Source organism: Camellia sinensis, chromosome 8 (genome assembly GCF_055761805.1).
Source record: "Camellia sinensis isolate YWXY chromosome 8, ASM5576180v1, whole genome shotgun sequence".
Taxonomy (NCBI): domain Eukaryota; kingdom Viridiplantae; phylum Streptophyta; class Magnoliopsida; order Ericales; family Theaceae; genus Camellia; species Camellia sinensis.
In genome coordinates this window covers 184576448-184647082 of record NC_138968.1, presented here as the reverse complement: position 1 = coordinate 184647082, position 70635 = coordinate 184576448, and the positions used below count along the sequence as shown (strand labels likewise).

The 70635-nt window shown below is 36.1% G+C and overlaps 3 protein-coding genes and 2 long non-coding RNA genes across 5 annotated transcripts in view; 2 read left to right on the top strand and 3 right to left on the bottom strand.

Moving 5' to 3' along the window:
• The first annotated feature begins 20443 nt into the window (after positions 1–20443).
• LOC114294432 (mRNA cap guanine-N(7) methyltransferase 1) lies at positions 20444–36390 on the top strand. The gene is made up of 13 exons (XM_028238567.2): positions 20444–20842; positions 24911–25050; positions 25175–25243; positions 25338–25409; positions 30406–30507; positions 30779–30835; positions 31519–31657; positions 33688–33752; positions 33869–33919; positions 34250–34312; positions 34781–34904; positions 35333–35394; positions 35934–36390. The coding sequence occupies exons 1-13, from the start codon at positions 20764–20766 to the stop codon at positions 36027–36029; spliced, it is 1119 nt and encodes a 372-aa protein (XP_028094368.2). The 5' UTR covers positions 20444–20763; the 3' UTR covers positions 36030–36390.
• LOC145797366 (uncharacterized) lies at positions 26540–26933 on the top strand. The gene is made up of 2 exons (XR_014338822.1): positions 26540–26764; positions 26807–26933. It is a non-coding gene; the product is annotated as an uncharacterized LOC145797366 (long non-coding RNA).
• LOC145797365 (uncharacterized) lies at positions 28825–29201 on the bottom strand. The gene is made up of 2 exons (XR_014338821.1): positions 29074–29201; positions 28825–29036 (listed from the first exon to the last, which is right to left on the bottom strand). It is a non-coding gene; the product is annotated as an uncharacterized LOC145797365 (long non-coding RNA).
• A 442-nt stretch (positions 36391–36832) lies between the features above and the next one.
• LOC114294433 (uncharacterized) lies at positions 36833–38706 on the bottom strand. The gene is made up of 4 exons (XM_028238568.2): positions 38173–38706; positions 37794–37971; positions 37433–37526; positions 36833–37354 (listed from the first exon to the last, which is right to left on the bottom strand). The coding sequence occupies exons 1-4, from the start codon at positions 38553–38555 to the stop codon at positions 37023–37025; spliced, it is 987 nt and encodes a 328-aa protein (XP_028094369.2). The 5' UTR covers positions 38556–38706; the 3' UTR covers positions 36833–37022.
• Positions 38707–69669: 30963 nt separating this feature from the next.
• The window catches only part of LOC114294436 (uncharacterized), a 2068-nt gene continuing 1102 nt past the window's right edge, over positions 69670–70635 (bottom strand). The window contains exon 2 of the mRNA XM_028238576.2: positions 69670–69872. Within this exon, the coding sequence (XP_028094377.2) occupies positions 69817–69872 (56 nt within the window). The 3' untranslated portion in view covers positions 69670–69816. The remainder of the gene's footprint in view (positions 69873–70635) is intronic.

The window sequence follows — 70635 nt, the reverse complement described above, 5'->3', positions numbered from 1 at the left end:
ACGTCTGAGTCTTAAGGTTGGTCAAAAATGGGGTGTCTACAGTGGCGACTCTGTATCTGGCAAAGCAGTCCATGTTTGGCACTTCTTTCAAATAAATCTGTTTTCTCAAAACGATTTGCCGGATTTGGACTCTTTGGTTCAGACTTAGAAACGTGACAATTTGAGAGTCCTGAGCTGTAGTGACCCCAAAATGAACGGAACGGGAGCTCGTTCCTCCCTGGGCGTTCAGGGACGTCTACAGTAGTTTAAAATAAAAAGACATTATTCTAATAATATTTTACTTTAATTTTAAAATTGGAGATTGCAGTTGTTGGCGAAAATACCAAAAAAATTATATTTTATTGATAAATAATACAAAGAAAATGAGATATGAATAGATCAGATTGAGGTACGGATATCTCGTTAAGGATATCAAGCCCGCTACGGTAGAAAGAACCCAAATACCGATGCCGCAGTTACTAAACTATGACTTGTCCCCTCCAAGATACAACAGTCCGACTATTTGTTGTATAGTTCAGACCAACTCTACACAAGATGGTGAATCCAAATCTTCACCAAGAAAACACATTTCATTGGTTAGTAATTTCTTAAGTATAGAAAAATAGTTGGTGTAGAAAGGAGTAGATGAAATTAACTATTTATAGGCCACTAGGACCTTACAATTTACACTAAAAAAAAAAAAAGACCATTAACTCACCACTTAGTTTATGAACTTCCAATTAATCTTCATTCATGAACAAGACAAAAAGTCACTAAATAACAATGAATCTCTATTCACCAAACAAAATGAAATTCATGAATAAGACAAAATAAGATTTATGAATAAGACCAAAAAAGTCACACCAAAAAAAAAAAAAAAAGATATTAAAATGGTCCAACAATCCGCCACTCATTTTAATATCAACAAGGACAAGAGATATTACCAACCAAAGATAGATAGTATGCATCATGAAGGTGTGCTCTGCATTGAACCTTCATTAGTGAAACAGCAACCTCTACTTCAGAGTCAGTAGTAGTCTCAGACTTGAACTATAACTACTTAGGGGAAATAAAGTATTACTGCTCACACAAAATAATCCGGGTATTGACATGAGCTTTTAATAGCCAACACATTACGACATTATATTTATCCCAGTTTTCATGAGCATATTTAAGAATAAGCCTTGTTCTCATAGAAAGCGACCCTACTTCCATGCTCACATAGGTGAAATCTGTCAAGGATGTTCTTGTAATTTACATACCCCACTCAATAAGAGCTACAAAATTTCATTAAGAATATAAAAACTCAACCATCCGACATTACAGGACAAATACACTTACATTATAGAGATGGACAACAAAATATTAAAGAGTGCATTTTTTGCAACCACTATATGATTCGTTCTTCCCATTGAACCAAGTTACAGGATCTCTAGTCCCTAGGTTGGGTGTCCTCATACATGGTTTATGATTTTATAGGCTTTAAACCTATCCCCCTCAATGTATTCCAGACCCTATCTCTCGCCAAGGCCTTGGTTAACGGATCCGCAAGATTATCACAAAATTTTACATAATTCACAGTTATGATGCCATTACTCAAATAGGATCTCACATTACTGTGTTTCCTTCAAATAGGTCTGGATTTACCATTATAAAAATGGTTGTTCACTTTACCAATAGTAGTAGTGCTATCACAACGAATTAAAACATGAGGAATTGGTTTTTCCCAAAAAGGGATTTCATGTTACAAATCTCTCAACCAATTCATTTCCTCACATGCTGAAGCTAACGCTATAAGCTCAGCTTCCATTGTAGAATTAGCAATTATAGTTTGTTTTTTAGACTTCCAACATATAGCACCACTACCCCAAGGTAAAAATAAAACCCGAAGTTGAGAGAGAATCACCTGACAAAGTGTTCCAATCGGTATCACTATATCCCTAAAGTACCGCAGGATACTTGTTATAAAATAAACCATAATTTTTTGTACCAAATAGATATCTCATAGTTCTTCCCATGGCTAGCCAATGATCTCGACTTGGTTTGCTAGTAAACCTGCTAAGTACTCCAACAGCATATGCAATGTCAGATCTAGTACAATCAATAGCATATCTCAAACTACCAATCATGCTAGCATATTCCTTTTGATTAATCACTTCTTTTTCATTTGTTACAACAGATAAATGTATGCTTGCATCAAAAGGAGTAGCAACATGTTTACAGTCTAGAAAGTTATATTTCTTTAAAATTTTCTCAACATAATGCGACTGATCAAGAAAAATGCCAACATTAGTCTTGGTAATTTTAATTCCCAAAATAAAATTGAGTTCACCAAGATCTTTCATATCAAAATGACTATTAAGCATATTTTTAATCTCATTTATAATATTTTTAATCTACATATAGGCTAATAATCACATGTGCATTCTCACAAGTTTTATAATATATGTACTTATCACATTCATTAGTCTTATAGTCATTCTCAAGCATGCAGGAATCAAATTTCTCATGCCACTACTTAGGAGCTTGTTTTAAACCATAAAGGGATTTAGTTAGCTTACATACTTTACTTTCTTGGCCAGGCTTCACAAAGCCCTCGGGTTGGTCCATGTAAATCTCCTCATCTAGATCTCCATTTAAAAAAGTTGTTTTCACATCCATTTGATGAATTTTTAAATCATGAATTGTAGTCACTACTATCAACAGTCTAATGGATGTAACTCTAGTAACCGGAGAAAAAGTATCAAAGAAATTAAGATCAACTTGTTGCTTAAAACCTTTAGCGACAAGCCTCGCTTTATATTTATCTATAGTTCCATCCGGTTTAAGTTTTTTACGAAGGACCCATTTACACCCAATAGTTTAGAACCTGGAGGTAAATCCACTAGCTTCCATGTTTTATTTGAAAGTAATGAATCTATCTCATCACTTACAGTCTCTCTCTAAAAAATAGCATCAGGTGATAATAAAGTTTCTTGCACCGTAAGATGAATTTCTTCCACATTGTAAATGTTAGGTCCCTTAGTTTTATCAATTTTTACGAACAAACATTGTTTATTGAATTGTAATTTTCTTGGTTGTTTTGCCTTGCTCGCTCGAGCGAAGAAGTCCTGCTCCTAGAATTTGTCTATGTCTGCAAATATTCTAGGAAGGAAGATTGTGCGCTCGATCGAAGGAAGCTTGGCTCGAGCAACACCACTTAAGGAAAACACGCATATTTGGTTCCTCGCTCGAGCGACTTTCGCTGCCTCTGTTTTCTATAAGTATTTGTTTAAGTCAGTTTTAAGGTAATGTTTTTTAGATCTTCTTTGAGGGATTTAGGGTTTTTTTGGGAGGGGGCAGTTTTGCTAGTTTTCCTCGATGTTTGGTTGAGTATTAAACTCTTGTTTTGATAAGCACACATCAAGGAGTTTGATTGTTCATCTTTAAGAGAGTTCTTTTTTGGTGGAATCCGAAGATTCAAGCGCGGAGTAGTCAAAGGAGTTTGATGTTGTGCGCAGTCGTTGATTCAACAATGGATGTTGTGGATTCAACATCAATCTGATCAATTCTGAGACGAAGGTTGCAGTGAAAGATATACAGATTGTTAAAGACAAATTGACTGCATTTGGGTAATTTGTTTGGTATATTTGTAATCTTTCTTTCTTCAGTAGTGGATTGATTTGTGGCGTTTCGCCCATAATTTTTTAATCACAATTGGAGATAATCCAATTGTGATTTTTTTCCACGTAAAAATTGCTTGTGTCGATTTATTATTTTTGAAGCGACAATCTAAATCATTTTCGTATGTGCTAGATGATTTAGATTGTTAGTTTTAATCGTTTGGGAATTGGTATAATTAAATCTTGATCTAATCACGAATCACTTAGGTTTTTCAATTGGTATCAAAGCAGATCACTCTTTGTTTTATTAAAACAATAGGAGTGTGATTTTATGTGATTGGTGATATGGATTCAATTCATGAAGGTAACTCGACCCATAGACCTCCGTTACTTGATGGTACAAACTATTCTTATTGGAAAGCTCGTATGAGAGCGTTTTTAAAATCTATCGATGAGAAAGTTTGGCATTGTATGATCTATGAGTGGAGTGAACCTGTTGTCACCATTGATGGTGTTTATAATCCCAAACCTCTTGATAAATGGGACACATTCGATTATCAAAATTTGAGTTGGAACAGTAAGGCTCTCAAATCCCTCTTTTGCTCCGTCACACCAGAAGAGTTTCGTCGTATTTGTACTTGTGAGGTAGCAGAAGAGGCTTGGGATATTCTTGAAACTATTCACGAGGGTACTACTTCTGTTAAAAGGTCAAAACTTTCACATCTCACCTCCGCTTTTGAAACTGTTTTTATGCGTGATGATGAGACGTTTGATGATTTTTATGCTAAACTTAGTGACATCATGAATTCCTATTTCACACTTGGTGAAAAAATTCCTAAAGCTAAGGTTGTTAGAAAAATTTTGAGGTCTTTACCCGAGAGGTTCCAATCAAAAGTTACAACTATTGAGGAGGCTCAGGATGTTGATACCTTAAGCTTGATTAGTTGGTTAAAAACCTGCAGACTTATGAAGCCCACCAGATTTCTAAGAAAAAATAAAAAGATAGTGTGGCTTTCACTAGTGCTCATGAGACTGCAAAGACCCCTGAGATTGAATTTGATCTAGAGTTCGAGATAACGGTTATGTCTACTAAACAGTTCAAAAAAAAAATTAAAGAAAAAGAAGCCTAATTTCAAGGATCCTATTTCAAAATATAAGAGTAATGAAAAATCCAAAACTTTTCCACCAAAAATTGCTCCAAAAACTGAAAAGAAGACTATGAAGGGGCAAGGGGTCAAGTATTACGAATGTCAAAGGTTTGGACATATTGCTCTTGAATGTCCATCGAAAAAGAACCAGAAGAAAGTCTATACAGTGACTTGGGATGATGAAAGTGGGTTAGAGCAAGAATCTGAAGAAACCAAATCCGGTGAAGACGGAGATAGTACTTACATGGCATTCTGGTTTACTATCACTCAACGTCCTCCAAAACTAGTGGAATTTGCTCGTGGTCAGAATCTGTACTGTGCTCCTACCTTTGATGTGAGTAATTACTTGTTTTGGAATATCAGAATGAGGATGTTTCTGAGAGCTTACGACCTTGAGGGCTGGCAAGCCATTGAAGAGGATGTTGAAAGCACTGACAATCTGAGCAATCAAAGAGTTCTAACTATTATTTTTGAAACAATTTCTGATGAAGAGCAGCAATGGATTGCTCACTGCACAAAGGCCAAAGATGCATGGGACATTCTAAGTCAATTTCATGAAAGAAGAGAGTCATTTTCACCACCATCTATTAATTTTCATGCCTTAGTTGCTAGACAACATGAGGTCTAGGAGAAAGAGGAGCAAAAAAAGATGATAAAACCTCGGAAGACAATGATAAGATTAATAGTGATGACCTACAACAAGCTTATGAAAAGCTTTACGATGAATCTCTAAATTTGTCCAAGATAAATGACAAACTCACTCTTAAGCTCAAAGCATGTGAAAGTGAGAATGTCAGGCTAAAGGGAGAGATTAAAGCTACAAAAAGGGATGTCATCAAGATCTCAAATGATGGGCAAGACCTTTGCGGAAAGCTTCTAGCTTGTGAAACCGAAAGGAATGAACTTCTGAGCATCTATGCTACATTTGAAGAGAAAATTGGAATCCTTGAGATGTCACAAGCCACGTTGGAAGAGCTGATTAGTCAAAAAGATGAAGAACTCAAAGTTACTAGAGCCATGATTGATATGTGGAACAAAGGGTCAAAGACACTTGAAGGCATCATCGGATCTCAACAAATGAGTGGGGATAAAAGTGGGATAGGCTAACTGCTACAACACTTCAAAAAGTACAGGCCTCTACATCACATGACCTGAAGACTGAAGCAAAGGGAAAGCTCAAGGTTGATATTTCTCTTCATCAACCTAAAAGGAGTAAGATCGATAAACTAGAGGTAAAACTAGTGCTTGTTTGTCATCATTATGGGAGGTATGGCCACATTCGTCCTTATTGTTTTGAGTTTCTTGGTAAAGTGTCTAAAAATGGTAGAAATTCTAATACTCCTTGGGTTAGAAGACAACCTTATATGTCTAGGCGGAACACTAAGATTCATGAGGGTGTTCACAACGCTAAGACGTCTACCAAGACTACCAGTCCTACTTCCACTAAGACCAAAAAGATATGGGTTAGAAAGAGCAACTTAATATGTTTCGTTGTTCACACTGCACTGAAAGTACGTGACTCACACATGTGGTATCTTTATAGTGGGTGCTCTCGTCACATGTCTGGTGACAAATCCTACTTCACATCTTTTGATAAATATAAAGGAGGAATCGTTACTTTTAGAGATGGTGGCACTTCTAGAGTCATTGGTAAAGGCTCTATAAGTGTTGTTGGTCTTCCTAAACTTGAAATTTTTTTGCTTGTTGACGGTCTTAAAGCTAATCTGTTGAGCATTAGTCAAATGTGTGATTCCCATCATAAAGTATTATTTTCAAAAAATAAATGTGAAATTTTGGATAATAAATGAAATACTGTCATGCATGGGGTTTGCACATCTGATAATTGCTATGAGGTTATTACCACTAATGATCTTACTTGTCACTCAACCGTTATAAGTAACATTGACCTGTGGCATCAAAGATTAGGTCAGATGAATTTCAAAGACCTAACTAAGATTGCCAACAAAGAACTTGTGAGAGGAGCACCCAAAATGGTAAGAATGTGAACCATGTGTGTGGTCCGTGTCAACTTGGGAAGCAAACTCGTGCTCCTCATAAAAAGGTGAATAGTTTCACAACCAAACGTCCTTTTGAATTGGTTTATATGGATCTTATGGCACCCACTCACACTGAAAGCATTGGAGGTAAAAGATACATTTTTTTAACCGTTATGATTATACATTTTTTTAACTGATACGTTTGATACTTTCCAAGCCTTAGTCCTTAACAGGGTGTTTCTATTGGGCGTATCATAAGAATCCGAACTGATCATGGTTGTGAGTTTGAAAATAGTTCATTTTTGAATTTTTGTTATATCTATGGAATTAAGCATGAATTTTCTACACCGATTACTCTACAACAAAATGGAGTTTTTTAGAGGAAGAACAGGGTTGTTCTGCTTAGTAAGAAAGTTCCTCCAAAGTTTTTGGCTGAAGTCTTAAATACTGCTGTTTATGTTGTAAATCGTGTGTATTTAAGGCCTTGCAATTTACAAACTCCATATGAATTGTATAAGGGTTTGAAACCTAATGTAAAATACTTCAAAACTTTTGGGAGTAAATGCTACATTTTCAAAGATAGAGAGCCCTTGGGAAAATTTGACTCCCGAAGTGATGAATGTATTTTTCTAGGATATTCAACCACTAGTAAAGTTTTTCGTGTCTATAACTTGCAAACTTTATCTTTAACGGAATCGATCAATGTGGTTATAAATAACGCAGGTTCTCCTACTTCAGCGATAAATGAGGAAGAAAATGGTGAGTCTCCAATCTTGCATACTAAACCACAAATTCAAGAAGAAGCTGAGGTCCAAGCTCAAGAAGGTGAGCCAGCACCAACTTCTAAGGTGAGTTCAAGTCCAAAGAGTGCACAAAAAGACACCACTTCTGATGCTCCTGTCATTACAAGTCCAAAATTCAAACCATCAGCAAGGGCGAAACTGAATCATCCGACTCAACAGGTGATTAGAAGTGTCTTAGATCGAATAAAAACCCGAAGACAAATTCGGGGAAGAGGTATCTCATATGTGTTATGTTTCATTAATTGAACCTAAGAATATAAAATAGGCCTTACTAGATGATAGTTGGGTCAATGCTATGCATGAAAAGTGTGGTCAATTAGAACGTAACAAAGTTTGGACTCTTGTTCCCAGACCTAGAGACATGAATGTGATAAGTATCAAGTGGATATTTAAAAATAAATCTGATGAGAATGGTACTCTGGTTAGGAATAAAGCTAGGTTGGTTCCTCAAGGCTATACACAAGTAGAGGGTGTTGATTATGATGAGATGTTGCCCCTGTTGCACGTCTCGAATCTATTTGTATTTTACTTGGTGTTGCATGTTTTCTTGGGTTAAAATTGTTCCAAATAGATATGAAAAGTGCCTTTCTGAATGGGTACTTAAAAGAAGAGGTTTATGCTGAGCAACCAAAAGGGTTTGAGGGCCCAAAATGTCCACACCTTGTAGACAAGGCATTGTATGGGTCGAAACAAGCCCCTCGAGCTTGGTATAATAGTCTTACTACCTTTCTACTTAATGATTTTCAAAGGGGTAGTGTAGACAAGACCTTATTTGTGAAACATACTAAGTCTCATATACTTGTTGCTCAAATTTGTGTTGATGATATTGTGTTTGGATCCACTGCTGATCATCTTGTGAAATACTTTTCAGATTGCATGACACATGAGTTTGAGATGAGCATGATGGGAAAGTTGTCTTATTTCTTGGGTCTTCAAATTAAACAGTGTCCTTCGGGTATGTTTGTCTCTTAGACTAAGTATGCCAAAAACCTTGTGTCAAAGTTTGGTCTAGAGTCGGCCAAACATGCTCGTACTCCCACGAACACTAGTCTTCACATTTCCAAAGATTCATCTGGTACTGATGTTAATCCTACCCTTTATAGGAGTATGATTGGGAGTCTTCTTTATCTCGCAGCTAGTCAACCTGATAGTGCATTTAGTGTAAGTGTCTGTACCCGTTACCAAGCCATCCCTAAAGAGTCTCGTCTTCTTGTGGTCAAATGCATCATTAAGTATGTTAATGGGACATTGGGATATGGGGTTTGGTTTTCTATCGACACTACAGCCGAAATTACTATCTTTTCTGATGCCGACTGGGTGGGGTGTGCAGATGATAGGAAGAGTACATCTGGGGGGTGTTTTTACCTTGGGAATAATCTGGTTACCTGGCATAGCAAAAGGCAAAATGCCATCTCTCTTTCGACCATTGAGGCTGAGTACATTGCTGCAGGGAGTTGTTATGCACAAATGTTGTGGATGAAGCAAATGTTTCACGATTATGGTATAAACTAGAACACTCTCACCCTTTTCTGTGATAACACAAGTGCCATTAACATTTCTAAAAGTCATGTCCAACACTCTCGCACCAAACACATTGACATTCGTCATCATTTCATTCGAGAGTTAGTGGAAGAGGGCCTTGTTGTTCTTGAACATGTACCCACTTGTAGACACCCCATTTTTGACGGCCTTTCAAGACTTGGATGTTCTTGCAGGTACATTCGACAATGAGTCTGTTTGCTCGCCATGCGCTCGAAATCCTTAGCGGAACGCCATAACTTTGAGCCTTTTAAACCCTGCATCCATTTTGTCTCATTTTTGGACCATGTCTTGGTCTTTCCATCCTCCAATCTCTGGTGGCCTACCGACCATCCCTAGAGGCTACCGGCCATCACTTCTTGTCTGCCGGCCATTGATGTGCCTTGCCGGCCATCACTGATGGCCGGTCGGCTGACCATCAATGTTTTCTATAGATATTTTATGCCAGCTGTGTCAGCTGTTTACACAGATGCTTGCATCTATCCACACATGGAGAGCTGGATCTCCTTGTATAGATTTCATGTTTTCTATATATAGGGACCCCCTCTCTCATGTTTTGGGGTTCGAAAATTTTAGACTTAAAAATTTTAGACTTAAAATTTTCCTCTCTTTTTATAAATTCTTTACACTTTTGCCTACAATTCCTACACTACTGCCTATACACCCTTAACCAAATCCCCTAATCTCTGAGCTAAGGTATTCTTGGGCTTGGTTTGAGATCTAGAAGGTGATATTTGCTTGGAATTGTTGCTTGGAATCACTCTTCTCTTCAATAGGTATAATACTAGCTTTGTAGGCTTGCTTTACATACTTGTATTCCTATCTTTTTTTCATTGTTTTGGGCTATTTATTTGAGCTATAAAAAAACCTATTTTTATGGACTGAAATTGATGTTTTTGGCCATTTGAGATTACGGGGTGGTTCATCACTCTTTATTCCTTGTTTAAAAAGCCTTTGCACCTTTGTTTCCCATTTTCAAACCATCTTTTTTTGGGCCTTTTAACACTGATTTTCAGAGTGTTTTCAATGGTAAAAATCAAGTTTTGAAGTCCAATTTTGGAGGGGTTAGCCTCCTTTCCTTGTGTCTTGTTTGCTAGCCTAGTTAGTGTCATGCTTTAGCCTAATTTTCTAGCTTGTGGTAGCTTTATTCCAGCATGCTTTAGGCTCTATTTTGGACTATTTTAACTCTGTTTTGGGTTGGTTGTTGCATTTGAGTCTTGTTTTGCATAGTTTTAGTGTAATAGTCCTCACAATCTTGGTGTCTTAGGCTTCTAAACATCACTTGTTTGAGTTGATTGTATGTTTTTATTACTTTTCACACTTAATTCCAGCACTAATCACCTTTGCAACTTCCCTCATTTCTTGGTTTTTCTTTTTGCTTTGAAAGTGGTTTTAAGGCACTTGTTTGCCTAAGTGTGAAATTGAGGTTTTATACTTAATGATTTAATCCCTTAGAGGGGTTCATTACCAACGATATGATACTTCTTTCATACCCAAAGCAACTTGTGTCTTGAGCTTTTCTTTCCATTAGAGGACTTTAACTCACCTTTTAGACTTAATTGGATTAAGGAATGGTTGGTAAAGTAAAATGAGTAATTAAAACTTGTAACTAAAAGTGAGCCAAGATAAGAATTTAGTTGTGTTTTTGATGTGTTCAATTGGACGTTAATTGAACACATAGAACTTGGACCATTTCATACTTGTTAGTGATGAAATGATCCAAGTCTCCAAGGTCAACTTCTTCTCTTGATCTTTCATGAAAGAGTGGAGGTTTATGTCTCATTTTGCACTTATTGAACTTGCACTCTTGAGCCACAAGCCATCATGCAATGAAATTGCTTGAGTTGGTGGTTTGTGGCTTAAGTTTACAACTCCTTGGATTTGTTCATGAAAAGGAGGGGTGAGTTATGCAAACAATCTGTGGGAATGCCCTCTTTTTGCTCTGTTTGTTCTCTGTTGCAGCAAGATGAACCAATGCAGCAGTGGCCAGCAGGCCACTATCCATGGCCAGCAGGTGGCTGGCAAGGCACCATTGATGGCCGGCAGGCCACTATCCATGGCTGGCAGGTGGCCAGCAAGGCACCATTGATGGCCGGTAGGTGGCCGACAAGCTTTACCAGTGGCCGGCTAGCCACTAATACAAACCTCAACGGAATGTTAGTAAGGTGCAGTAAAATTGTTCTAGAAGTGTTCAAATGCGCAAACAGAGGCTTTCGAGAGTGAAGCGAAGGTCTTTTCGGACGGAAACCGAGCATGCGCATGCATATCTTTCATTTCCCAAGGCGGAGCAGTAATTAGTTTAGTCTAGTTACTTAATTAAATTATTAGTTGCAATTGTTTTATAATTATTTAATTAGTTAGTTAGCTAGTTAGTTAAATAAAAAGTTGTTGTAATAATTAGTTAATCAGTTGAGCTAGTTATTCACTTGGTTTGTAATAATTAGCTTAATTAGCTTAGCCCTAATTAGTTGCTAGTTAGTTTTGCTTTATTCATTCGGACTCTTCTTCGTGAGAGAAAAATGTAATAATGTGTATGTCTTCCAACCCCACGTCTTTCTCCCTTTTATTTATCCGCTTTTGATGGTTAGATTAGGGGCATGTTTCAATTAGCATACTTTATGTTTGTATCCATTCATCTTGTCTTGCATGCACCAAGGCTTGGCGCATCATTCAAATTGCATTGTCATTTCAATTACTTCATTGAATACGTGCTTAGACCGCATGTTATCAAATCAATTCATGTGCCATATTAGTAGTTGAGCCTATTAATTGCATATTGCATGTGTTGCATTAGACATTTGACATAGTTAGGAATCATGCATATTTTTCTAACTCATATCTTCTTGGCTTGGAGTACTAAGTGAGTTTTTAGTACTTTAGCATACTTGCATGAGTGTGAGTGATTTCCATGACTAGCATGCCTATCATGAGGCTAAATACTTACTTGTTAAACTACATTAATGCCTGTGAATGAAGACTTATTGTTTGAATTGGAACGATTTAACGAATGTGCGTTTAAGCCCACTCTGTCTTGTGGCAAATTCACAGTTTTAAGCCCACTTTGTTGAGTGGCAAATTCACTAACTTTAAACCCACCTGAGGTGGCAAATTCAACCCATTTTTCACAAAACAAACATGAAATTGAGTTGTTCCAATTTGGGCAAACTAGTCTATACTTGCTTGTGAGCATCACATAGTAATGCTAGCCTAATAACCAGAACAAGAGCACATAATGTAAATGAAATCATATCATGATTAGTAGAGGCCGATCTTTGATTGGGCGAATGAGAGTGCTCAATCTATGACCTTCCCCTCTCGTACCTAAGTTCCCGAGCCGAGGCAATTTTGGTGATGACGGACACGTGGCCTTTGGCACGAGTCATTGGTTTCCTAATTTTTTCCAAAAATAAAATATTTAGGTGGCGACTCTGTATCTGGCAAAGGAGTCCAATTTTAGCATTTTTGATTCAAAATCAATTTTTCAAAAGATTTACCGGATTTGGACTCTTTAGTGTTTATCAATTTCACATTGTACTTGTGAGATTAGATTCAGAATCGTGGGAGTCCGAACTGTAGGGCTTTCTTCCGAGCTTCCGAAAGGGGGCGCAAAAAAGTCGAGCTACAGCACTGAGCATCAAAAAGCTGATATTTTTAAAAAAACCCCTTGATCTTCTTAGGTTTGAGTTCCTTAGAAAGACCTTGGGTGTAGTGCTTAGTCACTAGGGTGTTACCCGTTACTTGTGTGGGTGAGAGTGATTGGCTTTATGTGTGGTTGGATGCTATAATCTCATTATCATTGATTCCTGTCATCTCTGCATTTAGATTCATATGAACACTTCTCATGCTTCTTGTAAGATTTCATTCTTCTTTGTTCATAGCTCATTTTGAGTCCATGCTCATTGACTTCATGACCTCATTCTGTACACATCCTTGAGTTAAACTGTTACAGGAGTTTCCACACAAGTGATCAAAGTTTTCTATGGACCACTAACAATGTTTCTTATACATTTTCAGAGGAATTGACCTATACTGGCATATCATGGGTGATGTTGAGTCTCTTAACCATCTACCATCGTTTTTCACCTTCACGGTTCCTCCCTTAGTTCACTGAAGTCCAAGCATTAGGAAAAGGCTACCTCAGAGGCACCAACCAGGTCATCCTTATTAATTCCTTGCTTCTTTGGTTTGGTCTCCATACTCTTGAGCGTGCATGCCACCAGTGAGTGCCCATAGGAAAAAAAAGTCAAAAAAAAAAGGGACTCATTGATTGAGGGGGAGCCTCCGCGTTTACTCAACAAATACCCCTTGATTCCTAGTGGTTTGACTTTTCTCTGTGATGTTTAGTTACTCTTGCCGGAGGTCCAGCCATCCGATCACTACGAGGATTAACTCTAGCTCTGTGGCCTCGCAAGGATTGCACACACACACATTCATTTTGTGAGCTCTCATGATTGTATTTGAGTTGTGCATGCTTATGTAGCTTATGCTCATTGATTAATATTTATTTTATTTGCTCATGATATTATGCTTTATATTGTCAATATTGCAAGTTTGCGGGCTTCATGATTTGTAGATTATCTCATCTTAGTGTCACATTCATGCTACTGTGCTCACTTTCTTTTGTTCCAGGTTTCTCTTAATAGTGTGAGTGTTTTGTTTTTGCTCAAAATGGTGTTTTTCAGAAGTTTTGGTTTTTTCTTCCTCGCTCGAGCTAGGGAGTTTGCACTTGAGCGAGAATTACTTCAACCCATATTTTTTGCAGGTTTCTCAGATTTTGAGAGTTTTTTTTCCTGGCTCGAGCAAAAATGTTCTTGGCTTAAGCGACCCCGTGTGCGTAAGTGTCTTAGCTCGAGCGACAAACTTCTCGCTCGAGCGACCTGTTCTGGTTTAAATAGAAACTTCCGTCTTTTTAGACTCCATTTATTCCCATTTTGCTCTTTTCATCTCTCTCTCTCTCTCTCATAGGGTTTTTTTTTCCTTCCCATTGTTATTCCTCCCTTGGTTTTCATTCGATTTTGGAGGTGTCTCTCTTCAATCTGTCTTGTATCTTCTTTTTTGGTAAGTCTTTCTCTCTATTTCTTGTCTTTTTTTCCCGTCCTTTTTTGTGTGTGTTGCTCGTCTTTGTATGTGTTGTCTAGGGTTTCAGTTATCTCTCTTCCTCGAATGCTGATTTTTGGGTTCAATTATGGCTTTTTGGTTTGCTATGTTTTTCTATTAATTTTTGTTTAGAAGTTTGGTGCATCATTGCTAGGGTTTTGCTAGGGTTCATTGTGCCATGGGTTTTATTCTTAGGGCTTTAATTTTTGTCTTCCCTTTGTTTTGCCATGAGTTTCAATTACTAATTTATGTTGTTTTAGTGAATTGTGTTGCTATTGAATTCCTTATTCTACTCTTCATATCTCTTACCTTGCTGTAACATTTTTTTTCCTACTTCTGCATTTATTTGGTTTTGGGACTTGACCTAGCACTATATCTATGCTTTCCCTGATCTTACAGTCTTTAATATAATGCTTTAGTTTTGTGATTTTTGGTTTTTCTAACTCTATTGGACTAATGATTTGTGTTGTGCTCATCTGTTTTTTTTTTTGGGGGGGGGGGGGGTTCTAATGGGCTTTGGGTGCTCCTTGGTTTTTGTCTTGGTGGTTGGAGTTTTGTGGTTGTCTTTTCTCATTTTTGGTCAGTCATGGCTGAGTCCTCTAAACGCTGTAAAACCACCGTGTCTCGCCCCAATTTCAATACAAAAAAATTTCAATCTAAGGAAAAATCCAACCTTTATCGGGATTTCTATGTGTCTAGGAAAGTTCACTTAGAACGCAATGTCCACCCTAGTGCCTTTGAGTCCATTCTGATCCGATCTCTGTTTGATGCTTTAGGGGGTGACCAAGGCTTGCTTTTTTTTGGTCCACAAAATCTTAGCTGGGTCTGGGAATTCTATTGTAATATGCACTCCATTTGCAAGGAAATATCCCCCTCTTTTCACACATGGGTTCGTAACAAAGCCTTGGTCATAGATGACGAAGTCATTAGGTAGTTTCTTAATCTTCCGGAGTCTGGAACTGTCACTATCCTTTTATTACCCGCAGCTTTGTTGATTTTGATTAGGTGGCCACTAAACTTTGTGGCACTCCCCGGACTTGGGTTGCTGGGACTTTCATTCAACAAAATGAGCTTCTTCCCCATTTTCGTCTCCTAAATATCATTGTTTGTGCTAACATTCATGTTACCTCTCGTTCTTCTCACATTACCCAAGATCAAGGGTATGTGTTGTATTGCATTGACCACTGCTTTCCCATCGATCTGTCTGAAATGATAGTCTTCAAAATGATTAGTGTGTTTGAGGGTCGCAAGTCTTTGGGTCTCTCTTATGGGTGTTTCCTCACTCGATTTCTTACATCCCTTGGTGTCTCCACCTTTGATGATGACAAGTTTGCCTCTTCCATTAAACCTATCACCAAATTGACCGTCTCACAGAGTCAAGCCCATGTCAGGAGGGGTTTATCGGGGGTCGAGTGTCTGATGCAGGTGATAATCCACTTACTGAGGAGGCCAAGATTGATGCAGCCACTGCTGGTGCCCCTGAGTTGTGTCCTCGTTCATTTCGTGGACAGCTGCAGTAGTTCAAGCAGTCGATCACTCATCGCCTTGATCAACTGGATGCCCAGCTCGATACACTTGATGGCCGCCTCAATCAACAGAGCGCCATGCTTGCCCATATCCTTTTTTTGTTACAGATGTAGTCGTCGCCTCTACCAAAATTGCAGTGACGCTCTTTTTTTTATGTTTTGTTTTGAACAGTCTTTTTTGTGTTTAAGGTGTCTCTTCTTTTTCTTGTGTCTCTCCCGGTGGGAGTATTATTTTTGGCATTCTTGCTGGTTGGGGTATATATATTTTTGCATGATAATTGGGTATATAGTTTTGAGAGATACTGTTCGATTTCAGGATATAGTCTTCTTGGTATACTTTTTGCTAATGTGATATTGGGTTTACTTTTTCATACTGTGATATTGGATTTTGATAGTGGCCTAATCAGTTTTTGGGATCTTGATTCGGTCTGGATTCATAATTTCTTGTGATGATTTGATTTTTTGATTACTCTATCTATTCCCATGGTTTTGATTATCTATTTTTGTAGGCTATTTCGTCAAGGCTGGTGTTTTAGATGAGTTTTTTTTTGGTTGATTGTTTAGTTAGTGCGTATGTTTTCTAGGAAACCATGTTAGAATGTTTTGTCCGGGAATTGACAAAGGAGGAGATTGTTAGGTCCCTTAGTTTTGTCAATTTCTATGAACAAACATTGTTTATTGAGTTGTAATTTTCTTGGTTGTTTTGCCTTGCTCGCTCAAGCGAAGAAGTCTTGGCTTGAGCGAAGAAGTCCTGCTCCCAGAATTTGTCTATGTCTGCAAATATTCTGGGAAGGAAGATTGTGCGCTCGAGTGAAGGAAGCTTGGCTTGAGCGACGCCACTTAAGGAAAACACACGTATTTGGTTCCTCTCGAGCGAGAGAATCTTCGCTCGAGCGACCTTCGCTGCCTCTATTTTCTATAAGTATTTGTTTAAGCCAGTTTTAGGGTGATGTTTTTTAGATCTTCTTTGAGGGATTTAGGGTTTTCTTTTGGGGTTGTTTTGCTAGTTTTCCTTGATGTCTGATTGAGTATTAAACTCTTATTTTGATAAGCACACATCAAGAAGTTTGATTGTTCATCCTTAAGAGAGTTCTTCTTCGGTGGAATCCGAAGATTCAAGTGCAGAGTAGTCGAAAGAGTTTGATGCTGTGCGTAGTCGTTGATTCGACAATGGATGTTGTAGATTCAACATCAATCTGATCAATTCCAAGACGAAGGTTGCAGTGAAAGATATACAAATTGTTGAAGACAAATTGACTGCGTTTGGGTAATTTGTTTGATATATTTGTAATCTTTCTTTCTTTAGCAGTGGATTGATTTGTTGCGTTTCACCCGTGGTTTTTTAATCACAATTGGAGGTGCTCCAATTATGATTTTTTTCCACATAAAAATTGCTTGTGTCGATTTATTATTTTTGAAGCGACAATCTAAATCATTTGCGTATGTGCTAGATGATTTAGATTGTTAGTTTTAATCGTTTGGGAATTGGTACAATTAAATCTTGATCTAATCATAAATCACTTAGGTTTTTCAGTAAAGATAATAGTCGAGGCCAAAATCTTTTTCAACTCTAGCTCGTTTACTCATTCTTGGTTGGATTTGAGAGTTTTCTTGTTCTTGAAAAGCTTGAGATGGAGTAGAAGAGTTAGGCGTGGATAAAATATTTTTAGAAATTATTTAACCTCCAGTATTTCTAGATTTGAAAGGAAATTTATTTTCATGAAAAATAGCATCATTTGATTTAAAAATAATATTTTTTCCATATCAAAAAATCTATAGGCTGTACTATGCAATGCATACCCAAGAAAAGTACAAGTGGTAGCTCGTTCACCCAATTTAGGTCATTTAGGATCCGCAAGCCTCACAAAAGCTAAACAACCCCAAACTCTCAAATAACCTAGATTTGGTTTATACCCCGCCACAACTCATAAGGTACAATTTTAGTCTTTTTGTGTGGCACTCTATTTATCACATAGCAAGCTATCAAATAGCCTCGCCCCAAAGAATTGAGGGAGCACTTGAATCAATAAGTATAGCATTCGTTAAGTCAATTATTTTTTTTTTTAGCTACGCCATTAAATGAAGGTGAATATGGTAGAGTAGTCTCATGAATAATTCCCAATGAGTGAATGAAGAGTTGAATCATAGAGATTCATATTCCCAGCCTCTATCACTTTTAATTCTCTTAATCTTTTTACTGAATTGATTTTCCACTTCAAGAAGGAATTCTTTAAATTTATCAAAAACATCACTTTTATTTTTTAATAAATATATGTTTATGTATTTTGAAAAATCGTCAATATATTTTTCTCAATACTTTTATGAGGCCTCTTAGTAATTTTTGCTTTACTGCAAACTTCATATTTCTCAAATTTTTTTTTGTCATTTTAGGAGTTAATCTTAAACTACTTATGATTTCCATATATTTACTGTTAATATGACATAAGCGAGCATGCTAAAAATTAATAGAAGACAAAGTGTAAGTGGTGTCATAGTAATAATCATAAAATTAATCAGTAAGGCAATTTAAGAGATAAAAATGACATTTATACTCATTTGTATTGTAAAAAGCCACTTTTGCTTCATGTGCCTCTTAGTCTTCATCATTCATCTCTTCGGTTGGGATTTTACTTGGGTTCTTTACGGTAAAAACATATGCAACTTTCAAAAACTGAGGTAAAAAATAAGTTTTCCTTTCCACCTCTTAAAATAAACTCCCTTGAACTTAAAAGGCTTGTTGAAATCTCTATTTCCATCATTGTTTTTTCTGGTACTTGTTCCATGGTTGATTTCCTTAAAATTATTGGTGAAAATACCAAAAAAATTATATTTTATTGATAAATAATATAAGAAAATGAGATACAAATAGATCAGGTTGAGGCACGGATATCTCGTTTTCTTTAAAGATATCAAGTCCACTGTGGTAGGAAGAACTCAAATACTGATGAACAGTCACTAAACTATGACTTGTCTCATCCAAGATACAACAGCCCGGCTACTTGTCGTATGATTCAAACCAACTTTGCACAAGATGGTAAACCTAAAGTTCCACCAAGAAAACATCATTCTTTGACTAGTAATCTCTCAAGTATAGAAAATTAGTTGGTGTAAAAAAGAGTAAATGTGATGAACTATTTATAGGTCACTAGAAGCTTACAATTTACATCAAAAAAAAAAAAAACTCACCACCAAATTCATGAACTTCCAATTAATCTCCATGAACAAGACAAAAGGTTATTAAAAAATAATAAATCTCCATTCACTGACAAAATGAGATTCATGAACAAGACAAAATAAGATTCATGAACAAGACCAAAAAAGTCAAAAATAAAAGATATAAATTTGGTGTGTTTGGTTTGTGTTTGTAGAGTAGTTTTTGAGATAAAAAGTACGAAAACTTGTTTAGTTTGCCTTTTTTCAGAAATGATTTTGGAAAATTATTTTGAGAAGAAAGTTTTAAAAAAAGTGATTGATTAAAAGTGTATGATAGAGAGAGAGATAGAGTGATAAGTAGGTAACCAAACAAAATTTTGAGATTTTTTTTAAAAAATTTATTTAATTTGATTATTCTTAAAAATTTATTTATAGAGAATTTTTTTTCAAAATTTTTTTTAAAAAACAAACCAAACAAGGCGAATGCAGTCAAGGGTGACAATGGAGATTTGTAAAGCGATTGCGGGGAAAAAGTAGAGAAAGGAGGGTGCAGTAGGGTTGGTGTGATAGAGTAAGGGGTAACAGTGGTGGGTAGCAGATGGAGGAGAAAAAGTAACTAGACGTGACAATGAGAGAGGGGGTAGTTGCAATTGAGAGAAGAAAGTGACACGATAGCTAGGAAAGAAAGGATTGGTAGTGTGTGGGAAAGGGGAATGAGAAGGGGTAATAGTGAGGTGAAAATGAACGAGGTGGTAGTTGCACTTGAGAGAAGATAGTAACACGATATGTAGGGAAGAAAGGGTTGGTGGAGTGTGAAAAATGGTAATGAAAAAGGGTTTAGTAGTAACAGGTGATGCCGGGTTAAGAGAGTCAAAGAAAGAAAATGTGGTGGCTATACAGGAAGATATGAGTGAAAATAGCTGGTAGCATGCCTTGAGGAGTCTTATTTTAGTATTTATAATACTTTTTAAATAATTTATCTCTACAAGGGATATTGTGAGATTAGAATTCTCTATAAATTCACTTATGAGGGATGAAGTGAATGTACACTATTTACTATTTAATTATTTGATGTGACACAATTATAATACAATAAATTTTATAATAATTTTTATTAATAGAGATATAACATATCAAGTGATGAACAAAAATATCATACTAATAGTAAATGTAGCATTACTTAAACAATTCATTTAGGTGTTTATAAATTGAATGCAAAATCATATATAACATTCTTACGTTTTAAAAAAAAAAAAAAAAAAAATCTACACAAAGATCTATATATTAATAAATATTATATTATGTAAAATCATATATAACATTCTTACGTTAAAAAAACAAAAAAAAAATCTACACAAAGATCTATACATTAATATATATTATATTATGTAAGAAAGTCATATCTGATTCAACACTTACAATTAGGTTCCGTTTGTAAAGTTGGATTTATAATTAAGTAGTCGTTATAAATTATCATATTAATCTTTTTATTTTTTATATATTTTTTTATTAGAAAAATAAAAAATAAACTAAAATAATAAATCCCAAACGGAACCTTATTATTACTGTTTATTCATTTGGAATGCTTTTAGAAACAACAGCCACCAAACCTTGGGCGCTTTGCTTTCGCAAAGGGTTAGGTGTATGTGTATATCTGGACAATGTGCTCTGCTTTTTTTAGGTGCAAAGGCAACAACGAAACCCAAAATACATACGTATACGTTTCTTTCTACACCAATTGAACACTTTTCTCCTTTTTTGTTAACTTTCTTAAATTTTCCCTCCATTCATTCCATCTTATTCGTACCAAAAACACCCAACATTCAATCTAAAATCACAACATTCAATCACTTCTCTTTCGTTCTCATAACTTGCAGATTCCTTTAGTCAGTGAGGAGGGACCATTTACATCATTGGCTATGAAGAGAGGATACCAAGAATCTTCGTCTTCGGCCTCTCTCGGTCCACCTCAATCCAAATTCAGACACAACTTAGAATGTATTTTTTGGGTTTTCATCAACAATCCATTTTGTACTTGATTTTGATTTGTGGGTTTGCGGAAATATAGATTGATTGTTTTGGTTTGTTAATATATTTTATGTTAGTGCTTTAGGCTTTAGATTAGTGCCTTTACTTTCGGTTAGTGGATCCACTTTTGGCATGATGATGTTTGTAATTTTCTCTCCTATATAACGGAGAGTGTACCTCTTTATTCATATAGCATTCAATACATAAATAAATCAATACATCAATTAATAATACATTAGTTTATTTACATGGTATCAGAGCTTTGTTAAGAACCTCGTATTTTCGCTTCCCCGGCGGGCGGCAGCCTCGCCTTGGCCGCCCGCCGGCCCTCTCATCTTCCAACTAATACAACTCCTCCTCTCTCTTTTTCTCTCGGTGTGCAGGGGAGGGAGAACAACCCCACAACACACAAGCTTCCTCTCTCTCTCTCTGCGCAAGTCTTCACCACTTCGTGCGGAGTCTTCATCATCTGTATCGGTACTCGAATCCCTATGGCCGAAGAAGTCCCACCATCACAGACCCAATCGGGTTCGGATCCTGATCCGTTACAGTACTGGTGCTACCACTGCGACAAACGGGTCTCCATCGAAACCCTCCCCGACGTGGTCTGTCACGAGTGCAAGAACGGCTTCGTCGAGTCCATCGCCGCCGCGAACCCCTTCCCTCCGCCGTCCCGAACCTCCGATCTCGTCGACGAACCTTACTTCGGCTCCCAGTTCCTGTTGATGGCTCCACAGGGTTGATCAACCACTTGCCCAAACTGATTACTAGACTCAACTGATTGACCTGCCTCATAAGACTGTGGCCACAACCGTTTAGGTGTAAAAGATGTGACTGGGGACAAGGGTGATGAAGGCGTAGAATTACCAGAATTACCACTTTGACTGCTTGCAACGTCAAAGATTCCAGATAATCCTGTTCCCGAACACTTTTTCTTCCTTTTCCTTCTACCCTTCTCTTTTCCAATTCTAACTGTGAGTTTACCGACTTTTGATGCTTCCCGAACATCAGAGTTCTCAACTGTGCTAGACTCTTGCAGGATACAAGATCCAAATGCCATTTCCTCTTGAGTTTGTCTCTGATTTTCAACAGTTGGATTAAGATGTTGAGCAGTTATCCCCTGTTTTGAAGCAACAACTTCACCATCAGGATATCTATTGACAGATTCAAGCATTGAGGTTTCCTCTTCTGGGGTTTCTGGTTCTGCTTCTCTAAAGAAGACCAATTCTGGGCCCCTTCATACGCATGGGGCGGCATGTTCTCTCTCCTCCCTTTTCTTTTTTTTTTAATCACACCCTACCAAACGAATCTCAAGATATCTCCAAGTGGTCTGCAAAGGAGATATTACATTCTCCAAGTGGTCTATTTTTTTATTTTTTTATTACTATTATTATTATGTTAAATAATCAATGCACTCCACTTTCTTTTTTTTTTTTTTTATCTTTATTTTATTCCCTCTTTTCCAAAGCAACCGAAAGTTGCACCCCCACTCATCATTATTTTATTTTACCTAACTTTTTTTTTTATTTTATATCTACTCAACTTTCTTTTCTTTTCATATATATATATATATATATATGTTTATTATCATATATTATTTATTTATTTATTTTATTTATTTATTTATTTTTTCATTCAAAAAAAAAAAAAAAAACCATTGCAGGTTTTCTTTCTTTTTTTTATTTTTTTATTTCACTTTATTTTTCATCTTTTATTCCCTTCTTCTTTCTTTGCCCACACACACACACACAAAAAAAAAAAAAAAAAAAAAAAAAAACCAACAAAACACACATAGGCAGTCACTGCACCCCAAACTCATTTTATTCATGTCGGGGCTCCCCCGATCACCATTTTACACCACAAAAAAAAACAAAAAAAAAAAAAACAAAAAAAAAAAAAAAAAAAACAAAACAAAACAAAACAAAACAACACACAACCAAACCAACACCACTCGGAACAGTGGGATTTTTCTTCTCTACTCTGCCGCCGGTCTCTTCTTCTTGCTTCCGTCCTGGGCGGCCTTTGCCGGTGTTGCCTCCGTGTTTCCCACTCCACTGGGCACGATCACTACTCCCTGCTCCTCCACTGCAGCATATGGCGGCCCTCCAAATCGGAACATCACGGTGGCCTTACGCTTCAGCTCCTTGTTTTCTGCCCTTAGCACGCTTATCTCTGCTCGCGCATCCTTATACATGCGTTGGAGCAGAGCCAGCTGGGAGTTTAATTGCTGCACCTCATTTGTCCTACTCTGCAGCCGGTGCGACAAGTTTGTGACCGCCGTCATGGACTCCACACATGCCTTCAAAGTATACTGATTAGCCTCCACATCCGTTTGCACTGCCATTTTTTGCTCCACCGACTGCATCGGAAAGTTCAACGGAGCAAACCCAGTGGTGTTTGGTTGAAGTTCACGGGACACCGCACCAGTTATCTCTCTTGTGGACTCGTTGAGGTCGGGAAAGAGAGTAAGCAGAGGGCGGGACGAAGAGGCCATTTTCTGGGCAACAGAGTGTTACAGAATATCTCTCGCAACAGAGTGTTACAGACTCTCTCTCTCAGCACAACGAAGAGTTTTTCAGAGGATTTCGCAGGTTTTTTTTGCCTCTGCCTCGGCCTCAGCCTCTGTCTTGGTTAAATAGCCGAGGTAGCCACGCGCATCGCGCGCCTCTTGACGTCAGACAAACGGGCACGCCAGCCAAGGCACTCACGTGCCTCGCCATCATATCTGGTACGCCTTTTGATGCATCGGGCACGCCTTTTGATGGCACGCCTTTTGAAAGATTAGGCACACCTTTTGAGGGCACGACTTTTGAGGGCTCGATATCTACATCCATGTATATTTTTTGGGCAGCCTATATACACACTCATACAGTGTCTTCTACACCGGTCAGCTTTATCAATCCCTTTGTTTCAACCTCAAATAGGTTTCTATCTTCACACCTATTTGAGTTTGAGGGGGGGTTATACACAGTATCATGTATAAGTCGCTCATGGCGCACTCCCTAAGTCGCCCCCTTGGTGCACCACCACAACCTTCTACAACGGTCTGACACGACCACACAGTGTTTGCTCAGCTTCTACATCGGTCCGACATGACCCCGTAAACTGTCTTCTACAACGGTCCGACATGACCCCGTAAACTGTCCTGCTACCTCGGTCCGACATGACCCCGTAAACTGTCCCGACATTGATTCCGGTCAGCTGCTACAACGGTCCGACATGACCCCATAAACTGTCGTCTACAACGGTCTGACACGACCACACAGTATCTGCTACAACGGTCCGACATGACCCCGTAAACTGTCTTCTACAACGGTCCGACATGACCCCGTAAACTGTCTTCTACATCGGTCTGACACGACCACACAGTGTCTGCTACATCGGTCCGGCATGACCTCGTAAACTGTCCTGCTACATCGGTCCGGCATGACCTCGTAAACTGTCCTTCTACACCGGTCCGACATGACCCCATAAAATGTCTCCTACAACAGTCTGACACGACCATACCGTGTCTCCTATCCATTTTTTATTTATCAGTTTATTTTTCTGTTTTGTTACTCTCTCCAAACTCAAGTTGGTTAGTACCTATCCTCCTTGAGTTTGAGGGGGGCTGTTAATATATTTTATGTTAGTGCTTTAGGCTTTAGATTAGTGCCTTTACTTTCGGTTAGTGGATCCACTTTTGGCATGATGATGTTTGTAATTTTCTCTCCTATATAACGGAGAGTGTACCTCTTTATTCATATAGCATTCAATACATAAATAAATCAATACATCAATTAATAATACATTAGTTTATTTACATGGTTAATCTGTTAATTGCTGGACCTTTTTTTTGCCTTCCGTTTGGATGGTGAGAAAGCAGAGGAAACTGAATGAAATTAAAATTATGAATCTTAACTTCATTCTGCATCTTTCTATTTTGAAGTATATTTTATGAAAAGGGGAAAATTGACGGTCTATTGTCGTGTTGCATTTTCTTAGGAACCAAACAGAATGTTGAATTTTGGTCGTAATCTGTTCTTTTGTTATGGTCAGGCGATGCACAGTTTCTGGAGGATGAGAGTACAAAGATATTTGCCAGGAAAGTGGCTGACCATTACAGTGCAAGAACGAATCAAACTCTAGAAGAGAGAGAAGCTAGTCCTATTATCCATTTAAAGAAACTTAACAACTGGGTAAACCTTTCAGTCTCATCAATTCAAACACATTGTTGTTCTCTTTAGAATATATGATACATGAAGGATTAAACTATTAAAGTTAATTTATGTTTTTCTTTTCTATTTCTGCTTCTTTGAACAGATTAAAAGTGTCTTAATTCAACTTTATGCTCGTCGAGGAGACGCAGTTGTTGATCTTGCTTGTGGCAAGGTACTATGTGTCCCTTATAATGTTCATATGTATATGTAGGTGTGTTTATGTGCATATTAATGATATTCCTTGGACTTCTTTTAACATTTGCTAGGGCGGAGATTTAATCAAATGGGACAAAGCAAAGATTGGATATTATGTTGGCATTGACATAGCTGAAGGTTCGGTAAGTTATTAATGCTCATTGCCTTTTTGTCCTGTTGTCTCTCCTATTTTCATGAACATTTTGTATTTATGTTAAAGTGTATTCACGCAGGTGCTTGATCATTCGCTATATATTTGTTGAAATTCCTATATTAAATTCTCAAGCCTTTCATTCTTTGTGGTCCAGCTGGCACGCAAATAGGGAAGCCTTCTTAGGCCATTCATTACTAGCTGCTTGTGCCTTTTCTTCGAGGAATGCTGTAAAAACAAACAAACTTTACAAACAAAGGAGACATGTTATTAAATGTCCTCTCTTTAAAACATGAGGTGATGTTGCAAACACAGTCAAGGTATACATAAGTTTGTACATGAAGTTCGTAAGAATTTCAGCATGTTTCCTTTTCTTCTAGGACTGAGTTTAGTTGGCCAATAAATGAGAAACATGTGGAGAGATGTTGTAAGCTCTCAGAAGAAGTTTATCTATATCCTTTTCTGGCTAGTGAGGAAAGTTCAAAAAAAGTCCTTAAATCCTTATTTCGACCTGCAACCCTGAAGGCTGGCCAGCTATGTTACATAGACTCAGGTATGGGTGTCGGGTGCGGGTGCAGGTATGTATCTACAGGTCGGACTTATTAAATCTTAAATTTAAGGGTACGCAGACTTGGAAAAAAAATATTATATTTTTATATTTTTAATCTAATATGTGAAATCAAATAGTACTATATGTAACTTATAGTGTTAAAATGACATTTATAGTAATTATACAATAATATGCACATATAATAATTGTGTTATATACAATTATATAAGAAGTATCCGTTGAAAAGTATTCGACACATATCCCATACCCTTGTCCGAGTGTCGGGTGTCCGACACGGGTATTTGATCTATTTTGAAGAGTCCGTGTAACATAGCTGGCCAGGAACACAGCATTTGGCACCTTGATGTGGTAGAGTTAGAACTCCATTTCCTTCCTTTTATCTCTTGATTCATCTCTTATTTACTATTTCCAATCCTATCATGTATATTGCCTTTTTTTCCTCCCTTACGAAATCTATCAAAATCTGACCTAACAAGCAGACACTTCAGAGAATGAGTATCAGCTCACTCATGCTCACTGGGAGACCAATCACTATGCCGCTGGTGACACTCTGTAAGAAATAATGTATAGAGAAAGAGAGAGAATAAATTGTATGTATTATTATTGATTGATATATTGATATCTATTACAATGATTCATGATTCCTATATATAGAAGAGGGTGAGTGTGTAGTAGGTAAGGAGTAGGTGAAGTGGAGGTGGTAGTGGTGTAGTGGGTTAGGTTTAGTGGAGTAGGTGAGGTGGTAGTGGTGTAGTGGGTTAGGTTTAGTGGAGTAGGTGAGGTGGTAGTGGTGTAGTGGGTTAGGTTTAGTGGAGTAGGTTTAAGTGGGTGAAGTAGGTGGAGAGTAGGTGAATTTTAACAGCCCTCGCAAACTCAAGGGGGATAGGAACTAACCAACTTGAGTTTGGAGAGAGTAACAAAACAAGAAAATACATAAAAATAAAAGAGGATAGGTGACACTGTATGGTCGTGTCAGACCATTGGTGAAGACACTGTATGGTGGTGTCATAATGGTGTAGAGGACACTGGATGGCGGTGTCAGACTAGGGGTCATGTCGGACCGTTGTAGAAGACAGTTTATGGGGTCATGTCGGACCGTTGTAGCAGACAATGTGGTGACAGTTGTTGTGACAGTTTACGGAGTCTTGCTGGACCCTTGTAGAAACTAACCGGAATCAATGTCGGGACAGTTTACAGAGTCTTGTCGGACCCTTGTAGAAACTAACCGGAATCAATGTCGGGACAGTTTACAGAGTCTTGTCGGACCCTTGTAGAAACTAACCGGAATCTATGTCGGGACAGTTTACAGAGTCTTGTCGGACCCTTGTAGAAACTAACCGGAATCTATGTCGGGACAGTTACAGAGTCTTGTCGGACCCATAAAGGAGCTAACCGGAATCAATGTCGGGACAGTTTACAGAGTCTTGTCGGACCCATTAAAAAAGTCACACCCTCAAAAGGTGCGCCCAATTTTTCAAAAGGCGTGCCATCAAAAGGCGTGCCATCAAAAGGCGTGCCCAATTTATCAAAAGGTGTGCCGGACATGATGGCGAGGCACGTGAGTGTCTTGGTTGGCGTGCCCGTTTGTCGGCTGGTGGCAAGAGGCGCGCGATGCGCGTGGCTGCCTCGGCTATAAGACGGAGGCTGAGGCTGAGGCAGAGAAAAGCTGCGAAAAACCTCTGAAACAAACTCTTCCTTTGCTGAGAAACTCTGTAATACTCTGTAACCAACCCGTCTCTGAAACACTCAGCAACATGGCCTCTTCTTCCCGTCCAGCTACCCAGAACATGGCCTCCTCTTCCCGTGGTTTGCTCACGCTCTTTCCAGAACTGAACGAGTCCACAAGAGAAATAACTGGTGCGATGGCCAGTGAACCTCAACCAAACACCTCTGGTTTTGCTCCATTGAACTTTCCGATGCGGTCGGTGGAGCAAAAAATGGCGGTGCAAACTGATATTGAGGCCAATCAGTATACTCTGAAGTCATGTGTGGAAACCATGACGGCGGTCACAAACTTGTCGCACCGGCTGCAGAGCAGGACAAATGAGGTGCAACAGTTAAACTCCCAGCTGGCTCTGTTCCAACGCATGTATAAGGATGCGCGAGCAGAGATAAGTGTGCTAAAGACAGAAAATAAGGAGCTGAAGCGGAAGGCCACCGTGATGTTCCGATTTGGAGGTCCTCCATATGCTGCAGTGGAGGAGTATGGGGGAGTGAACGTGCTCGGTGGACAAGGAAACACGGAGGCAACACCGGCAAGGGCCGCCCAAGACGGTGGCAAGAAGAAAAGACCGGCAGAATAGGCGAGAAGAAAAATCCCACTGTTCCGATTTGTGTTGGTTGTGTTTTGTTTTGTTTTGTGTTTTTTTATTTTTATTTTTATTTTTATTTTTTTTTTATGGTGTAAAATGCTGATCGGGGTTGATCCCCGGCATGAAGAAATGACAAGTTTGTAAAATGTTGTTTTTTTTTTTTTTTTTTTTTTTTTTTTTTTTTGGGAGTGTTTTGTTGAAAAAATAAAAATAAAATGAAAGAAAACAAGGGAGAAAGAAAATAGATAAAAAAAATATTTATAGATGGATTATATGAAAAACATCAGTGAGATTGTTTCAAAATAAAGTGGGGTATTTAAAAAAGAGGAAAAGTGACTTGGAAAAAATAAATAAAAATAAGTGATTTTTGAAATCAAATGGAGAAGAGAGAGGGACAAACCCATGTGATAAAGTGGAGAGAGAGTCGGTGAGTGGGGTGCAAAAGGTGAAGGAGAAATGATGGATTGAAAATGGTTTGGGTCAAAAGTGGACACTGTTAGTGGGGAACATGAGTGCATTGATTATTTGATATAATAATAATAATAATAAAAATAAAAAGTTAGAACAGTTGGAGAGAATGAGTGGAGTATGGTAAGGGTTTCATCCAAAGCCAAAATTCCTGCAGCGAATCACTTCGCAAATCCTAGCATGAGTTTTTTCTCTTTCCAGGCTTATTCATGAATTTCCTGGTGATTTCAAGAGCCTCTGGTGGCATTGTGGCAGAGAACACCCCAACCTGGATTTTGGGTGGCAGCAACTGAGAACACCCCAACCTGGATTTTGGGTGGCAGCAACTGGAAAATATCATAGATCTGATTTTTAAAAACCTCGTGACAGCATTTCATCAGCTTCATCCAAGACAAACATTTTGATGTAAACAGGGCGAAGTGATTGTCTCCGCAACATGTCAAACACACGACCAGGAGTACCAACAACAACATGAACCCCACTGGAGAGAATGCGCTGATCTTCGCGCACACTAGTCCCTCCAACACAAGCATGAACCTTCACACTTTGCTGGGCAAGTTCAAGAGTGGGTGGAAGAACCAAAGCTTGGCACTCAACCAAGCTATAATCTAGCTGCTGCAGAATTCCAGAGCAGAATGTTGCAGTGTTTCCAGTTCCAGACTGTCTCGTCATATGAGGTGAAGAATTCTTCTCCATCAGCCTCACACATGACTACAGTTGCACAAATCTTTGTTGATTTTATCAGCGGAATAGGTTGAGGTCCGGCGGGCGGCTAAGGTGAGGTTGCCGCCCGCCGGGGAAGCGAAAATACTAGGTTTTAAACCAGCTCTGATACCATGTAAGAAATAATGTATAGAGAAAGAGAGAGAATAAATTGTATGTATTATTATTGATTGATATATTGATATCTATTACAATGATTCATGATTCCTATATATAGAAGAGGGTGAGTGTGTAGTAGGTAAGGAGTAGGTGAAGTGGAGGTGGTAGTGGTGTAGTGGGTTAGGTTTAGTGGAGTAGGTGAGGTGGTAGTGGTGTAGTGGGTTAGGTTTAGTGGAGTAGGTGAGGTGGTAGTGGTGTAGTGGGTTAGGTTTAGTGGAGTAGGTTTAAGTGGGTGAAGTAGGTGGAGAGTAGGTGGATTTTAACTCACTCTATATTTCCCTTTTGGTACAAGTGTTTCAAAACACCCCCACTGGACTTGGCCCCTTTCCTCCAGGTGGACAGGTGGAATTACATTTCTTGTGGTTGTTATGGTTCTTAAGGCCTTTGGCCCTTCAATTTACCTAAAATTAAAATGAGTGAATTGAATAAATAAAATCCTCGGAAGTGCAATCATTTCTCTTTATTTCACATGATGGGACCATTTTAAATAACTTTCCATCTTGTCACCTGCTGCTACCTTTAGCTTAGCACAAAGCCAAAGTTCTACATGCTCTTGCTATATATATTCTTTTTGGATAGTTTTCTTTTTTGCTCTTCCCCTTAGTATGAGAACGTCAAATTTTGAAAGTTCATGTTTGCCTAGTGGTTGATTATTCATTGGTTTGCAGGAGTATACTTTCTGTCATCTTTGGGTGGCTATATTTTTTATTTTAGAAATTAGCCTCTAATCCATTGTTCTCAACAATTTTGTACAGATAGAAGACTGTCGTGCACGCTATAATGGCGATGCAGACCATCATCAACGTCGAAAAAAGTTCACATTCCCTGCACGCCTAATATGTGGAGATTGCTATGAGGTAACTTTGCACGACTTTATGTGATGAATAGTCCTGCTGAGTTTTGGGGGATATTGATGAAGTCCGGAACTTGGAATTTACTTGGCTGGTGTACTTTATATTTTAATCACTTAATTGCAAGCCGAAGTTACATTAAAAACTAATGACCTTATGAGCTGCTTTGTCCATTATATTAGTACTGAACAAATACCTTGATTAAAGTTAGCTTGAATCCAATTGTTGGAAAAAAATATTTTAATTCTGGCTTCTGATCTCTGTCTCTGGTTATCAGGTCCGCCTGGATAAAGTTTTGGAAGAAGATGCACCATTTGATGTTTGTAGTAGCCAGGTGACTGATTCTTTTGATGTTGGAGTAAACAATTAAATGTTCTTCGTTGGGTTGGGATACCTAATATCCAGTCATGGGCTGAGAGGCATCTTTCCTTGTCATCGAAGTTTCATATTATGTAGTGTTTTCGGTGTAGCTAGACATTATCTGTTGCTTGGTTATTATTTTAGGAATTAGATATTAGCAACAAGACTTTGCAAGACAGAACGTAAAAAAGGCAAAAGAATCGTTTAGCTGATGTCTATGAAGATTTTTACCATTCAAAAACCGCACTTCCTCGAAATAGTCCAGCTAGCTATTATTCTGTCTTCATTAGATTGGGGTGATCTTTTGATAGCCATTTGACCTTGGGAATTCCAATACTCTTGTAAGTAAATGACTTCAGGGTTCTTTGCATTGGTCAATTTCTTTTCAATTTTTTCATTGTCTTTTAAAACTCTTGTGGTGAAATACAGGTATCCTTGCATTTTTGCTTCTAAAATTTGAAATTTAAAATACTAGTCTTACTTTGTAACTTTTTATTTTTCCGCTATGTTATTTGTTTAATAAGAGCAAATAGCTACTCTGGGCATAAATTTAGGAAATGCTTTTTCTTTTTCTTTTTATGCAATTTATGGATTATTTATGGTTATTCAAACTGCAGTGTATTATAATGAAAACCATCAAAACTTGAAATTTTGCAGTTTGCCCTGCATTACTCATGGTCTACTGAGGCACGTGCACGTCGGGCCTTGGCCAATGTATCAGCATTGCTTCGTCCAGGAGGCATCTGTATTGGAACAATGCCTGATGCCAATGTTATCATCAAAAAGCTTAGAGAAGGTCTTGATTTTTATTATGTCTCTCTCTTCTTTGTTCTGTTTTTTTTTTTTTTTTTTTGCAAATTTACAAAAATGTTAAAACTTTTGAGCCTTAACTGAAATTTAAAGATTTTCATTATTTATGAGTGTTAGCTAACAAATTTAAAGTTTTCTCATTTCATTTTTATCCTTAAATTTTCTTCTTTTCTATGTTCTTTCTTCTTCCTCTTTGTTTTTCTGTCTCTCTTTAGTAGAGAGAATAATTTGTTAGATGATACCTACCACAAAAAAAAAATGGTCAGATGATACAAGAGGCTTTTCTACGGCTTAGATTTCCTTGTTCTCTAGCAATTTTTTTTGAACTCCGTAATAATTTCATTTTTTTAGAGATTTAGGGTGTGTTTGGTTTGGTTTTGGGAGATAAATTTTCAAAAAAAATCTTGAGGAAAGAGTTTAGAAATTTTTTTGGTTTGTTTGGTTGTATACTTTGAAAATAGTTTTGGAGTATGGAAGTTTGGGATGATTTGATATTTTATTATAGTTGAGTAGATGTGTGTGAGAGAAAAAAGTAATTGAGAAGGAGAAAGGAGAGAGAAAAGAGATTGATTGATGTGTAGGAAAGAGAGAGTGATTTTGGAAAAATTTCCAACCAAACAAGACCTCAATTCTTACTTTTGACATGGAGAAGAAACCTCATCAATCATGGGTGTTTATGTCAATGTTGTCTGTTGATGCTCTTTTATGAACCCTCCAGCATCCGCAAATACCAGATTTGCGCATGAACTACTATAGAAGATGAATTTGACTGAATTACTGAGGGGTGGATAAACTTGGGCTAATTGACAAATAGAGTCAATTTACTAGAATTGATAATTATTGATAAACCATTACTAATTGATTATGAGATAATTGGGAAGTGGAAGAAAAATGAGGTGACCTGTCACCAAGGTTCTGAAAAGCGGTTGCGGTCGCCGTAACGGTGGCGGTGGCGGTGGCGGTGGCGGTGGCGCAGTTGCGGTTGCGGGGTGTAAAGGCCATAGCGTAACGGTTACGGTAACCGGAATCGTGAATTTTTTTATTTTTCGCACAATTTGAAAAAACTTACCAATATGCACATTTTTTTTCCATGATCATATTTATTAGGTTTTAAAATAAATATTGATCAATTTTTATAAATTTTTAAGTTTGATCCAATATATTTCATATTTTTAAATCACTATAAACTGAGTTTTTTACATTTTATTTTAATAATTAATGACTTTATATTTTACAAAAAATAATCACTAACTATTATATATAAGATAAACAATGACAAAAGTAAGAGAATAAATAAAAGTCTAAATATATATATATATATATTAATCAAGCCAAATAGATAATGACCACACTTATTATTAGTATTATTATTTTCAAACAATATATAAATAGACACACAAACAAAATCGTTGAGTGATAATAGCTGAATAGAATAGCATAGGTCTTACAACTTCAACAAATCAATAACATATTTTTCATCTTCCCTATTCTCTCTTTCTATCTTTTGTTCCTCCATCTTCCCTTTTCTCTCTCTATCTCTCTTCTCCCATTTTCAACTTTTTTTTGTGTGTGTTTTTTTTAAAGAAGCAATTTGGAACCGTTACGTAACAGTGCGTAACAGGCCGTTACGCACCGTTACGACCGCTATAGTAACCGCTACGGCCGATATACCTGTGAATCTCAATCATACTGCAAAAGCGGCCGTAACGGGTGACGGCAACTACCACAACCGTTACGTAACGGCGTTACGTAACGGTTGCGGCCGCTTTTTAGAATCTTGCCTGTCACTCATAATCATCGATTGTCTTCTCCCTTCAATTTTTTTATGTCAAGTAATTTGATTAATTTAAAAAAGGTCTAATCGTTATGAACTTCTTGTTTTCTGAACAAGATAATATGCATGTGTGAACCAAAAGATCTTTACTTGATTTTTAGAATACAAGTGTTGAAACTGTTGGCAAGTTACACCGGTTTTTTCAATTTCTGGTTGATGTGATTTTCTCTGTGAGTATGCAGCCAAAGGACTGGTTTTTGGTAATAGTGTTTACTGGATACGTTTTGATGAAGAATTTTCTGAGAAGGTAATTTTTTTTTGTCTCGTACATGTAGATCTCTGGGGTATTAGTCATTATTGTTTTCATTTTACCATTGGAGACACTATCTGACAATTAGGGATTATTTCTGTTTTTGGGTTCAGAAATTTAAATCTTCAAGCCCCTTTGGTATAAAATACAAGTTCCACCTTGAGGTAACCATTCCTTTCTCTGATTTCTGTGTCTGAAGTTGGTTATATTTTCCTAAATAGGGCCCATGGTTGTAGTTGATGTATTTAATTTTCGCCTCTTTGGGCTCTATGCTAGATTTAATTAAAAAGAATAATGCATTGTGTTACTTCGTAGATTTTCCATGCTAGAAAATAAAAGTTCTCATCCTGCAACTCTTTATCGCAACACCTCTAGGTTCTCTTCATTTGATTATTGTATATTATTCCATCGTACAGTTCTATTGCTATATTAAGTCTGCATTTTATGTTTAGATCTACCACAAATATGTTGAAACACCAAACCTTTTCCTGCAGGATGCTGTTGATTGTCCAGAGTGGATTGTTCCTTTTCATGTCTTCAAATCATTGGCAGAAGAGGTATAAATTTACTTGGTGCATTAATACATGTTAGTCTATCCCTTCTGTCTACTTAAAAGTGGTCATCTCTTCTTTTAAACACGGAAATGGTGGTGTGAAAAAGCCTATATACTTTGGATTGGCAACAACTGAAGTGCTAGACTGTCCTCTAAACATACTAATTTTTGTTCTTTCATCATGGGATGGCCGCATTAGCTCATGTTTTTAGAAAGGATAAGAAGGTAGTCCTGTCATGCATTGAGTGAATAGTGCAATCTTGAATATTACCGTGAGGGAGAAAAATTTAAATGAGTAATAGTGCCCCATCAATCAAATGCAAATTTATGTCTTTCCCTTGTACTGTTTAGAACCTGTTGAGCTGTGTGATGCTCTCTTGACAGCCTCATTTTAGATGAACATGTAAAAGTTTTTAGCATTAAGCTGTGTAATAAGTCTGATAGATACGCTTTGCTTGTATGAGTTATGCAGTATGATTTGGAGCTAGTTTTTGTGAAAAATTCGCATGTATTTGTGGATGAATACTTGAAGAGACCAGATTTTGTTGAGCTCATGCGTAGGCTTGGTGCCTTGGGTGACGGAAACCAAGGGCAGAGTAAGTTTTCCATTCTATTTGTTTCTTTCTTGTTCTTTTTCTTTTCCCAATTTGCCTAGCAACAGTCTACCCTAGTGTTAGATCGCGTTTGTGTTGTGTCATCTTAAGTTTGTGTGAAAATCTCCTCAATACTAACCTAACCTATTTAACTAATTGCGTCAAAAATCCTCCTGATGCTAACCTGATCTGCTTATAAATGTGTCAATCCAAACACAACACAAAGGTAGTCATATCAAATTCGAAATATGTGAGTTTGACACTAACTTGACCTATTTATCTTTTGTGTTATTAAATCGTGTTACATTTGAGTTAGTGTAAAAAATTAGCCAACCCCAATCTGCTAACTTCGTCGCTAATTCATGTCATTTGGAAAATTCCCTCCCCTACTTGAAATGTTGATTATTAAAATGATGGCTTGTAATGTCCAGGTACATTAACACCAGATGAGTGGGAAGTAGCTTATTTATACTTGGCATTTATATTGAGGAAGGTAAGGATTACATTCATGCATGTTGTTGAGAATAACATGGAATTTATTACTGTTTTTCACTCTATTTAGTTTGTTCGTGTGTCAAAAAGTTTGTATGTGCAATTGACACAGAAGAGGTGAAAATTTGTGACCTTTAGCTTGTGTTTGGTTGGGAGATTTAGGGAGGAATTTGGAAAGGGAGAGGGAAAGGAAAGGGAAAATGTATGTAAAATTAGATGAAATATAAGTATATTTTATTTATATTTCACCTACCTTTTCTCTTTGGGAAAACTACGTACAGGTGGGAGAAGAGGAAAAAAATGGGAAAAAAAATAACTAATATACGAGGGGTGCCAGGTGTCTGTGGTGGGGTGCAAATGAAAGACTGTGAGGGTGAAAAATGTCACTTGCACCCCTTTATGTATTGGTAATTTTTTTTTTCCTTCTCTCATCTGTATGTAGTTCCTCCTTTCTCTTTATCTTTTCAAATCCCTTTCCAAATCCCCCAAATCCCCCAACCAAACAGAGTGTTAGGGATGAAATTTTTTTATTTGTTGCAGCGAGGCCAGCCGGAGCAGAAGAGAGTAAATAGTAGACGAGACAAAGGCAAGATGCAAATATCAAAAGACATTATGTATGTTGGCAGTGAAATTTGATTAAACAGCAGAAATTAGTAGCAAGTCATCTTCATACAGGACCATAGTTACCGAGGCATGGAAGAATATCGATCAGGCCATAGATAAACAACCGAAGTTGGATGCGATTCATATTTATCGTCCATAAGTTCGTCATGGACTTGATACAGCTATTCAATTTTGTAGAATTGTAGTGTTGCAATGCCATTGTTGGTTTTCCCAGCTGTTGCAACTGGTGGCTAATAAAATACTAGCCCTTAAGAGCAGTGGAGGAAGTTGTGTGACCCAACTCCAAGAGTAAGACCCCATTTTGGCAAACTGGGAACATTATTGAATTGAATATATGTGATAATGTGACAGATCACAGGCATTTGTTGTGGCAGTTCAATTCACTAATTTCCTTTTTATCTCTTTTTTGTCAGGATTTGACGAGAGAGAAAAAAAAAATGAAAAGGTGAATAAAATAAAATTTATTAAAAGAAAAAAACTTTTTCCTTCTCTCTACAAATTCTCCATCAAATTACAGTCCATCATACTGGATAACCTTCTCCATGCCCGCTTGATTGTTCCTGTTGAGAGAATCTGAATTTATTAAATTTGGCGTTCCAACTTTAGTGGGGAAATTGATAAGATTCTAATTATTTGTCTGAAACTATTAAGGTTCAAATCGTGTCAATTTAAAATTTAATCTATCTTTGATCTTTGCAATAACTTTCTTCTTGTTTTGCGGGCGAACTGTTCCTAGAGACTTTGAACCCCAGATTTCAAATCTATGAAATCCAAACATAACCAAAGCCAATTACGCGGTCCATAAGCAGCGCATAGAAACTTAATAAAAATTTCTCACAATAAGTATCTGGCTACATTATCAATCCAATAAGAAAGACAGTTCCATTTGTACATTATTCACCAACAATCCAGTAATAAATCCGTGCATTCAAACAAGAAATTGAAAAATATTAGAGGTTTTTGTAGCTTCGGCAAATTCATGGATGGGTTACCAACAAATGATGCCTAACCTCGCTTCAGCACCACCACCATCATAACCATGACGGCCAATCCTATTAAAGACGCTCCCACAACTCCTCCATCCACAAAGGATGTTCTGGCACTTCCATCAGCTTCCGTTGATACTTTTTCTGGTGTTGGACCGCCAAAAAGATTCTGAAAATAATCAGATAAGCTGCTCATCATCTCAACCACTGTAGTCTTTATACCCTGCACAAAACCCATAAACCCATTTCCAGAATCTGCAAATTGCCCTGAATCAGAAGAATCATCAACGCTCTTTGCAGATTGATTATCCATAAAGTTTGCATCTGCAACATATTCTTCCATGACTGGACCTGTTAGCACGAATTACATGACAGTTGACACTTTTGATGTAACAAATGCCAAACAGGAACAGAAAGAACAATTCTTACTGCTCTTATGTGACTGGAGAAAATCCACAAGCGCCTCGTTTTGCAATACAGCATGCCATACATTTGGGTCACTAGCAATTGAAACAACAACAGACTACACACAATACCAGAATCAGATATCATATTCCAAAAAAGAGGAAGTTAACAGTCAAATTATGTTTGAATTTTATCCGTCAAATTATCTTTATAAAATTTTGTAGCTGAAACTAGGCTTATAGAACACATACATTAACCACACAGTTCATTTAAACACGCAATTCAATACTTTAAGATACAAGGATGTATAAACATCAGTAACTATGTTCCAAATAATCCTAGTACCTGAGAGAGAGAGAGAGAGAGCGAGAGTTCAACTTAGTACCTGAGCTACAGGATTTTCATTGAGAAGCCTAAATGCTTTAAGAGCATTTTTTGGCACCGACAATGTTGTGGCCTCACTGGCAACGCAAGCTTTAGTCTCCGGGTATTTGGGGTTCGAAAGCAGTGGCAAATCAGACTCATGACCAAAACCATTAGAATTAGGTGAGGACAGATATACCCGGAAAATATGCAGATGAGTACAACAAAAATTTATTGAATTCATTCAGAGAAAATGATTGAAATTTCTCAAAAATTTGTAGAAATTCTGAATCAATATCAACAATATAGCATATTCAAACAATGAAATCGAAACGCATTGATGAGAATATAACAAAAAATTAATAGAAATTATACAACTTAAACGAAAAGTATTATTATACTTGTCAAGAGCCTCTTTAAGTTCAGAAGTGGCTTCTTTGGCTTCCTCAAGGGTCGGCACACCACCAAATACAAGTCTCGGCATTGGCTCACCGGAATTCACGATCGTCTCTGCGACTCCGTCGGCAAACTCCCAGTCGTCGAGCTCCCAACACGGCCTCTGCGACGCAGCGTCGATCGGATTGTTCTGAGCAGCTGTCAAGACGCTCCGATTCACCTCTTCGGTAGAAGCAACGATAGACGAGACGGGACGACTGGCTCTATGAGTGGCTGAGGCGACTTGATGTTCCACCGGAGATACCGACGGGACGCCACGAAGACCGCCGTTCACGACGGTGATTCCGGCCACCTTCGCTGCAGCTTTCATGGCTCCGCCGCCGCCCATGGTTGCGATTGATCGAAACCCTAGAACAAAAAAATTATCTGTAACGATCGAGATCGAGCTCGAGCTCTCCGATCGTTCCTGTTTTCACCGATGAGATACAGATAAGATCCGATGAGAGAGAGAGATTTGGCGGTGAATTTGTTGTCTGACACGTGTTACATTTTTAAGGTGTTAAAATTTGGAGAATATTTACTCGGCTAAATTACAACAAAAATGCTTTAGAACTCTAATATAGGAGCTCTAATAGCTCTAATGGGAAGGTGGGTCCCATTCTTGTTTTGTTTTGTTTTTTTTTTTTTTTGCTTTGACACATCTTTAGAGTTAAAATTAGAGCTCTATATTTAGAGCTCTCTATAATTTCCCAAATTACAAATATATCCTATCAAGTTTGTTTAAAGTATTGATTGTTTTTTGTAATTTAAAAAATTACAAACATTTTTTTTGTTAAAAAATTTTATTTAACAGAATTAATTAAAAAATTAAAATTTATAATTACTCTTCTATATAATAATAAAATTATTTAAATTGTTAATTGAAATATATTTCTAATATCATTAAAAATTATTAATTGATTTGATGAATAATTAATAAAATGAACAATTTGTTATGAAATTAGAAACCTCATGAGTGAAATGTAATTTTCAAAACTACAATGGACGATTTATATTTTAATCAAATTTCAAGGGGTAAAAAAACTGGTGTTGTTGAAAGTGTTTCAGCAAATGATTTCAGTTGTATTGAACTTGCTCTGCCTAATTTATTTTCTCAATTGAGGTTGAGATACAAACAAAAGAGTACTAAAGTTGATAAAATATTCTCCCATTTGCGCACCCAACGCCAGTAGGTTGGTCAGAGTAAATGTTTGTGATCGGAGGTTAGATGGTAATGACAGTCTGTAGGCATGGTTTCTTTTCTTTGTGGATTGTCAATGCGAGTTAGTCTATTATGGAAATGGTTATTATTTAATTAACAACAAACAAGTGTCATGGATGGTGAAGTATTGACTTAAAAATTTGAATATTAAAAGGGAGATTACGTATTGTAAAATGAAGGGGTATCTGAAGTATTCTACGAGTGACATGCCAGAAGATTCGCAAATGAGGCCCCCTCTATTGTAGTGTTATATGAAAAATATACTAATGAAGATGTTGATGTTTGGCATTGTCCTCCAACGAAGGCCATTTCGATTCTAACACGAACTAAGTCCGTGGGTTTACCGGAGAGACGAAGAGATTTGTTGTTAGGAGGTTTTGGGGAAAGTGGTTTAGTTATTCATAAATGCATAGGTCGTCTGAGTTTGTCTGAGATTGATGTACGTGGAGGTGGTGATGACACTAGTGATGTTGAACCTGCTCTGTCGATTTTGGAGGTTGGTGTTAGCAAAGAGGAAGTTGATCGTAGAGGATCAATTGTTATGGACCCCGTAAAATTTTCTAATATTTTACGAAATGTAATCATCAGTGCAAAAAATAGTGATATAACTCAAAATGTAATAGTTGATGATAAGGGAAATATAGTAAGTAAATAAAAGTTTGAGTGGTTTCATAAATAAAATTAATAAATTTTTTCATTAATCATGACAGTGGTTACATTAATATCAAACCATTCTCTCATTTTTGGGGACATTGCATCTAACCAACTATTGTCCGCATTAGTTAATATAATACATAGAATTCCTCCTCTAATAGTGAGATCTGGTTGGAATTTAACAAACACATGGAAGTTTCTCTAGTAACCTACTAAATTCTTCATTAATTCGACAGGGACTGTCGAGTATTTGATGTCGTCTATGACGTTATAGACGACGTCTTGATTGTAGTCCTTGAAGCTTATTTTGCCGGAGAAGTAATTGTATCGTCCGAGACTTCTGGCCCAGGTGGTTTTGCCTGTTCTTGAGGATCCTTCGAGGTAGAGAGAGATTGGGCGAATGGGCCGCAATTCTGGTTCATGTTATCAAAGGAGGAGGAGAGTTCTTCGTCAGTATATAAATCGTGGATATTATTCATGTGTATCCCTAATCTAATGTTGTCGTCTTCACTGTAAACAGAGAGACTGCAATTTTGACATAACTCGTATTATACTAATTTTGACTTACAAACAAAATATTATTTTCTGCCCATTTTTTTACTTCTTTATTTAAGAAAGAAAATGAATTAAAGGGGCTAGTATATGGAGGCCTCTCTCTTTTGTAATGATCCCTCGAAAATATTTTCAATTGGGGGTATTTTGTGACATAATTGGTGGGACATCTTTTTTTGCAGAGTGCAAAGAATTTTTCGTCCGTTTCTGCTTCTGCAAGTATTCCCCTCCAGAGTTCGTCTTTATTCTTTGAATGACTTTTCCCCTTTGATGAAAATTCTCCCCATTCGTATATTTTTTAGATAACGCTACAATAGAGGGGGCCCTCATTTGTGGATCTTCTGGCATGTCACTCGTAGAATACTTCAGATACCCCTTCATTTTATAATACGAAATCTCCCTTTTAATATTCGAATTTTCAAGTCGATACTTCACCATCCATGGCACCTGTTTGTCGTTAATTGAACAATAATCATTCCCATAATTGATTAACTCGCATTGACAATTCACAGGGAAAAGAAACCATGCCTGCAGACTGTCATTACCATTTAACCTTCAATTATAAACATTTAATCTGACCAACCTACTGGCATTGGGTGAGCAAAGAGGGGAATATTTTATCAACCTTAATACTCTTTTGTTTGTATCTCAACCTCAATTGAGAAAATAAATTAGGCAGAGCAAGTTCAATACAACTGAAATCAATTGCTGAAACACCTTTAACAACACCATTTTTTATATCGTCCACCTCCATTAACCTGAACATTACAAATAAAAATACATAAAATTACAATTCTACATAGTTTTAAAGCACATTTGACTCCTTAAAGTAATTTTGTATTATTTTTCACTAACAGTAGCAGTCACTAAATATATGACACCCTTCTAAATACTTCCAACATTTCCCAACAACGTAGCTTTGTAGTCCCTCTAAACATCAACTGGGAAGAACCGGTCCACAATTTCTATTCCATGACGAATGTACTCTTTGTCCTTGCCACCAACGAGCTTGAATCTCATTTTCTTTAGCATCCGAAACCGGTCGAACTGGTCAGGATCAACAATCCAAGTCTCAGGATTACCCTCGCCAACTCCAATAAATATCTTGTCAGATGTATGGACGGAATCTGACGGACTATCATCACTTATGACGAAAAACAAAATGTGGTGGACCTCAGCTTCGTCTTTAGCATCTTGTCCCAATTGAATATTCCCAATTAATTTTATATCCTTAACCATGATCTTGTCTGATTGACGGTCATATCTCTTATTACCCAACTCAATACCATTAAGTAATCTCGTCACACCTTTATTATCAAATTTAACGTCCCTTAATTGTTCATCGTACAGTTGTAACTTCCTCACTCTTCTCTTAGTCTTCTTAATATATCGGGGAATATTCTGAACATACTGTCGGCGAACATACGCCACCTTAAAAGATGCATGACCACGGTAACTCCGCTTATATCCACTGGCCGCCGGTGTCCTTGACCAGCGATACGCAAAGAAAGTCCGATACAGGCTGCTCATACCTCTTTCCATTTTTTATAAAACACTCCAAATCTTTTATCGTACAAATTCCGCAGATTCTCTTACCTCTGCTAACCCTTCTGTTCAGACACCTTAGCTTTGATATTTTTTCCCTCTACTTCTCATACACCGGAACAAACTTCGTCACAGCTAACCGCTGCCTCTCTTCACACAGTCCTATTTGCCAAGTCAAAAAGCGATTTACACACATTTGAGTGAATTGCCCATAATTATTGGGATACTCTTCTAAGGAGTACAACATTGTATACCAAATAAATCAACAAAAAAGACAACAAAAAAAAGGAGGGATAAAACAAAATACCAGAAAACAACGTCACCACAATAGCTATCCCACTGCAAAAGCATATTCCTCTCTGCCATAAAATGTTTTCTGGTACTAAATATATAGCCAAAGTGGCCTACGTGCAAGGACAAAGATACCCCATTCAAAATAATTCAAAAGCATAATTATTTCCCGCCTTTGCTTTATGTCACTCGATCTGACATCATCTTATCTTTACGACCGCACAAACCACCACAAACACGACACATGTATAGCACTATTCGACAAAGGAATCAAAAGTACTCACACCATTCACACCTGGGCCTGGGTGTGACTTCCTTTTAATCACATCCATACACGTGTCCATAAGTACAACAATGGACGGCCCAGATCAGCGGGAGGGTGGGCGCTGGTAATATTAATGTCATGCCCCCCAAGTCACACCACTCACATTCACACCGGGTTTTTTAATTAATAGGGAGGCCTTATACGGCTGGTGTGAGTGTACGGCCGGTATGAGTTCACTATTCTTCATTACAAAATGCCTCGCTAAGCCATTTTTCGTTTTTATGCCAAGAATATTTTCCTCACCTACCCACAATGCCCTTACTCAAAAAAACAACTCTTAGAACTCCGTCAATCCCTCCTCTAACTAGCTTGTCAGCCAAACTACATACTTGTCGCAAGGGAGCTCCACAAAAATGAAAACCCTCACCTTCATGCCATGGTTCAATGCACAAAGACAATGCAAACCTCCAACCCGAGATTTTTCGATCTCACTGGAACCAACGGCAGAATCTATCATCCAAATATAAAAAAACTCCACTCGTCAACAACAAGTCGATAGTATATATAGAAATGGGGTGAGTTCGTCGAATGAGGAGAATTTTCATCAAAGGGAAAAAGTCCTTCGAAGAACAGAGACGAAATCTGGAGGGGAATACTTGCAGAAGCATAAACAGAAGAACAATTCTTTGCAATCTGCAAAGAAAGATGTCCCACCGATTACGTCACAAAAGACCCCCAATTAAAAATATTTTCGAGGGATCATTACAAAAGAGAGAGGCCCACATATATGAACAATTAAGGGACGTTAAATTTGATAATAAAGGTGTAGCGAGATTGCTTAATGGTATTGAGTTGTGTAATAAGAGATGTGACCGCCAATCAGACAAGATCGTAGTTAAGGGTATAAAATTAATTGGGATATAGAATTAATTGGGAATGTTCAATTAGGACAAGATACTAAAAATGAAGCTGTGGTCCACCACATTTTGTTTTTCATCGTAAGTGATAATAGTCCATCAGATTTCGTCCCGATACCTAACAAGATATTTATTGGAGTTGGAGAGAGTAATTTGAGACCTGGATTGTTGATCCTAACCAATCTGACCGGTTTCAGATGCTAAAGAAAATGATATTCAAGCTCATTGGTGGCAAGGACAAAGAGTACGTTCGTCACGAGATAGAAGTTGTGGACTTGTTCTTCCCAATTGATGTTTGGACGGGCTACAAAGATACGCTGTTGGGAAATGTTGAAAGTATTCATAAGGGTGTCATATGTTTAGTGGTTGCTACTGTTAATGGAAAAGAATGCAAAATTACTTTAAGGAGTCAAATGTACTTTAAAACTATTTAGAATTGTAATTTTATGTATTTTTATTTGTAATGTTCAGGTTAATGAAGGTGGATGATATAAAAACTGATGTTGTTAAAGGTGTTTCAGCAAGTGATTTCAATTGTATTGAACTTGTTTTGCTAAATTTATTTTCTCAGTTGAGGTTGAGATACAAAAAAAAAAGATTATTAAAGTTGATAAAATATTGATAAAAGATTCCTTATTTTGCGCACCCAATGCCAGTGGGTTGGTCAGAGTAAATATTTATGATCGAAAGTTAGATAGTAATGACAGTCTGCAGGCATGGTTTATTTTCCTTATAGATTGTCAATGCTAGTTAGTCTATTACAGGAATGGTTATTGTTCAATCAACGACAAACAGGTGCCTTGGATGATGAAGTATTGACTTGAAAATTTAAATATTAAAAGGGGGATTACGTATTGTAAAATGAAGGGGTATCTGAAATATTCTATAAATGACATGCCAGAAGATTCGGAAATAAGGGCCCCTTCTATTGTAGTGTTATCTAAAAAATATACTAATGAAAATATTGATGTTTGGAATTGTCCTTCAATGAAGGTCATTCCGATTTTGACACAGACTAAGTCTATGGGTTTACCAGAGAGGCGAAGAGATTTGTTGTTAGGAGATTTTGGGGAAAGTGATTCAGTTATTCATGAACGCAGAGGTCGTCTGAGATTGATGTACGCAGAGGTGGTGATGACACTAGTGATGTTGATCCTGGTCCGCCGATTTCGGAGGTTGGTGTTAGCAAAGAGGAAGTTGATCAGCAGAATGTTCTAATGTTTTACGAAATGTAATCATCAGTGTAAAACATAGTGATGCGACTCAAGATGTAATAGTTGATGATAAGGGAAATGTAGTAAGTAAATAAATCTTTGAGTTTCATATATAAAATTAATAAATTTTTTCATTAATTATAACGGTAGTTATATTAACATCAAACCATTCTCTCATTTTTTGGGACATTGCATCTAACCAACTACTGTCCCCATTAGTTAATATAATACAAGAAATTCCTCCTCTAATAGTGAGATTTGGTTGGAATTGAACAAATACATGGAAACACTCTGACAACCTACTAAATTCTTCATTAATTCGATAGGGACTGTCGAGTATTTGATGTCGTCTATGAAGTTGTAGACGGTGTCTTGATTGTAGTCCTTGAAGCTTATTCTGCCAGAGAAGTAATTGTGCCGTCTGAGACTTCTGGCCCAGGCGATTTTTCCTATTCTTGAGAGTTCTTCGAGGTTGATAGAGATTAGGCGGATAGGCCGCTGTTCTGGTTCCTTTTATTTGAGGAGGAGGAGAGTTCTTCGTCAGTATATAAATTGTTGATATTATTTTTGTGTATCCCTAATCGAAGGAAGTCGTCTTTTCTCCAAACGAAGAGACAACAATTTTGACATAACTCGTATTGTACAAAATTTTGACTTGCAAACAAAATATTATACGAACTTTAGAGGGGAATACTTGCAGAAGCAGAAACGGAGGAACAATTTTTCTCCGTTTCTGCTTCTACAAGTATTCCCCTCCAGAGTTCGTCTCTGTTCTTCGAAGGACTTTTCCCCTTTGATGAAAATTCTCCCCATTCAACGAACTCACCCTTTTAATTTGTTTCCTTTCTTAAATGAAGAAGTAAAAAAATGGGCAGAAAATAATATTTTGTTTGTAAGTCAAAATTTTGTACAATACGAGTTATGTCAAAATTGCAGTCTCTCTATTTACATTGAAGACGACAACATTAGATTAGGGATACACATGAATAATATCCACGATTTATATACTGACGAAGAACTCTCCTCCTTCTCTAACAACAGGAACTAGAACAGTGGCCCATTTGCCCAATCTCCCTCTACCTCGAAAGACCCTTAAGAACAGGCAAAATTGCCTGGGCCAGAAATCTCGGACAACACAATTATTTCTCCGGCAGAATAAGCTTCAAGGACTACGATCAAGACGCCGTCTACAATGTCATAGACGACATCCAATACTCAACAGCCCCTACCGAATTAATGAAGAATTTAGTAAGTTGCCAGAGAGACTTTCATCTATTTTGTTAAATTCCAACCAGATCTCACTATTAAAGGAGGAATTCCATGTATTATATTAACTAATAGGGACAATAGTTGGTTAGATGCAATGTCTCCAAAAATGAGAGAATGGTTTGATGTTAATGTAACCACTGTCATGATTAACGAATAATTTTATTAATTTTATTTATGAAACCACTCAAACTTTTATTTACTTACTACATTTCCCTTATCATCAACTATCACATTTTGAGTCACATCACTATTTTTTACACTGATGATTACATTTCGTAAAACATTAGAAAATTCTATGGGGTCCATAACAACTGATCCTCTACGATCAATTTCCTCTTTGCTAACACCAACCTTCGAAATCGACAGACCAAGATTAACATCACTAGTGTCATCACCACCTCCGCGTACATCAATCTCAGACAAACTCAGACGACCTCTGTGTTCATGAATAACTGAACCACTTTCCCCAAAACCTCCTAACAATAAATCTCTTCGTCTCTCCAGTAAACCCACAGACTTAGTTCATGTTAGAATCGGAATGGCCTTCGTTGGAGGACAATGCCAAACATTAACATGTTCATTAGTATATTTTTCAGATAACACTACAATAGAGGGGGCCCTCATTTGCGAATCTTCTGGCATGTCACTCGTAGAATACTTCAGATACCCCTTCATTTTACAATACGTAATCCCCTTTTTAATATTCAAATTTTCAAATCGATACTTCACCATCCATGGCACCTGTTTGTCGTTAATTGAACAATAACCATTCCCATAAAAATACTGACTTGCATTGACAATCCACAGGGAAAATAAACCACGCCTGCAGACTGTCATTACCATCTAACCTCCGATTATAAACATTTACTCTGACCAACTCACTGGCATTGGGTGCACAAAAAGGGAATATTTTATCAACCTTAATACTCTTTTGTTTGTATCTCAACCTCAATTGAGAAAATAAATTAGGCAGAGTAACTTCAATACAACTGAAATCACTTGCTAAAACACCTTCAATAACACCAGTTTTTATATTGTCCACCTCCATTAACTTGAACATTACAAATAAAAATACATAAAATTACAATTCTAAACAGTTTTAAAGTACATTTGACTCCTTAAAGTAATTTTGCATTCTTTTCTACTAACAATAGCAGCTACTAAATATATGTTACCCTTCTAAATACTTCCAACATTTCCTAACAGCATATCTTTGTAGTCCATCCAAATATCAATTGGGAAGAACCGGCTCACAACTTTTATCCCGTGATGAACGTACTCTTTGTCTTTGCCACCAACGAGCTTGAATCTCATTTTCTTTAGCATTCAAAACTGGTCAAACTGGTTAGGATCAACAATCCAAGTCTCAAGATTACCCTCGCTGACTCCAATAAATATCTTGTCAGGTGTGGGGACGGAATCTGACGGACTATTATCGCTTGTGACGAAAACCAAAATGTGGTGGACCACAGCTTCGCCTTTAGCATCTTGTCCCAATTGAATATTCCTAATTAATTTTATACCCTTAACCACGATCTTGTCTGATTGACGGTCACATCTCTTATTACCCAACTCAATACTATTAAGCAATCTCGCCACACCTTTATTATTAAATTTAACGTCCCTTAATTGTTCATTGTACAGTTGTAACTTCCTCACTTCCCTCTTAGTCTTCTTAATATATCGGGAAATATTCTAAACATACCGTTGGCGAACATACGACGCCTTAAAATGCGCACAACCACAGTAACTCCGCTCATATCCACTGGCCGCCGGTGTCCTTGATCGGCAGTACGGAAGAGAAGTTCAATATTGGCTGCTCATACCTCCTTCCATTTTTTGTAAAACACTCCAAATCTTTTATCCTATAAATTCTGCAGATTCTCTTACCTCTGCTAACTGTTTAGTTTCAACACCTTAGCTTTGATATTTTTTCCCTCTGCTCCTCGTACACCGGAACAAACTTCGTCAGAGCTAACTGTCACCTCTCTTTGTGTAGTCCTATTTGCCACGTCAAAAAGCGATCTACACACATTTGAGCGAACTGCCCATAATTCTCGGGATACTCTTTTAGAGAGTATAACATTGTATGTCAAATAAATCAACAAAAAAGACAAAGAAAGGGAGGGACGAAACCAGACACCAGAAAACAACGTTACCACAATAGTTATCCCACTGCAAAAACATATTCCTCTCTGCCATAAAATGTTTTATGGTATGAAATATATAGCCAAAGTGGCCCGCGTGTAAGGACGAACATACCCCATTCAAAATAATTCAAAAGTATAATTATTTCCCGCCTTTGCTTTATGTCACTCGATCTGACATCATCTTATCTTTACAACCGCGCAAACCACCACAAACACGACACGTATATAGCACTATCTGGCAAAGGGAATAAAAAATACTCACACCACTCACACCTAGGCCCGGGTGTGACTTCTATTTAACCACATCCATACACGTGCCCACAAGTACAACAATGGACGACCCAGATTAGCGGGAAGGGAGGGGGCAATGGTAATATTAATATAGTGCCCCACAAGTCACACCACTCACACCATTCACATAGGGTTTTTTAACTGATAGGAAGGCCTTGTACGGCTGGTGTGAGTGTACGGCCGGTATGAGTTCACTTTTCTCCATTACAAAATGCCTCACCAAGCCTCTTTCCATTTCTATATTTATAATTTACCTTATTTACTCCATCGTCTCAAAATATTAGCTTGTTTTAGAAATTTAACCTTTTTTTAATAATATAATTATTGCATTTTTAAAATATTAATTATTTAAAATTATCTTTTAATTTTTTTTAGAATATCAATTATCATAATTATATTTTTTTTTTGTATAAATCTATAAATTTATATATTATATAAATAAAATAGAGTTTCTAACTAAAAAGCTTTGTGCAAATTCTAATATTCTAATTTTTTTGATTTAAAAAAAACACTTCAGCATTTATTGATTTTTTCTAATCCATAAACTTTTTTGACTTCTCTCATATTTATTGCCACACCCTTTTCAACTTCTCCAATACATTATGGTTAGTGATCGCATTGTTAAATTATTTTTATAAAAAAAAATTTAATAAATGTCTAAAACAAATATAAATTCTTATTAAAAAATAACATATTACAATTGCGAAAAAAAAAGAAAAAAAATTAAACTGTGCATTTCATTAATAATGCTCAAAAAATGTTCTAAGTGTTTGTGTAAAGGTTTGACATGCATCCACTCTTAAATTATCAAGTGAATATAGATGAAATCAAATAACTCAGTTTTAATAGTTAACAAATATTAGAATCCTGACCATTGAAGCATAATAATTATTAATTAATAGAATTCAACAATTGAAAGGTTTCAAACCACATCTTTTTATCTTCTCAAATGTTTCCTTTTTTTGGTTCATGCATTTATTTTAATATTGATAAAGAAATGGACGTGTAGAAGAGTAAGAGACATTAAAATTATATATTGAGTTATGTAATTGTTGTGATGAAAAATAAAAGGTTGTCTTCCCCTTCTATGACGATTTATCTGGTTATATCTCTAATTAAAACGTTAGGTGTGCTTCTACATTATCATTGAATGTTGATTTTATTTTTTTTTAGATACTTTATCCGACAATTGTTTGTGTTTTGTGTTATGAAATTTATTACATCTGTGTTTATTAAAACTATTAGATGGACCTAATGCAAGAAGTGCAGACGATTTCAATGTCATTCTCGGGATTAGAAGTACAAGAAAACATATACAAAAAGTATATGAATAGATAAGATTTTACAAAATTTGTTTGCGAGTCTCACTTCTTGAAAATCCTATAATTCATTTATTTTTTGTATTATATTTTATGTTTGATTTCTATAATTTTTTTTTACAAGTTTTCTTTATTTTCTTTAAAAGTTTATTTTTTTAAAAAAATAAATAAATAGATCATTTTCCATTTCAAACAATTTCATTTTTTTTTATTTCTTATTTTTTTTTAAAAATAGTTTTAGTTTTGCACAATTACTTACTTTTTTTTTCTTCTATATATTATAATTTTGTGCATTTTAACTGTATGATGTTTTCACTAATACACTTGAAGATGCACAATGAAAGAAGTATCGTGCAAAAATCAAGCAAGACTTCTTGAAAATCCTATAATTCATTTATTTTTTGTATTATATATTATATTTGGTTTCTGTGTTTTTGTTTTAAATATAGCTTTCATTTTTTTCTTTCAAAGTTTGTTTTTAAAAATAAATAAATAAAAAATTTTATATTTCAAACAATTTCATTTTTGTTTTTATTTTTATTTTTTCTTAAAGTAGTTTTAGTTTTTGACAATTACTTACTTTTTTTTTCTTCTATATATTGTAATTTTTTGCATTACTAATACACTCGAAGATGCACTATAAAAGAAGTATCATGCGAAAATTAAGTAAGAAGAAAATAAACAAATAAAATAATATGATGAATGTGGAGTAAAGATCAAATATCAAAACTCCCAAAGCAAGCAAGTAAACAAATAAGTAAGTAGAATAGAATGTTTAACAATAAACATTTAAAAATTTGTAACAAAATTTTATAATTTTCCTTTTTGCTAAGAAAATTCTATTTGGTACTGGCTAAATAAAATTCTTTTAAAATATTATTATTATTATTATTTTTTAAATTTGAAATTAAGACTATAGTAAATTTCTGTAAGCATAATTAGTAGCCACATTTTTTTTAGCTTAATATATAATATTATATTGACTATTTTTTTCAAGTTTATTTTTTTTTAAGTATTTATATAAAAGTAAAAAAATATTATTAGGAATAAATTTTTCATTAATTTAGTTATAATTTTGTTCATATATTATTTTTAAATTTTGAATAAAAGTAAACATAAAATAATTGATTGAAGATTTGTTATATTTTTTTTCTGTGTGGGAAAAAGAAGATATTTAAAAATCACAATTTACATATATATAAATAATTATAAACATAGCTCATGCATAGTACTAGTAAAACACTAGTTAGTAATTAGTTAAGTTTCGTTTGGTTTTAGATTTTTGACCAAAAAAACACACAAAAAATTTTTTTTGACTATATAAATCAATAAGATAAAATGTCATTGTTAAAAATTAGACGCCCATGTGGCATGACCCTTTGAGCCTTTTGAACCTGAACCTTTTAAACCTTATCCATATAAGTTTGAATTTGAATTCAAAACTTATTTGGATAACCATTCAGGATATCTATATTTATCATATCAATAGATATGGATAGATGGATAGATAGATATTGGTGGATATATGTCACGATCCGAACCCGCCCCTATGGGTTAAGGCCATAACCGGCCAGTAATCACGAGATTACCTACGACCTCAAACCAAATAAGACAAAACTCATCAGAGTAAAGGGGCCAAACGGAAGCAAATTTAAAACTTTGTCCATAGAGCCGTGCTTATATGCACATCATAACATTCCACATTTTACATACGTTAATAACTCACAACAGAAAGCATAGTAGCATAAGGTTCTGTACAGACAAGATCATTCAAATCTAGGTCAGCCAAACAAAACTATACACAGACGTATACCGAAGTCCTCACCAACATGACAAAATACATAGAAAGGCAAAAGAGCGAAGACGTGTCTCGTGCGTGAGACGCAAGGGCTGACTCTTCAAAACTCTGTTTGTTCTATACAGACTTCACTGAGGCTAGGTCTGGACCTCTCTTGGCTCACCTACAAACACATCAATGAGCGTGAGCGAAAGCTCAGTGAATAATATCAAATAAAGAATATACATTGGAACAATATACATCAAACGGCCTTGGGCCCAATTTATATTTCCACTAATACATACATACATAGACATATGTAAGTTAAGTAACTGCGGTTCCAAACACATCATACGGCCTTGGGCCCAATTCATTAGTATCATTCAGGGCAAACTGGCCTTTGGCCCATTCGTACTTTCGTTCACGTCGAATTGGCCTTTGGCCCATTCAAATGACAAACTGGCCTTCGGCCCATCCTTTCCTTCATATCAAACTGGCCTCTGGCCCATTCAAATGACAAACTATTACTCGTGTCAAACTATCATTCGTGTCAAACTGTTATTCGTGTCAAACTGGCCTTTGGCCCATTCATTTATTCATGCCTAAACGGCCTTTGGCCCGTTCATTTATTCATGTCGAAACGGCCTCTGGCCCATTCATTCATGTCAAAACGGCCTTTGGCCCATCCATTCTTTCTTGTCAAAACGGCCTCTGGCCCATCCATTCTTTCTTGTCAAAACGGCCTCTGGCCCATTCATTCATTTTTGTCAAAACGACCTCCGACCCATTCATTTGGTATAGCAATCATTGTTCACCAATCGAATCAACGAATCTTATAAAACTTACATGGACGTAAGCAATTGGACAATAACATATTTCAGATATCTTTGTTAGATATTACTCACAGTGGTCGGCTGATTGATTTGTTCTGGAGCTTGACCCTACACATTCCATGAACACAAAAGGGTCACAAACAATTCAATCCGTTCTTAAATCCGCATATTCCTTTTTAGGCTTTATTCTTATCTCTTTAACTCATTTATAATGCTCAATGTATGCCTAAGAGTGTTTGCAAGCGAAAGAGAACGGAAAACGGAACACAGAATACATTTTCAAAATTTCAGAAAACAGGGTCCCTGCTCGAGCGGACCCTTGGGGCCTGCAAAAGTACTGGTTATATCAAATTTACGCTTGATCGCGAACTTTGGCGCTCGAGCGGAAGGCCTCTCTACATCGCTCCCCGCTCGAGCGTGAACTTACCCGCTTGAGCGGACACCATGTCTATAGAAAATGCTGGAAACACGATTTTCACGCTCGAGCGACAATTTCCCGCTTGAGCGGACATCAAAATTCTGGAAAATCCAGAACATGTTCATGAGCTTCAATTTGATGTTCAAAGATTCCAAATACATGATTTTAGCTTAAACTTCACATATACATATTCTAACATGGCATAAACACTAAATCACAACACAATGAATTTCAATTTCACAAACCATTTACATGCATGTTCCAATTTTACCCCAAACTTGCTACCATGACAACAATTCCATGTATTTCAAACCCATTCCTCATGAATTGTACGTGCATGTGGGATATCGCTCCCATTTCAACTTACATGGTGCAATTGGTGATTATAAACATAAGCTTCAACCAAAATTCTTCATGGATCATGTATTTTAAAATTAAACATGCAAATTCAAGTAATTATATACATGCATGCACATATTGGCTTTCAATACAACAAAATCAACTCAATTTCCTCATAATCAGGCCAATCCATGTCCTTGACCATTATTCAAACTTGAATTCACAAGATGATAACTCAAAATTCATGAATTATTTACCTAGAGGCTTAATTCTTCCAATCTACAGCAAATTCTTGAGTTTAATCCTCAAATTCTTCACAAACTTGAGCCAAACCTTCAATTCCCTATACCATCTCTCTCTAATTCGGCTCTCTCACACTCAAGAGCCCAAAATAAGCCAAAATGAATCCAAATGAGAGAGATTGAGTGCATATGGCCCTTTATATAGCCCCACTAGTCAAAATTGTTAATATTAAATAATTGGGCACTTAATTAATCGTTCTGAATCTAATTATTTTGATCCGAATCAATTTTCAATTAAATTTCATCATAGGCTCTAAAAATTATGCCAATCACGATGGCGCAATCAATTTCAGGTTCTATGGCCGACAAGGCCTTCAATTTAAATTCCAAAGCATATAATCAAACAGATATTCCTACGGTGAACAGATAGAAATTAAAACCACATATATTCACATAATTGGCATACAAAATCATATCAGACACATAATCAAATTCATAATAAGGACCCATTAGCATAATACGGAATATGGTTATCACAATATATATCTGATTATTCATTTTAGATAATATATTGATATATCAGATACGTTATGTGATTTTTATCCATAACTTTTTTTTCCAGACTCTTTCTCTGACTCTCTCCTATTAAACAACGATCAAGCCATTTTGCACTGTGACTTGTGTGGGTGATACTCATTTTATAGTATCACTCCACTGTTGTGTTCGTTGTTCGGATTTTGGAAGCACGTGATTTACCCACGAGGTTCTATCACCTAAAGGTATGATCTAAATATTTTTCCCGTTGCGTTATAATACTTTATGATTTACATTGGTATCAGAGCCAATTTGGATATTTTTGTGCTTATTTTTATGCATTAAAATATGTGTATATCTTTATATAAATATATATACATGATGTATGCATGAATATTAATAAATGAGGAAGATGCCCACTCTCATTAGATTGAGACTGTAAAACACCTTATTTTTATGGTTATTAAACGTTATTTTTGAGACCATAAATGTTTTTATTGTGAAAAATGGAGTTCAGAAATTGGACTAGAAAACACCCCAGAAGGCGGCGCGTGTGCCTCACGCACCAGACGACGCTGTCAACGGCAGGCACGCACTTTCACGCGCTGCCACGCGCGTTGTCCTCGTTTTCACACTCGCGCCGGGCGCTGAACCACGCGCTGAGCCCGTGTTGAACCGCTCGTTGCGTCGCCTGTGAGCCGCGCCGTTTTTCCTCCGCGGCTTGGCTGGCTTGGCTGTTGGTACTAAGGCGCTGTTTGTTTTGTTTTAAATTCTAAATCGCGTTAAATGGTCATAATTAATTCGTTATAGCTTTGTTTTAAGCGTGGTTGGTACCGTTAGACTCGGAATTAATTTTTCTATATTCTGTAAAATTTTTAAAATTTTATTAAAATAAAAAATATTTTTCCTGAAATAATAATTCATTATTTCTGCTTTAAAATGCATTTGGTGTTGCATGATTAAGTTTCTGGGGCTGAATTTTTTATTGTAGACTACTGTTATAGTTTACTATTTACTGGTATGGTTATTTCATTTTACCAGATTCTGAAATATTTATTTTTAATTTTATGTGTTTTTATTAGTTATTTAAAATTCCAGAAAATACCAGAAAATTCCAGAAATTTTCAGAGGTGATATACTTTCTGTTATGACATAATTTGAATATTAAATACAGCATATTGTTATTTTTTTCCTAGAGTTTCTAATATGTTGTAATTAGAATAGTATGATTAATTGTTATTTGTTTAAATTCTATTATTAATTGTGACATAACATGAGTTGGTTGTGGATCTACATTATGATGCTATTGTATGGAATTAAAATTTTTTATCATGCTTTTAGACATGCCATAGTTAGTGGGAGGTTATTCGGTTGAGAGAAATCTTTGTAGATTAACTCCCGAAAACCAATATTTTGCGCATAAATTAAATTAAATTTTGGATAATTGTCATTTGTGGTGCAAGAGATGATTACGAGCATAGCGGATTTTCGATCTTGTGACTTGTGTAATATTGTCACTATTTAATTTAGATTTTTGTGGTAAAATTATATTATGCTAATCAAATTAATCCAATGCAAATTTCTCTCTAAATTGGCTTAGCTTATGGAAGTTAATTGGTTGACTTAGACTTAGTAGAGATGTTCAAATGTGAACAATGTAATCCTATTCTTTAGATGAGCAAAAGTCTTGGAGACTTTAGGTCAGACCTTAATTGAGCCAAAGTAAGGAAACATGACTCAAAGTCGCCGAGGTTTTGTTGCCTTGTTTGGCACAATAAAAACTAATGTGTGCGCTATGGTTAGCGGCATGCTATGTAGTTTTGGTTGGCGAGTTTTGGAGTTATGAAATTATTAAGCCTTCAATAGATCTGTATATGATCTTGACTATTGAGCTACGCAAATTGACTTTGTAATTTGACTTATAATAATGTTGCATCATTGGATGAAGTAACATTCAAGAGTCACGTCATCTAAGAAATGCGAGCTTAAAAAAATTAGTCATTAAGTGCAAGACGAGTAGCCAGTATGAGCAGTGTTTTGCTCTCTACCCAATTATTGAAAATGGATGGAGCAAAATTTCACGCACTATAATAGTGTGCATTGAAGTATCACTTGAAGTTAAAAGATTAACGCTTAGTAGCAGCAAAATCTATTAACACTAAGTGAAAAGATTAGCGCCAATTGGCTGCAGAATCTATTAGCATGGCCAACTTGTCTAAGTCTGGACACTTACTGTTTCCACACTTGAGTATGAGACATGATGATGTGCTTTTTTGTGTGATTCCTTTACCAGGCTAACGTTTTGTTTTGAATAATGTTTACCACTAAGCACAAGCGTTGCAGCATAGTAATCAAAAGGTCAAGGCTGACAAGGTTGTTATGACTCTAAGAATTTGACGCATCGCTTGTGCGAGCATTGTGTTGAATTAGACTCTTTAGCCTAATTCGCGCTTAAGTTACTTTAGGAGCTGTCATAGATTGATAGCTTATTCTCTCATTCTTATGGATAGTAGAATTAATTGCAAGTAACTATGAAGCGAGAAACAGAGATGGCAAGAGAAGTATCGTCATCTTTCAATTAGATGCAGTAAAGTGTATAGAGAATAAAATTGACTTGAAGGTGCAGGGGATTAGCACTTACTAGTTAAATTTGCGACTTAGGCACACTTGGTATCTCCATGACATCCTTTTATGATCTAGTGAATATGAATTAGTCGTGAGTCATTACCTAGTTGGGCCTAAATCTTTAAAACTTGTCTTCGAGAACTCACACATTAAGATGATTGGAATTAGTTTATGACATTGGTCATGAACCGGTGGCTTATTATACTTAATCACATTAATGAAATGATGACACGATGGTTTGAGTATGTAACAACCCTCGTCATTGTTTACCGAATAACCACTGATTACTGCTAAACTGAGACTGGTTATGATTGATAACTGAAGTAATTGAACTGATTGAAATACTGAACTGACTGACTGAAATCTGAAACTGATTGATTGACTGTATCTGTTTAAATGCATTTGCTATCTGTTGATTGTTAATTGATCTGTTCGTGTTTTTATGTTTAAATTGCGAATTGAAGGCCTTATCGGCGGCCGAATCTGAAATTGATTGATGATTTGTGATCCTTAGAATTAATAGGATTTTATGGCATATTTATCTGAAAACTAATTTGGTATGATTAAATTAGAGTAATTAAGCCAAATTAATAGAGTTAGACTTATTTACCATTAGGCCATTGAGTGGACCACTACCCAATATCCTTTGAGCTTTATTACACTTAGGCACATATTTGTTCAGTCACATTTGAGAAGCAAAACCGACTGAGAGAGAGAGGTAGAGGAACTTAGCTTCATCTTGAGTTTTGGTTTCAAATTTGAAGGAATTGAAGGATTAAGTGCATATTTGAGCCTTCATACCTTTAATTCTAGACCTAAGGTAGTGTTATTACCCTCTTGTTTGTGAATTGAACTTGCTCTTACATGATTCATGTCAATTTAGTGGATTAAGTCAAGAGTTGGTTCCTTAATGTTGAATTGGAGCTCATTCCATGCATACATGTTTGAATTGTTGAATTTTAAGTTGTTTCCATGGAGAATTGTCACATGCATGCTCATGGTTATGTTAAGTCCATGTTTTCATCTTGTTTTTGTAAGAGTTAGCTCAATTGAGCTTGTTTTTAAAGCTTTGAAATGATTTAAATTCATGCATGTTTGCATGTTCTTCATATTCATGAAAATTGGTTTGAAATTGAGTTGTTTGAAACACCCTTGGGCTTTGATTTTATAACTTGAGCTTTGAATCATGTTAAAGTATGAGTTTTGATGTGTTTTCTGGAAAATTGGCCCAAGAGGATTGAAATTTATGGTTTAAAACTTGGTTTTGAGCTTGAGGTTCAAATCTGGAATTTTCAGAATTTGGACTCACGCTCGAGCGGGGTGACTGGCGCTCGAGCGTGGAAATCGTGCTCCCAGCATTTTGTTCTGTTTTGAAGTCCGCTCGAGTGGAATAATTGACGCTCGAGTGGCACATTGTGTCTCATGCTTGAGCTGGTGTCGAGCGCCCAATCGAGCGTGATTTTCACCTATCCAACACTTTTGACTGTTTTGCAGAACGCTCGAGCGGGTAATTCTACGCTCGAGCGGAAACCCTTGTCTGCATATCCGCTCGAGCGGAGTAACCTAAGCTCGAGCGCGACCCCTGTTTTCTGAAAATTCTGAAAATGCTTTTAAAGTGCATCTTTGCATCCTCATCCCATCCTAGGCATTATTAGGCCTAGTTTAAGGCATCTTAGTGAGGATATAGATGTAGAACACACCAAGGCAAATTAGGGATTGAGTTATTATTTTTCCAACTGTGTAGCTTAGTGTGTGTTCAATCTGTAAACTGTGTAGGGTTGGCGACTGGGGACGCGCTCTAGCCTTACTATAGCCCAGAACTCTGTGAGTAACAACTGTGTAAAGATATGTTCAAAATGAGTATCTTCTGAACAATTAAACTGTACTGCTTTCTAAATTGTTACTGTTAATTGAATGAATGTATGTCCTATATTCTGAACTGTATTGTGACATCCTTAGCAACTACTGTTTACTGTTACTGTTACAGAGATCTCTGTCGATTTCCTTGTTGGAACCACTACTGTTACTGATTGATAGCCATCATTTACTGTTCGGTCTTTTAAGACCTACTGTTTACTGCACTGTTATGCTAATGGATGTACCACATATGATTGAATGACTGATATACTGAATTAATGAACTGCTTTCATTACTGTAAAGACATTCATTCGTAACCCCTTTACGCATTGTGTTATTCACTGGGCTTTAGCTTACTGCTCATATATATATGTAGGTGTACAGGCACCAGACCACAGCTAGAAGCGTCAGGGTAAGCTCCAGTTTTGTCAAGCCAACCACTGTGCCTCAATGCGAGGTTCCGAGCCTGTCAAGCTACGGCTTAGGGGTGTTTTTAATTTTCCCGTCTGTCTCTGTATTTGATTTGTGCGACTGTATAAACCGTTACTGTACTGTTTAATAGGGATTAGGTCCCTGAACTGAATGATTGTATATAAGTACATACTGTTTTGTTCGACTGTATATATTTGAATGAAAAGTCTTTTTGCATACAGACTGTCACAGCTCATTGGACATTGTTTATTTACTGTATTGGCTTCCGCCAGCCCCTGTACTCTGTATTACTATATTACTGTTAAGCAGGCCTTTGGTAATCTCGAATTACTGGCCGGTTACGGTGCTAAACCCATAGGGGCGGGTTTGGGTCGTGACAGAGTAGGCCTTCTCGGGCCCACTCGCTTATGACATCCTGCTCTCATGTGAATGTGTAACTTTGTTCACAATGGGTGCGCACAAGTAAGTAGGAAAGCCATAGAAGGCCATTTGTTTTGGCGCATTTAGTCCACTATGATATTTGTGACTAGATATGTGTAAGAGTATGATAGTTAAGCCTCAATCTCGACACATTTATAGATTATGATACATATCTGAGTCAAGACTATTTGATCTCCCATAAGTCAAAAGTTTTGAGATGATTTTTGACATTGCACATATGAGGTCGAGATCAATTAGATAAGAGCTTCTGTGCTTTTAGTTTTGACCAAGGTGGCGAGTATCTATTTGAGTTATTTTTTAAAAAGCTTTGTAAAGAGAAATGGATGCTTAGAAAATTGATTATACCTAGTACTCAACAACACAATGGTGTAGTAGAGATAAGGAATTAAATATTGTTAATGTTATGTGGATAATGGCACAAAATGTTTCCCAATTGGGAATTGCACTAGTTTGTTGCCTATATCCCTAAATAAGTGCCCTTCATATCAGATTTTACACTCCATTTGAGTAATGGGTTAGCGGATAGCCATTTATGGGCTATCTGTAACCGTTAAACAACTTATCTTTATTTTACTTCTCATAAGGTTGCGAAGTTAAGACCTGGGGTTCTATAGCGCATTATTGTATGTTGTCTTGTAAACACATAGGGTCATGTGGCGCATTATTGTATACGGTCATGTAAACCCTTTGAGTCATGTGCATATTGGTAAACAGCTTTGTGGTAGTGTAACTAAGTCACATAAAGTTTTCTTAGTAAAGGTGACGTGAATAGAGTTTTGGAACTCTATAAGATAGAGAATTCTAATCATAGCGCTTTATGTAGCCTAGTTGAGAATGGAGATAAATTTCCAATATCCTAGGGACAGTGGGAGCGATGTGCCTACTAGTGGATTATTCCATTAGAGAAGGATACTCTACATTCTTTGTTGCGTGGTAGCAAATGTGAAAATTTTTCACGTCATCACTGGGTGATTGAGAGGGAAACATTCATGATTGCTCTGCAAGATGATAAAGAGCCTAGGATAATGCCTAAGGCTCTAGTCCCCTGTTTTTAGAAAGTAGATCAATGTTACGCAGTTTAAGACAAAGTCTTTGAGGATTAACCATTTCTATAATTTGGTTGACTTTCCATTATTGTAACAACCCTCATACTGTTTACCGATTAATGACTGATTAACTGCTAATTACTGTTAACCGAGACTGATTATGACTGATAATTGAACTGAATAAACTACAGAACTGGCTGACTGAAATTGGAAACCGAATTGATTGAGCATATGTTAGTTAAATTGCATTCTATCTGTTTGACTGTATGATTATCTGTTCATGTTTATATGTTTAGACTGTAAGTTGAAGGCCTTATCGGCGGTCGAATCCAAAATTGATTGGTGTTTTATGATCAACATAATTTATGTAATTTTATGGTATATTCATTGAAAAAGTGATTCGGTATGATTAAATTAGATTAAAATAAGTTAATTGGCCAAGTAGGACTTATTTACCAAACTAGCCTTATAGTGGCCCACTACCTTAAACCTTTTGAGGCTTATTACACTTAATGTATTTGATTAAAACAATATTTCATCAGCCTTTGTGTTGCCTCAACTGACCAAAGAAGAGAGTTAGAGAGAGAGAGAATTGTTCTTGTTGTTTTAGCTTGAGATCTTGAAGAATTGAAGGAGTTCTGTACAATTGAGCTTCCCTATCCCAAATACAAGACTTAGGTAAGAGAATTCAACCGTTATTGATGTATTTGAGCTTGATTCTTGCATGGTTTATGTCAAAATTGAAAGTTGAGCCTTGTATTAGTTCTAGCATGTTGAAATAGAGCATAATTCATGCATGCTGTTAGTATTGTTATATTTTGAGGTTGATTACATGGACATTAGTACATGCATGCTCATATTGTTGTTATAGACCATGTTTTCATCTGGTTTTGAAAAGGAATGAGCTCATTTGATCAAGCTTTGGAGCTTTAATTTGGTTTAGAACTCATGCATGCCATGTTTGAATGTTGTTCTTGAAAAATGGTTAAAATTGAGTTTCAATTAAACACCCTTGGGCTTTGATTTCTCAAATTGAGTTTTGAATCATGCTATTCCATATGTTTACAAGTGTTTTCTGAAAATTCAGCCCAAGAGGATCGGTTTTGATGCTTTTAAACTTAAGTTTGAGCTTGGAGGTGCAATCTGGGATTTCCAGATTTTGCACTCCCGCTCGAGCGGGGTAAGTGACGCTCGAGCGGGGAATTCGAGCATCTAGCATCTCTGCACTGTTTTACTATCCGCTCGAGCGGAGGACTGGGCGCTCGAGCGGAGTCTTGTGTCTCAAGCTCGAGCGGGCGTTGAGCATTCGTCGAGTGGAGATTCCACCCATCCAGCACTTTTGACTGTTTTTGCAGAACGCTCGAGCGGGTAATTATACGCTCGAGCGGGTACCTTTGTTTGCATTTCCGCTCGAGCGGAGTGACTTACGCTTGAGCGGGACTCTGTTTTCCGAAAATGTTTTCTAAGTGCATCTTTGCATCCTCATGTCATCCTAGGCATTCTTAGGCCTAGTTTTAGACATCTTAATGAGGATATAGATGTAGAACACACCGAGGCAAATTTAGGGATTTAATTATTACCTTTCCCAGCTGTGAAACTTAGAGTGTGTTCAATCTGTTAATTGTATAGGGTTGGCATTTCGAGGAGACGCTCTAGCCTACTGTAGCCCAGAACTCTGTGAGTAACAATTGTGTAAAGATATGTTCAACTGATTAACTTTGAATACTGAATTGAACTGTTTACTGAACTGGTATTACTGAATGAATGTATGTCCTTTATTTCTGAACTGTACTGTGGCATCCTTAGCACCTACTGTTTACTGTTACTGTTACAGAGATCTTTGTCGGTTCCCTCGTGGAGCCACTACTGTTTACTGACTGATGGCCATCATTACTGTTCGGTCTTTTAAGACCTATTATTACTGATATGCTAATGGATGTACCACATATGACTGTTTACTGTACTGAGCAACTGAAATACTGATTGAAATGAACTGTTTTCATTACTGTAAGGACATTCATTCTAAACCCCTTTACGCTTTATGTTATTCACTGGGCTTTAGCTCACTGCTCATATATATATGTAGGTGCACAGGCACCGGATCAAAGCTAGAGGCGTCAGGGTTATTCCAGTTTTGTCAAGCCAACCACCGTGCCTCACTGCGAGGTTCCGAGTTCGCCATGCTATGGCTTGGGGTGTCTTTTCCCCCGCTGGTCCCTGTTACTGTTTTGTATTACTGTATAGACTGTTATCCACTGAACTATACTGTTATCAAGGGATTAGATCCCTGTACTGAATGTCTGTCAATGCTTGTGTAGCCTGTACTGTTGTGATTATATGAATGCATAAAAAAAAAATCTTTTTGGCATATAGACTGTCACAGCTCAATGGACATTATTTATTTACTATATTGGCTTCCGCCAGGCCCTGTACTCTGTTTTACTGTACTACTGTTCTGTAGGCCTTCGGTAATCTCGGATTACTGGCCGGTTACGGTGCTAAACCCATAGGGTCAAGTTTGGGTCGTGACAATTATGACGCGAAACTGTTCTGAAGTTATGCGTAATTTGGATAGTCATTGTTGAGGTATAAGGCTCGTTAGATACCGAAAAGTCGCACCATTGAGGAAAGTGTAGACCATGAGAAGACTTCCTCCTGGGGAGTGAGGTTATTTTGACTTAGGCTATGATTGACATAAGTTCGGAACATTGATTTGTGGACATTGTGACCCACCTTTCTCGTTAGAGAATTGGAAAATTAGATCCGTAGAGATTTACCTTCTGCTCTTATGGTGAAAAGTTAGGAGCGCAAAAAGGTTGCTAGTTCCAATAAATCTTTTACAGCCTAAAACAGTTATCCAACTAGTGGTTCTTAGATTTCGTCAAGCCATGATAGGCCAACGATGATCGAAGAAAACCACTGAGGCATGATCAATGGTCCAAAAGAAGTTTTTCTTTACTTAGTCATTATGAACCAGGAATTTATAAGGTTGTCGCCACCTAGGGTGGGCAGTCCTCTGTTTTAGATATGATGGACATGGGTGATGTAATTTATATGCTCGGATGCACGATCCTTAGGGATTGTTTTGGGAGAATTCCTGTTTTGTCTTCGATGACTTACATAAGGAATATCCTAGAACGATTCTAGATGCAAAATTACAAACCCATTGACTTACCTATTGGTAAAAGCCAAAGCCAGAGCCTTAGCTATTGAGTGAATCCTCGGATTGTCTTTGGGAGAAACAGATGACCTATATTCCTTGATCTTTTCTTTGTTGTGAAAGCCTAAAATACGCTATATGGGCATATTCGGCCTGATAAGTGTTATCTTTGGTAAATGGTCAACTGAGTTGTTTAGACATTGACCTTGCTCATTAGACTGTGGATAGAATACTTTACTAGTAGCATATTAATTTGCTCATTGTAAGATTCAATGCGCTAGTTGGGCGCATCAAGAATGAACACAAATTGGTCATCAAAATATCTTTAGAGAGGTAATTGCGCAAGAAGTAGTGATCTTGAACCACTTCATGTGAGATGCAAATGGTGGATTCCGTTGTATATGCTTATCGCAAGAGGTGCTAATAAGGCTTATGCTTGGAATCTAGAATTGCGCAGGCTGTGGTCATGTTTTTAGATCGATCACTTATTTGTTGTGAGATGATGTGATGTTGACACTATTATGGTTTGTGTCATAATGATTAGCAGATGATGATGTCAGCAGGCAAGATTGGCTCACTCACACGAGCAATCGCCCTTGGCGCTTGGGAGCGAGCAAGGATGAGACTAGTGGTTTATTTTTTATTTGGAGCTAAGAGAGACTTAAATTATCCATTATGCATGTCGCCTTGGTTATAACCAAGATGAGGTCATGTTAAGGACCAAACATGGATGTTAGTACCCACTTTCCATGTTGTGCCTGTTATGATTAGCCTGATGCGAGATCTCATTTGGCGCTTGGAAGGCGAGCAAATAGAGAATTCGGGTTAGGCGCTAGAAAGCGGCTAGACTAATATCTGTACGGTGTATCGAGTATGACGTCACTCTTTTTGAAGAGTTACTCAACCATAGCATGTATTCATATTATATGTGCTTGGCGACCGAGTAATGAGGTGAGAGAATGGATCCCTGTTTCCTCACCGTGTGAGTCTTACGTGTCATTATTGATATGACTTTCATATATGTATCATTTTGTGACTTTTGACTATGTCATAAGGTAAGGGGTTGATGCTCTGCTAGTTTGGTATGTTGCCTGCGGTCATGTATGATTCAGCCTTAAAGAACATCACTGGAAAAGCAGTCAATCCTAAACTAAATTGCATGAGGGCAAAGGGAAGATCATCTAGTATTACACCACTGTTGTATATTCACTGCCGGTAACTCACATCGCTCTGTATGAGAGGCGGATTGAGTGTGAATATATTGCAAGAATTGAGAGGGTCAAACATGCTCTTTTTGAGGGATTAGAGATGTTTTTTGGACCGGTGTAATTAGATGGGTTTGGGGTATATGAGACACTATTTCTGTTCTTTTTGGGTTGATGTCTTTATGCTGGCTCATTTTGAGTTTCTAGTATAGAGCTCCCACATGCAGGTGTTCTCAGCAGTCGCACGGTGCATTGGCTAGTATAAGATTGTTCATTTTTGGGGAGATTGAGATAGAGATGTGGCAGTGTCATGCCAACTCATGTGCGAGTGGGAAATGTTAGAAATTGAGCGCCCATGTGGCATGACCCTTTGAACCTTTGAACCTGAACCTTTTGAACCTTATCCATACAAGTTTGAATTTGAATTCAAAACTTATTTGGATAACCATTCATGATAGTTATATCTATCATATCAATAGATATGGATAGATGGATAGATAGATATTGGTGGATATATATCTGATTATATATTTTAGATAATATATTGATATATCAGATACGTATATCAGATACGTTATGTGATTTTTACCCATAACTTTGCACTGTGACTTGTGTGAGTGATACTCATTTTGTAGTATTACTCCATTGCTGGGTTCGTTGTTCGGATTCTGGAAGCACGTGATTTACCCACGAGGTTCTATCACCTAAAGGTATGATCTAAATGTTTTTCCCGCTACGTTATAATGCTTTATGATTTACAGTCATATCAAAATTATAATCATTATATTTTTTTCTTTTACAAGTCTAAAAAAATCAAACCAAACAAAATTAAAAAAATCAACTAAAAAAAGCCAATACCAAGAAAGGTTTATTAGAATTGATGGACCGTGAGAAATTTCAATGATTTTGATCATCTTTCTTACAACTTTTTTGTTATTATTTTTAAACATAGGATCCCACCAAGTCTGGAATGCCCAGGAGCGAGGACCACGCAACATTCAGCACGCTGTTAGTGACCCGACGTTTTTTTATTTTGTTTCGTTTTGTTTTGTTTTTTAAGAAGCTAATTGCCTAGAAAACACACACAAAAAATGAAATAAAATAAAATAAAATCACCAACAATGTTATGATTATTAATTTTTTATATTAGATTTAATTCATTATTTTAAAATTAATACAGCTTATGTAAGACCCATTATACTAATAATTATAAATGTGCAACATAAAAAAAAATATTAGACAAAATTAATAATATTTTCAATATTTTTCTTACTAATTTAGTGCAATTCCAATAGGGCTACTAATTGAGCTACTCCTTTCGTTCCAAAATATTACTTATTTTATTTTTTATTATTCCAAAATATTAGTTACTTTTTCAAAAATTAAAGACTAAAATAATATGAATTTTTTATTTTACTGTTCTTTTAAATTCATTAACACAAAAAGTAACAATTAATATTTTTTTAAAATTGTACCATCAAAGGGTAATTTTAGAAAATTATCTTTTTTATAAACTGTAATAATTATACTATCAAAAAAAATTAAATTCTCTAAAAGAGACTATTATTTTGCAACAGAAAAAATATAATAATTTATATTATCTAGAGTTGTTATTGAAGTTTGCAAAATTTTAACATTATTAGTAACAGTTACATGTATTTTATAGGCGTTGGCTTCTGTCCACTCCTTAATCGGATTGGACCGTGCTGTTGGGTCCGTGGGGGCCACCACGGGTCCCATTTTGATAATCTGAACCGTTCAATGTGTAGAACTCGTTGAGTACTATAAGCCTGTAAAAAATCACGTTAATCGGATATCAGTAGCTATGTAATCAAATCAGTTTTTTGTCAACTGTTAATTTATTCATCGTCTATTTTTTTTTATACAAAACTGATTTGATCACATAACTACCGATATCCGATTAACGTGATTTTTTACAAACTTATAGTACTCGACGAGTTCTATATATTCAACGGTTCAGATTATCAAAATGGGACCCGTGGTAGGCCTCCACGGGCCCAACAGCACAATCCAGTTCGATTAAGGACTGGACAGAAGCCAAGCCCATTTTATAAAAACTCAGTCTTCGTTTGGCATATTGACATTTTAGATTTTTTTTGATTAAAATAGTCATAAAAAGAAAAAATAAGATAAAAAATTAATAAGATAAAATGTCACATCTAAACTATAATCATTTCAATTTTTGTGTTCTAAAAATCAAAAAACTAAAAAGCCTATAACAAATGAGATTTTTTAGCCTCAGACTAAAATAGTTAAAAAGTCAAAAAGTTAACCTACATCCCAAACGAACCCTCAATAGTGATTGAAAATATAAGATGATGATGTCAAAAAAAAAAAATCTTAAAAAAAAGTTGTTAAAAAGGTTAATATTGTTAGTAAGCGTCGATATAATAAATTCAAAAAATTTGCAATCTGAATTAGTCCAGTCCAATCCAGTAGGTTTGGACTGATTTTTGAATCCATGAGTTGATTATGATTTGAAAAATTAAGAAATCATTCTTCGCGGATCAGTTCTGAATTTGAGTTCACGATTCCGAATTTGAACCGAACCGGACCGTATATAACTTAAACCATATATATACCATATACTCTGCTGCTATTCTTTTTATTATTATTATTATTATTTTATTTTATAAATTATTTAGCATAATTTTAGTTTTATAATTATTGTTGTCATGATAAAATGTTTGTTCGATGAGAGTTTTATGCTTACCACATGTTGAGCAATATATTTATTTATTAAATATTATGTTTGTTTAAGTTATGTTTCGAAAAATTATGAACAGATTAATATTAAACAATTTATGATAGATTGATTTTTTTGAAATAATATATAATTTTCTTTATAAATAGATAATGCGAAATCATAATTTTAAATAAAATTGAATTGTATTTAAATGATTTGTATCTAATTTATTTCATTATTTCTTTTTATGAAATAGTGGACAACGAATTAATCCTCGTATTATCCCAAATTGAACACCACCAGGGTTGGTGGCCTGGTGGAGAATGTGGGGCATTCCACAGCCGCGTGCCAAGGTCGATTCTTAGGGAGGGAGTGTTTGAAATCACTTCGGTGAACACGCTCTATAAATCCCCTCGACACCTGTCCACTGCTGTGGTGTATGTTCGCGCTCTATTGATGCCTTGGTGATAGGTCCCTCACTTAGTGGGAGTTAATTCTTAACTGACAACCGATTATCTCAAAGTCAGGACCCAACAAGATCATAATGACACTATAGAGCCATTTTTTTTTCCTGATTAAAAAAAAAAAAGTATTATCCCAAATTGAACCATGCTCCCCCCCTCCTCTCACATGTGACATTGTGACATTGAAGATGCTTTTTATATGTTGCCATACAATAAATCCGTTGCCACGCGACAAGGTACAATTCATCAACGCAACCATCGGCAAAGGCACTGGTGGGCCCATCATACACCACCAACTTAGATTGGCCCACGGTTCCCGCGTGATATTAAAGTGCACCTATTATTAGATTTATTGAAGCCTGTTTCACAATTCACTATTTTAATTTAAAAGTCAAAAATATCACTAAAAAATTAATAATTTATATCAAAAAATGAAAAAAAAAATTTTCTCTTTATTTTTTTTTATCTTTTTATAAAAAATCATTTCAAATATACTATTTTTTTACCTTATATTTTAACTAAAAAATTAAAAAATATTAAAATAACATATTTTCAAATGAAGCTTGAATCTAACATATATATATATATATATATACACAATCGTATTTTTTTTTATTATTATTTTTTTTAAGGGACCAACTTACAGTATCTCCATTAATTTCTTTCAGGATCTAACGTAAAAAATTGAAGAACAATTAAGCAATTGTGTAGTAACATCTGCCGATCACTTAGAACAATCCAAAGTTATACACAATTTATTTACTTAGGCCTTAGTTGGGAAGTAGCTATAATAATTATAAATTCAAAAAATCATAACAAATTATCATGTCATTCTCTATTTTTTTTATTTTGTATGTTTTTTCTGTAAAAAAATTAATTAAAATAAATTTTCAAACTAATCCTTAATACCAAAGAGACAGGATTTTTAAAAGAAAAATATTTTGAAAGTTTCATTTTTGAACTCTAAAACTAACTTTAATGGGCTGACAATAAGCTTCACGTATTGTGGTGCGATATTTTTATTGAGTAATGCTAGAGACTCTAAATATTCTATCAAAAATTTTATTAAATGTCTCACATAGGTGTGGAACCCACACAATGTGGGTCCCATGTGGGTCCCACACCCATGTGAAATATTTGATAAAACTTTTGGTAAAATTTTTGGAGTCTCTAATATTTTTGATTTTTATTTTAATTAATTAATTTATTTTTTTGTTACCATGTCAGTAGTGATTTATTATGAATCATTGTTGTTTTAAAAAATGTAAAATCCAAGAAAGTGGTTGTCTGTACGACGGCTGAAATTTCGCCCGTGAAGATAGGCCTTTCCAATTTGGAGTTTATCACATTATGCCTATACCAACTTAATAATAAATGATATTCATTGTCCTACTTGCTTCGACATTATTATTATAGAAACTAAAATGTCAATAATTATACAGACTTTTTTTTTGAAAAATTATTTAATAATTCTGAATATGTGTTTGTACTCTCTAATTAATCATCATTCAATATATTTCTCATATTTTCTAATCACTTAACTTAATACCCACCTACTCACCTTCTCTACCAATCATACATGCACATATTTTAAGATTATTAAATAATTTTTTTAAAAAATAAAATAAAATTGAGATGTTGATCGTTTTGACTTTCATAGTTTTATAATTCATAGAGACTGGAATAAAAAGAAATTGAAAAGAAGTTAGAAGACTAACACTTCTAATTTGATTAGGAGATTTGAAAATTCCAGCATCTTTACAATTCTACCTCCCTCTATATATATATATATATATCAAGAAAACAAGTAACTATTCAAGATAATTCAAGATTAGCATCTTCTATCTTTGAGCTTCAAATCCTTTCTCTTTCCTTGTATTCTTCTTCAATAATACACCTACAAAATCAACATCTAAGCCATAACCTTCTGTTGAGCAATAAAAGAAAGATAAAAAGATAAGGATAGACAATCAATAATGAAAATTATGTGTAACAAAAAGAGGCCCATTTCTTATGAACCAAACAAGAAGAGTGAGCTCTCACCCCCTATACTACCATTTTTGGTGATAACATTTTAGTTGAATATTTTCTCCCTTTCAAAATATTAATCTTTAATTTTTATTTTTATTATCTCAAAATATTAGATATTTTAAAAAATTAAGAACTAAAATAATATATCAGTGTATTTAGTTTTAATTTTTTAAATTCAGTTTTCGAAAAATTAAATTTTTTGTTTTTAGTGAATATTTTTAAAATTTTAAACAATTTTTTTTTAACTTTTTTAGATGCATCTTATTTAGATGTATCTAAATAATAAAATATTTAAAAAAATTAATAAATATACAAAAATATGAAAAATGTACTAAATTTTTGTATTTTTTTTATATTTTTGATATTTAGAAAAAATTTTAAAGATATTTTTCACAAATATTATACTTTTTAAGTGTATTTAAGTTAGGTGTATCTAAAAATTGCTTAAAATATTAAAAAAATCCTTAAAAACAAAAAAAAATACAAAAAAAAAAAAAATTCTAAAAAAAATTTTCTGAAAACCAAAACCAAACAAGATGATTAATTTCTTATTTTGCCATTTTTTTAAATTCATTCACATTAATATTTTTGAAATGTAATAATTGTATCAAAAGATGAATTTAAAAAGT

Coding starts and splice junctions, on each gene's coding strand:
- LOC114294432 (XM_028238567.2), top strand. CDS start 20,764: ATGAAGAGAGGATACCAAGAATCTTCGTCTTCGGCCTCTCTCGGTCCA. Junction 25,244..25,337: donor TTGATCTTGCTTGTGGCAAG/GTACTATGTGTC, acceptor AACATTTGCTAG/GGCGGAGATTTAATCAAATG. Junction 30,508..30,778: donor TATGTGGAGATTGCTATGAG/GTAACTTTGCAC, acceptor TCTGGTTATCAG/GTCCGCCTGGATAAAGTTTT.
- LOC114294433 (XM_028238568.2), bottom strand. CDS start 38,555: ATGGGCGGCGGCGGAGCCATGAAAGCTGCAGCGAAGGTGGCCGGAATC. Junction 37,972..38,172: donor CTTAAAGAGGCTCTTGACAA/GTATAATAATAC, acceptor GCATATTTTCCG/GGTATATCTGTCCTCACCTA. Junction 37,355..37,432: donor TCTCCAGTCACATAAGAGCA/GTAAGAATTGTT, acceptor TCGTGCTAACAG/GTCCAGTCATGGAAGAATAT.